Below are 72,089 nucleotides of genomic sequence, written 5' to 3' on the forward strand. Positions count from 1 at the left end.
CCACGGTCCCATCCGTGAACGTGGTCCTCAGCTCTATGTAGCCTTGTACCTTCATCTGGTCCCCTGGGAAGCCATACAAGCACCCCGGGTATGACCTCAGATGATCAAGGGACAGCTGCAGCTTGTTGAACGTCGGCCAGAACATCACGTCCGCCGAGCTTCCCTGGTCCACGAGGACCCTGTGTACCTTTCTCCCTGCCGTGACGAGGGAGATGACCATAGGATCGTTGTCGTGGGGCACAACGTCCCGGAGATCCGCCTTTGTAAAATAATGTCAGCATCGAGGGAATGATCTTCCACCAAGTCGACAGTCATCACCGACCGAGCGTACCTCTTCCTCTGAGAGGTTGTACATCCTCCTCCAGAGAAGCCCCCCGCGATCGTGTGCACCTCCCCGTGCACAGGTACCTCGTGCTGCGGATCTTCTGCTGGTGGCCCCGACGCCCGATCACCATGCGTCTCTCGCAAGTAATTGCTCAGAAAGCCACTTTTTACCAACTCCGCGAGTTGGTGTCCCAACGCCAAACAGGTGTGGAGTGAGTGGCCATAAGCCTGGTGAAACTCACACCACACGTTCTTCTTCCTTCCGAGCACCTTGTCAGTCTTCTCTGGCGCTCGCAACCTTGCCGCTATGGCTGGAATGGCGATCAGCTCCGCCAATTCCACCACAAAGTCAAACCTGGGGGGCGCGTTGCTCTCCCTCGCGCGCCCCTTGCCTTGGTCCTTCCTAGGCTCGTAAGGGCGATGCTTCCCCTGAGCCTTCTTTCCTTCTTTGGCCTCATGCACCCTCATCGGCTGCTGAGACCTGCTCGGTCCTCCACGCGACTTGGTCGGGGTTGCGCTTCCCCTCTTCTCAGAAACCTCTGTTTCTGCCACGATGTGCGCTACAGCACGACGCCTAATCTCTGCGAAGGTGCTGGGGTGATTTCTGATCAAAGATTCACTGAAAGGGCCCGGCAGAACCCCTTTCTTGAATGCATGCACCAGCATATCTTCATCTTTACTGGGCAGCCTCACTACCTGAGCTCCAAAGCGACTAAGGTAATCCCTAAGGGACTCACCTTGGTTTTGTTGCACGTCGAACAAATCATACGACACCACTGGGCGTGCCCTGTTCATGCCCTGTTCATGATATACTGCTCCATGAATAACTTGGAAAACTGTTGAAACGAAGTGATGTGGCCATCTGGTAGGCTCACGAACCACTCCAAAGCAATCCTGCTCAGGGTGCTCATGAATAGCTTGCAATACACTGCATCTGAGCCCCCAGAGAGCATCATCTGGGTGTGAAACGTTGTCAGATGCGTCTCTGGGTCCTCCACCCCTGTAAACGAGGCTTTCACCCCCACCAAGCCTGGTGGCACCACTGCACTCATAATCTCATATGAGAAAGGCATGGGGAAAGTCCTGGGGGGAGACGGTGGCGGCACCACCTTTCCTTCGCTGCGCGTTCCTTCTGCGCTTGCAGCGCCTTCGCAACTCTTCATTTACTCTGTCCAACTCCTCATTCCTGCCCTGTGATGCAGCCAAGTCCGCCTGCATCCTTTCTTGTTCCATTCTTGACGCTGCCACATCATCTTGTAGCACTCGCATCATTTCCAGGACCTGCACCATTGTCATGGCTCCTTCTTCAGCTGATGGCGCGGATGAAGTTTGCCTTGTCTTCCTCATTTTCTCAGTAAAGAATCTCAAGAACAAACGAAAACTGACAGCAAAGGGTGGATGGGATCACAAATTCACACAGGCCCCACGGTGGGCGCCTAATGATCTCGAAGGTGATTCGAACGTCGAAGGATTCGCCACGTCAAACTCTGTCTTCCACAAGAACGCTCCAAACACTCCACAAGAACTCCAAGCAAACCTGCGAAACACAACAAACGACGCCTCTAGCGGCCGATTGCACTCCGACGCTCAAGTCAGCCTTGCAAAACAACCAAAGAACTAAGAACTAAGAATCTCAGCGAGACTCGTGTGCACTCTGTGATTCTCTCTCTCTGTGTGTAAACTAGTAACTTGCAAGAATGAATCTTACCTTTCTCTGCATGAGCGCGGAATGCCTTTATTACTCTGTTGCGCTCCTAAGTTATTCGTGTATGAAGTAACTTAGCGCGTTTCTTTCACTAGGTGTCTCATGCAACCTCAGCGTGAATACCAAGTGTGGCTTGGCTAAGCGCACGCACTAGGCATCACCTACTGTGTGACCGATCACCTCTGCTTTGCACCATGCACGTCATGGGCTAGGAGAGCACCAATCACCGACTGGCTACTAGCTCTCTTAGACCACCCTCATGCACAACACTGCAAAGCACATAACTTCTCCTTTCTCTAATACTCTGCCACACAAGGCTCGTAACGCAGCGCTCTCGCTGGGAATCACCCCTCAGTCCCAGCTTAACTGCGCGTAACACGAAGACCCGATGACCATCGCTCACCCCAGACGACCGATCGGTTCATCATAGCGCCACGCCTTCTGCCTCATGGCGCTTATCTAGGCGCTGATCGCGCATCCTCTAGGGCCACCGACCACCCACTGATCACCGATCACCCCCTGGGTGACTTTCTCAAAGACACATCTGCTTCCGTGGCCCACATGTCCCACTAGGAACGGTCCACGTGGCTATCTGTTGCTGATGTCACCGACTACCGATGACCGACCGGATAAAAAAGAATCACAAAATTTACAAAAATAAAAGAAGTATTAAAAAAAGAACAAAATGATGATATGGATTACAAATTTCAAAATCATTTATTCAAAAGGGTTTGAGTGCATTCATTTGTATTTAACAACCCTTTTGCATGATTGTCATTTTCAACACCACCATAAACCTCTCTTAGCTAAATATAAGTGATATATAGTGAATTACTCCAAGCAAATTTATCCAACCATATATGGGTGTTTCTCGTTTCAACGGTTTTACCAAGAAGGTAAAACCCTATACAAAGGCTAACACTTATGTAAACACGTGAACTTTATGTTGTTCTTAGGCAGAGTGATGCATGAAGTGTGTGTAACGTGACCTCAATGGAGGAGGCCAAAGTACAATTATCTAATCTCAATGTTAATAGTTAATCAGAATAAGTGGTGACTTGTGTAGGAATAAGTGCATGACGTGTGTGTAAAGTGATCTCAGTGGAGACACCAAGGTCAAGTTGTTTAATCTCAACGTTAATGTAGTTAGTCACAATATGTGGTGACCTGTGTAGCAATAAGTGGTGACCTGCTACCATTTTTCTGCATAATAAGGTAATTTTTGGAAATTTTAAACTTTGTTTTGTTCTTGGGTGGGGCGGTTCATGAGGTGTGTGTAAAGTGACCTTAGTGGAGAACACCAAGGTCAAGTTCTGTAATCTCGATGTGAATGTAATTAATCAGTAAGTGGTGACTTGTATAGGAATAAGTGATGACTTGCTACCAAGTTTCTACACCCTGATCAAATTTTTGAAAATCTGAGCTTATTGTTGTTCTTGGGGGGGTGGTGCATGAAGTGTGGGTAAAGTTACCTCAGTGGAGGACACCAAGGTCAAGTTTTGTAATTTCAGTGTCAATGTAGTTAGTGATAGATACACTAAGTGATTACCTAGGTAGGAATAAATGGTAACCTGCTACCAAGTTTCTGCATAGTGAAGTAATTTTAGAAATTTTGAGTTTTATGTTGTGCTTGGGTGTGGTGGTGCATGAGATGTGTTTAAAGTGACCTCAGTAGAGGACACTGAGGAAAAGTTCTCTAATCTTAGTATAATGTAGTTACAAAGTAAGTGGTGACTTGTTAGGAATAAGTGGTGATCTGTTATCAACTTTCTGCACACTGAAAAAATTCCCAACATTTTTTAGCTTACTATTGTTGTTCGGTGGGGTGGTGCATGAGGTCTGTGTGAAGTGACCCTAGTGAAGGACACCATGGTGAATTTCTCTAATGTCATTGTATAATTATCACAATGAACAAGTCAAACCTGTAGTTGTGTACAATATTTATAATTTATGTTTTAGGTTAGACAATTTTATTAGTTAATGTTGGTATGTGTTAGCAATGTTACATTCTTCAAAATGTTTAAAGTAATCAATTTCATTTTTCATGTGATAAATAAATTTCGCACGTGATAAACAAACTCAATTCACCTTATTCATCATCCTTCGTAACTACTCTGCAAAATTACTAAGTTGAAAAGATATTATTATAATTATTATCAATATTATTAATCTTAACATTATTATTAATAATATTATCATCAAAATTAGTATTAGTGTATTAATATTAAAATTAAAATTAAATTAATATTAATAATAATATTAAAATTAAAATTAAATTAATATTAATAATAAAATTAAAATTAAAATTAAATTAATATTAATAATAATATTAAAATTAAAATTAAATTAATATTAATAATAATAATATTATTATTAACGTTATTATTATTATTATAATTACTATTATTATTACTATAATAATTTTAATAATAATAATCAATAATAATAATATTAATATTAATAACAAGAAACTAAAACAAAACACAAACTTAAAACAGAAGTTGCAGAAAAAGAAAAGCATAGAAGTTGCAGACAAAGAAAAGCATGTGATGTCTTAAAATATTAATATTTGTTGCCAGATCATCGGATCGGTTGTATACTGGCGTACATATTATATGGTTGTCTAAATATCGACACCCTTATCACAAATATCTTGTAGCTGTTGACAGAACCTATCAACACATGACGATTCTAGATTGTCGCTCAGTAAGAAATTCCTGAGTTTGGCATGATTTTCTCTTACTTCTCTGCAAACCACATTCCCATCATCCATAACAGTTTGCACAGCTTTGCATACACTTTCTTTTGTGAACAACCCATCTTCTTCACCTTTCTCCACTTGCACTCCAACCTTTAAGATCATACTCAACATCTTTGCATTCATGATATGATCACTACCAAGTCGTGGTAGCAGCACCAACCCACACTTGTTAACAAGCGCTTCTGTCATAGAAGCAGCTCCACAGTGTGTTATGAAGCACCCAACAGAAGGGTGTCCCAAAATCAATTGTTGCTGCACCCAACCTCCATATGCAATCCCTCTTCCTTTAACTCTTTCTTCAAACCCTTCTGGCAGAGCCTCTTCAATAGACTCAAATTCATCAGGGGGCTTAAGTGCTGCAAGAAATGGAAAACCTGTTAATTCAAGACCAAGCAACAACTCTTGAAGCTGATTTTGTGGTAACGGGTTTTCGCTTCCATAAGCACAGAAAATAACGGAACCCGGGTTGAATCCCCCAAGCCATGAAACCCATTTTTCCTCTAAAGTGGTGTTTGGTGGCTCAGGTAAAAGTGGCCCCGAAAGTAAAACAGGCTTCCCATACACAGTTTGAAGATACTCAGCATATGGCCCGTCAATTTCTCTGCAACCTTTGAATCCAATTACATCCGCGGAGCGGAAACCTTTGTATGCCCGATCGTACAGGAGAACACCACTTCCAAACTCCAATTTCCTTATTGCAACGAGGAACCGAAGTTCATGTAGCTGAAACTTGATGCATGAATCAGGGAACCCCAGAGGAGGTTCCATTAGATCAAGTTCAGTTAATTCTCTTCCTTGGCTTCGTCTTGGTTCTTCTACAAGGTATGCAGATGATAATGGGTGAAGCATGAGGTACATGACACTCTTGATGCCTAGGCTCCGAGACAAGTTGGGTAGCCAATGTTGGAAATCGAAGAAAACAATTTGCGGGTTGAGATCCCTGAGGAGAAGTTCAATGTCCTTCTGTGTGCGATCCATGGCGGTGGCCAGAAGTGGGAATAAAGAGAAGGGGATGTCTGAAGTGGTCTCAGCATGGTGAGGAAGGCCATGAACATGAGGAAGTTTGATGGGGATAAAGGTGATGAGATGAGGGTGGAGATTGAGGTGGTGTAGTTTGGTTTGTGTTCTTTGTGGGACTATAAAGGAGATTCTGTGGCCTCTCTCTGCTAATTTGTTGGAGAGGAGAAGATTAGGGGTGAGGTGTCCCATAGCAAGCCATGGAAAGATTGCTATGTGCAAAGGAGCAGCACTTGCAGCATCCATAGCTGTTGGAGTTATTTGCTGATCGCCTTTGAATGCATGGAGAAAGCTAGGCTATGTATAATCTATATCAAAAGATGCCTATTATAAGGTCACCAGCATTCTCAAAGTCATTATCGTACTTAGTTTCGTAGTGCCGTGTCTTCATGTGGAAAGAAACGAAGAAAAAAAAATCCTTTTACAAAAATGGAACAAATTTTAGAAGATTTTTATTAGATTTGTCAGACTTTTTAAAACCACCACTTGTCACGACTTATGTAATCTTAAAAAAAAAATCATTTAATAAAAATTAATTTTAAAAAGTATTAATTATTATTTTTATTAAATTAAATATTATTTTAAAAATTAAAATAAATTATTAGTATTTAAAATAATTTTTAAATTGATATCTAATTAAATATCAAGATTTTAATTATCAATTATTTTAGATATTAATTTTTTTTTATGTATAAAATGATATATAATTTAATATAAAATAATAACTAATAATTTTTTATTTTTAAATTTAGTTTTTATTTAATATGTTTTTTAATATATCTCATCAAAATTTAATGTGCACATATTAATAAGTAACTTTTAATATGTCATTATAATTGATTTGAAAGTTATATTATCCTTATTAGAAAATAAGTGACTCTTTGGAAAATCAGATGTATATGTGGAAGTTCACTGCACACCAAAATTCATTTTTTTTTATTCTTTTGACTTTTATGTACTAGTGAAAAAGAAAAAAAAAATTGAGAGAAATTATTTAATGGAAAAGTAACCTGTGGTAAAAAAAAATTATTTATAGTTCTTAATAATTTTCGTCATTATTATTGTATTGGTGAGACTGATCCAAGCACTTAAGTGTAGTAGTTCGGCTTAAGGTAGATAATGGGTCCTAGGGTTTGTCATGAGGTCGGTCCAGATGATCGACAATTCATATTAAGCAGATAATTAAAAACAAAATCATATGGTGAATAATTGAGGTAATTAAGCATATATATATATATATGTTTATATATATTAAATGTAAATAAAAATAGTTAGGAATAATGTTGCATTGTACCCGAAAAATAAAGGTACACACTAACGAAATATTCTTGTTGTTGAGATTCAATTCTTGTTGTTGAAATAATATTTTGTTTGGTGAAAATTGTTGAAGGAATGTCTATAAAAGGGGACTAAGCCCCTGAGTAAAGGTAAGTTTTTCCTGAGGACTATACATTAATACAAATTTTATAGTTTGAATGCTCTCACTGACTTGATCGTCGAAATGTGATCAGCAGGTGGAGCCCCCTTCATCACAAAGTGTCTTCATCTCGATTAAATACACCAAGCAAAGTCGCTTCAACCCAGAGCTCACTTCCAAATCCGATCGAGGTCAGCAGGCGAAAACAATGATTCATAATTAAAAAACCAGGCACATGGTTCATTGAACTTCTCTTTTCTTTAATTTTTTTAATAGAAAAAAAACTTCAAGAGAATAGTAGTAAGTTGATAACTTGCAAAACTTTAGTATTCAAATTTTATTAAATTATTTCTCCTATAGAACAAAGATGTTTGATAATTATATGTTTTGTATCTTTCTTGCTAGAGTGGATTCTTATTCATCCTAGTGACATATTTATTATTACAAGGAAATTACAACATTCACTAGTACAAAAAAGTTCTTTAACGACGGTTAAAAATATCATATAAAAACGGTTAAGGAACCATTTTTATATTGGGTGTCGTTATAAATAAGTTGTTTATAACGACGGTAGCTGGCGGGGTGGTTTTGTCGTGAGGTGCGGCGATGCTGTGGCTCTGTCAAAAAAGCAGCGGCGTTGTGGCTCTGTCGTGAGGTGCAGTGGTGTGGTGGATGAGTACTTTGCGATGGTGCGGTAGAGCTGTGGTGCAGCAGAGCAACGATGAAGAGAGGAAGAAGAAAGGAAAGGGTGAATGAAGGAGTGAAGATGACTGAAAGTGCGGAAGAATGAAGGAGTAAAGAAGATAGTGAAGGCGCAAACAACAAATTTAGGAAGAGAACGAGATAAGGTAAAATTTTGTTTTGATAATGATTTTTAATATAAAGAAGGTAATTAAATCCAAATTTAAAACTGAAACTATAAAGGGATATTGAAATTTTTCCGAATATAAATTCCTAAATTTTGTTATATAATAGTGAGTTGTGTCACAATTTGTTGATATAATCATTTAAATTTGTCTTTTATGAATGTACTATCATCGTACTTAGTGTTTTGTATGAACATATTCTGAAACATCTACAACATTATTAATTTATTAATTTTTTACTTTAATATTATTGTATATTATCATTGAAAAAGTAATTCATTTTTTTTTACTTTTGTATTATCATAAATATAGAGTCTACCAAGTTCTGTCATGGATGGTAAACAATGTAGTAGTGCATATGTCTCTAGACGTAAGCTTTGATCACATGTGTGAAGAAGTTGTAAAGGGAGGGATGAATATGTTTAAGGTGTGGTTTCTGGAAGATAATATGGTCCTTCTTGCGTCAAAGAGGGGTGAGCATATGGATTACCTGATTAAGCATAATAAAGAATGGTTTGAGAGTCTTCTTGAGAATATAGGTCCTTGGTCTGAAACCTTGGTAGTTGACCACAAAATTGCTTGGATCATATGCTATGGGATCCCATTTCCGTTATGAAATAAGGATTGTTTATCAAAAGTGGTGGGAGAGATGGGTTCATTGGTATCTATTGATGAAGCCACAAAGACATGGGAAATTTTGGAATATGCAAGTGTACAAGTGTGGATGCTCAAGCCACACAACGCAAGGGTATCAAAGAGTTTCAGAATTAATGGTATTGTTTACACATTTACATCAAATAAGAGACTCCAAGCAAGGAAGGAAACCCGTGTAAATGCACCTACAACTAGTATGCCTCTTCTGAAAGTGTCCAGTCAGAGGACTCATTCATAATGGAGACTAATATGTCTATGCAGAGTTATGAAGGAAAGGATAGGCAAGGGGAGAGGCATTGAATTAGCCGGAGAAGACTAATGGAGGAGGAGGGGATAGGGAAGCACAAAAGACAAGAGCAGAGTATAAAGAGGAAGAGTTAGAGCTTCTTTTTGGGATGCAGGCGGAAGGTAATCCTATAAGCACAAATGAGGCAATGTCCACAGGGAAGGCGTCTTATTTTGTGTCCCACGGAGTCAACACAGTCTGTCTACTTAACCTTGTACAAGTTGCAATGTTTAACCTAATTGAGGCAGTTGAGGCCTCTAGAGGCAATCATACAAGGACCAGTGTAAGTGAGGCCCAATCAAGATGGGTCGCAGGCCAATTGAGGGGGGTGGAAGTGGAAACGTGTTGGACAACCCAAATTGTGAAGGAGAGGGGGGTACAAAGGGCTGAAGGTGGGTGAGGTTGGAGAGTGGGAAAACTCAGTTTGGAAATGGCGACTTAGATGGAGGAGAACCATATTTGAGTGGGAATCATTCTATATCTTTGGACAAAGGGCTGAAGGTGGGAGAGTGGGAAAACTCAATTTGGAAATGACGGCTTAGATGGAGAAGAACCAGATTCCAGTGAGAATCCTTACAAGAAGAAGAAATGTTAAGGCTTATATATATCCACAGGTTTTCTGAACAGGGAGGCACTGGACCGTCAGTTGTGCGGAGGTGACATCACAGGAATTTTAATCTCCCTCCCGTTCCCAACCTCCCAAAGCACGTTATCCTCAAAATTTTCTTTCCACCCGTAAACCTCATCACCTCCTTCAAATCCCTCCACCCCAAGGAGTCTAACCTGTACCTCCTTTGATCCCTTAGATTTCTCCAACCTCCATACTTAGAATCCACCACCTCTTTTCACAGTCCCTTTGACCTCTCGTAGATGACATGTTTAAGTGGAAGGAACAGTAAAAAAAAATTGTTTAGTTTTGACCTTTATAAAGAAAATAAACTTCGTTGATGTAATTGACATATACCAATATAAATTAACTTTATAACTTATTTTTATGACAATTGAAATAAACTTGATTAATTAGATGTTTTTTATTGAATATATATTTAAATACGTATAAATATATTTTAAATTTGATAAAACTTAAACATAAATTAATTTTTCAGACATAATTTGATACATTTTTTTGTTGGTGGCTGCTTATTGAATAGTCTTATCTTATATCAATTACACTTATGTCTATATTGATGTATGGAAGGATTCTAATTATAAAATCAAATTGGAAGGATATAACTTTATCAAGAAACAATTATATATAATCTTTTAAGTATTTTTCTTTAATAAAATTTGACACATTCCTAATGTATTGGATATATATATATATATATATATATTAAAAATTATTTTATATTTATTTTGTACATTTCAATATTAACTTACCAATATTATTTAATAAAAATGAATTAATAATATTATTTTTCAACCACATAAATCAGATGGTGGTACTCATATTTCTGTTTATAAATTTAATCCCAATTGGAATATCTCTTGGTCTACACTCCTATCATACTTGTTTGCATTGTCTTTGGAGAATGTAAAAATATTTGTTAAGTAAGTAAACTTTTTTCACACTCTCATAGTCACTAATGATTGTGCATAAAAAAAATTAAATAATTTTATAATAGAGAGAGTAAATCTTCTTCTAATTTTATCTATGTGTTCTAATTTTAATTTCTAAAATATGATGCATCAATGTTTATTTGGAGAACTCATTTTTACTTTGTATCCATTGATAAGATTATCAATTTTTTTCTTAAGACAGAAAAGAAGTATATATATCTTTTTGACACAAAATTAGCATGTACTAATTTTCCGACACAAAATTAGCATGCACTCCACTTAGCACAATTCTTGTTTTTTCAAAGAATCAACTCATTTAAGTGGCTATTGAGAGAATAAAAAAGAAAATGAAAAAAAAAATAATAGGGTGAATAAGTATATGTTATGAAGGAATTTATTTTACTGTTTATAGATGCATATTTTTAAAGTAAACTGTGTGAGCTTGTTCAAACTAAGCTACTTTTTAGTTTCTTACGAGACTCCATCTCCAACTCCAAGTGTTAAACAGTTATTATAATTACTGTAATTGAATACTTAACTTGAGTTAATTCATTTTCAATCAGGTAAGATATTTTAAAAAAAATAAGGACTTCAATTATTAAATAAATTTAAACAGAGTGTGTAAATGATCTCACCTCAACTACATCATTTACAGGATAAATTTATCTTAAAACTTATTGAAATAAAAGTTTCTTATATAGATAAAAGTTTCATTTCACGTATACATTAGATCTAAAATTTTTATAATATTGAAATTATTTAATTTTCCATTCATATATAGAATTAAAATAATATAATTTTTAATTATATAACTAAAATATCTTATTACCTTTTGTTATTATTGTTATTTAAAATTTATATATTTAGTACAAATAAATAAATGTAATATATATGTCCTGGTTATATAAAATCTATATTGAAATATTCCTAGACTATTTAGAGCAATAGAACATTAGTTTTTTTTTTTTATCTGCTGAATAAATAAAATTAAAGGGGATAGATAGAATAAAGGAATAGCTCTAAAGAGAGAATTTAGGTCTAAACAGTGGTCTCTTACCATAAGACTCGAATCCAAATCTTTTCAATGACTAAGGAAGTTCTTTGATCATACTATCATTATCATTTTTATTATAGTTATTATTATTAAATATTAATATTGTTAATATTTTTAGTAATAGTAAGTATAATAAAAATCACAATAATACTAAAAAAATTTGTTTAGTGTGGTGATTAAATTTTATGTTATTACTCAAGGAACACAAACAATATTAATACTATTGCACAGTTATTCGAAGTCTCCCTAAACAAGATGTATTATTTTCTATGAGGTCATCATTGTAACCATTCCTCTGATAAACACTCTATCTAATATGCTATTAGCAGATCCACTCGTTTTATACCAAGTATATTTTCTTCAAAATGGTACCCCAAACCTTTAATCTCACCAAAGTTACTACCTCTCTGTTTTTCTCCTTTCCTCTCATTTCAAGATCTTACGACATTAAAATCACCAATTAAACAACATAAACCAACAGTTTATTTACTTTAATATTTTCTCCTATGACAAATATGAACCATTTACCAATTACAGAGTTATGGCATTGGAAAATATCTTTGTTTCATATTGTTAGAATATCCCACCCCATTTTCAGGTTCATTCTGGACCAACCTATGTTGTTATCCTAAAATTGAGTAACATTCAACATCACTAACCACGCAAATTGAGTTTAGGCGAAAAGATTTTCTTGAAAGAAAGGGTATTAGCTTTAGACCCTTTCTTAGTTTTTATATGGATTGGAACACTTTTAAAGTGTCTCCTCTTTATATTTATTGATTCTTTATTGATAAAAAAAAATTACTTAACTAAAAAATTTCTTGAATACATATTTCAGCTCCCTCCTTGATAATTAAACCCCTTAGATATCTAGATTTAATACTTTAATCTAGCCTTCTTCAATAATTTAATTTACATATTTCTAATTACGTTCTTTTATCGGTAAAGAATAAAAATATATAGTAATATTTCTAGTTACGTTAGTATTTAAATTACATTGTAATATTATAATCAGCAAATTACATTTTGTGTTGTGAATAAAAAAAATTCTATAAAAAAAAAGTATTGAATAGAGCTAAAGAATACAAAGCTGGAAAATATGGATACATGAGTTCCAACTTCTAAACCTCACAAGAGAAAGAATTGAGATGTTGTATAATATATTTTAATATCATTATACAGCCAGAGATTAGGATAGAAAGGTTTAGAATAAGGTAGATGTCAGTTTTGCTAAGATAGCTACAGTAAAAGCCCTGCAAAACAGACCCAACCTCTTTCTCCAACTGCACACAATATCTGATTTAATTTTGACCACAAGCACTGCATGTTCATATGTTTTGAAGCACTTACCAATTCTGCGGCATAGAAGATAAATCACAAAACCATAACATAGTCTAAGATGTAGCATATCAACAATATCCCAGAATTCACTTATTTTCTTTATCAACAATAAAAAAAATTAATGAAATATTTAAAAAATACTTTAATTCTTATACAAAAGCTAATAATTGTAACTCATGTACGAATTGAATCCTCTATATTTTTTTTTATCAGAAATCACTAAAAAAAATTGCTTATTAAGATGGGTCAAAAAGGGATACAAACTATAATAAATGGACGCAAAAATGTAGTATCATACATGCTTCCTCGTAAAATTATATTTTATATTGTTTATTTAAAGAAGCGTGAGCTTAGCCTACATATTGACCACATAATTTTTAAACAAGCATGGGCTTAGTCTACATGTTGTCTACACAAAATTATATTTTATATTATTTATTCAAAGAAGCGTGAGTTTAGTCAATGACCACACAATTTTTAAACAAGCGTGAGCTTAACCTTCATAATTTTATTACATATTTAAAAATTTAATTTATATATATATATATATATATATTATGTTTGCGTGGGCTTAAGCTACAAAATTTTAAATTTTTATTATTATTTATAGTTTCAGTTGTGACTGTTCGACCCACGTAATTTTTTTATTTATTTTTGTTTATGTCCATATAGTCCACGCTTAACCACACTTTATTTTATTTATTTTTAATAATGAAGACTTAGTAAATACTATTTAGTGTTCACAACATCATCTTCACCTTCTTTTGCAGCTAATTTAGCTTTTTGGTATAGTGAATACGAAAAAAAAAACACATATTCACAGAGTCCATATAACTAAGCCCAAAATAACATGTGTACAGTATAACCAGAATTCACAATGATATGTTACATATACTAAAGATAAAAAAGAGATAAAAAGAAAGTGGACTTTAGACTATGATTTTGTTTTATTAATAAAAGAATAAAGTTAATAAACTAGAGTATTAGAAATATATCAACTCTTAAAAAAAATACGGATAAATATACTCCTCTCGCCTCATTACTAAAACTGAAACCCAAAAAGCTGCATAAAAACTAACATTGAAAGCACCAACATAAGTGCAAAAACTTAGCAATCCTGAGGAGGAGAAAAAGGAAAACATTGCAGTAACGCCACCTTTGGAAAGGGTCTGCTGCACCCTTCTTTGATACCTCTAACAAAAAACTAGGTTGTTCCTCTTTCATCATAACATACACAGAATCCCTCAGCATCGCTGTTGTCATATGAATTCAAAAAGAAGAGTTCCAAATCCTCAATCTGAATTCTACCCAAAAAAAAATTATTGGTAAGTAATTAGATACTATTTAACAATAATAGAAAATAATTTATAAATTAATATTTTTTTAGTTTTTAAAATGATTTCGAAACTAAATTCTTTTAGTAACCAAATAAGCATTAACTACTTGACCAGACAAGTTATTTGATCAAATTATGATTTTTATTATATTTAATATTATTAATATAGTTTATATTATTATTATTAATATAATTATTGTACCGCCCTGATGGTCGGGTGTGATGACGTGGCATCCTGCTACAGTGTAGGCGTGTTGACAAGGCGCCAAGTTGGCAGAAGGGAAGGAAGTCGGGGGGCACGCGTAGTCGTCAGTTGTTAAGCTGGCGTGTTCCGACTTCCAGCTCACCAGAATGGGCGATCGCCAGGTTGAAGATGAAGTCGCCAGATGTAGACCCAGGCGACCAAGCAGTCGGAGATCGCCAGAACAAGCACATCGCCGAAGATGAAGGAGAAGCAGATTATGAAGGCGGCCGGCGAGACCACAGGGAAGGTGTATGAAGGCCCCTAACTCGCCAGTTCCAGTAGAGATCGCACTCCTAAGTTAGCTATGCACTGGGCAGTACCATGCATAAGTAACTTAGCCAAAATGAGAGCAGAAGCAGCGCCAAGTCAGGGAACCTCCAGATGATGGCACGTGTACAGTTGGATGCGAGCCACGTGTCCGAGTCTGTAACTGCCAGGAGAGAGAAAGCCACCAGGTATATAAGAGTTCTTAACAAACTTTCTGAGGTACGCACGTTCAGTTCATACACTTTACGCTTGCAAGTGATAGAGCTGATTGTGAGAGAGGATTTGCACGGTTCTAGTTCTCTTAGTTTTTGATGATACCGTCACTGACTTGAGCGTCGGAGTGCGATCGGCCGCAGCGGCGCCGTATCGTTTCTTTGCAGGTTCTTGAAGTAGATCCCGGAGAGGAACGAAGGTGAGGAGCGATGCGCACGTCGATCCTTTGACGAGGCATTCTCCAGCGTTCCGGTCAGCAGGCAGGATCATCAGGCGCCCACCGTGGGGTCGTGTAAAACTTGCTCCCATCCACAGCGCAAGTTTGGAGGTTTCGGAGGTTTTCTGCGTGGTTGTGTGCTGGTGCAACCGTCGTTCGCAGTTTCTTTGAGTTTCGTTCGGTGAATCTGCGTTTTGAACCGTTCGTTTGGCTTTTCGATCGGTGGAGTAGGGTTTTCTGCTGTTTACGCGTAATCTGTTCGGTGGAAGTTCGAGCTCTTTCGTTTGTTTGGTTGTTCGCGGGAAAACGGTGGTTTTTGGTGAGGTTGCGGTTTTCGTTGAAGGTTTGCGGTGTTCTTGAGTTCTTGCGCAGTTCTTGAGTTTTCTCCGATTGATCGCTGATTCGATCGTGGTTGAAGTGTTGTTTGCTGTATTCTTGTGGTTCGCTGAAGTTAATGAGAAAAATGAGAAGCAATCGTTCCAGTCCCGTGGCGCCTGTCGCTGCTGAAGGCGACGCCGCCATGACCATGGCGCAGATGGCAGAAATGATGCGTTCGTTGCAGGCAACTGTGGAAGCCTCGCGCGTAGAGCAGGCAAGGATACATGAGGACCTGGTCGCCTCTCGCGCCAGGAACGAGGAGCTCAGCAAGGTAACTGAGGAGCTGCGTCGAGCTCTCCAGGAGCAACAAGGACGTTCTTCTGCTGAAGAGGTGGCGCCGTCGACGCCACCTCGTGTTTTCCCAATGCCTTTTGTTCAGGCGATTACCGACACGCCTATTCCCACGAGCGTGGTTCCGGTTAAGGCTGTCTTTACCGGCGTGGAGGATCCAGAGGCTCATCTGACCACGTTCCACACGCAGATGATACTGTCGGGAGGGTCAGACGCCGTCTACTGCAAGATGTTCGTGAGTACGCTCCAGGGAACGGCGATGGAGTGGTTTGTGAGCCTGCCTAACGGCCACATAACCAATTTTCAACAGTTCTCGAAAATCTTTGTCGAGCAGTACATTGTGAATAAGGCACCGCCCAGGGTGTCCTATGATCTGTTTGATATAAGGCAGTACCATGGGGAGTCCCTCAGAGACTACCTCAATCGCTTCGGAGCGCAGATGGTCAGATCGCCGGCCAAGGATGAAGAAATGCTGGTCTATGCCTTCAAAAAAGGCGTGCAGCCAGGGCCGTTCTGCGAGGCCTTGATCAGGGCTCATCCAGCAACGTTTGCTGAAGTCAGGCGACTTGCGGTGGCCCACATCGCCGACGAGAGTGAAGTCGCCGAGAAGAGAGGCAGCGTGGCTCCCGCCAGGCCACGCGCCCAGACCAGGATCCAGCCGCAGAGGGTGCTGGAAACGGCGGCGGCAGCCAGAAAAGACCAAAGGACTCGCTATCCTTACGACAGGAGAAATAAGGGAAGAAGCCAAGCGCGCCAACAACCAGCGCGCCAACAACCAGCACGCCGGGAATACAATCGCCCGCCTAAGCACAAATTTGTCATGGGACTAACGGACCTGATCGCTATCCCCAACATATCTGCTAGGTTGAAAGCGCCTGAGAAGGTGGGCGACAAGGTGTTGGGGTCAAAGCCGGACGCCTGGTGCGAGTTCCACCAGTGTTTTGGCCACAACCTGGACTCGTGTTTGTCTTTAGGATACCAGCTCGACGATCTGGTTAAGAGCGGGTTCCTAAATGACTATCTGCTGGACAGGAGGACGGGGGGAGCGTCGAGTTCCCAGCCAGCAGGTGGAGAAGCCCAGCAACACGAGATGCCTATCCATGGGGAGATCCACACCATTGCAGGGGGTTTCTCAGGTGGTGGATGCACCGCATCGCAGAGGAAAAAGTATGCGCGATCGGTGATGGCAGTGGACATGTTTGAAGATCACTCGCCGGAAGTGGACATTACGTTCACAAAGCAGGATCTTCGGGACGTTGTGCCTCATGACAACGATCCCATAGTTATTTCGTTGGTTACGGCGGGAAGGAAGGTCCACAGAGTTCTGGTGGACCAAGGAAGCTCGGCAGACGTGATGTTCTGGCCGACTTTCACGCAGCTGGAATTGCCCCTTGACCAGCTAAGGCCCTATGGAGGGTGCTTATATGGGTTCGCTGGCGACCAGGTGGAGGTCAGGGGGTACATTGAGCTGAGAACCACGTTTACAGATGAGGCTGGGTCGAGGACGGAGAAAATCAAGTACCTCATCGTAAACGCCCCCTCAGCGTATAATATCCTGTTGGGAAGGCCCACTCTTAACAGGATAGGTGCCATTCCGTCGACTCGGCACATGAAGGTGAAGTTGCCGTCCATGGAAGGGGTGGTGATCACGATAAAGTCTGATCAGAAAGAAGCGAAAAGGTGCTATGAGAATAGCCTGAAAAACAAAAGATCAGTGAGTTATGTAACAACCACCCCGCCTCCCGGTGTGAAGCCCAGACCGCCGGTAACAGAGGAGGCCGCCGGAAGAGACGTGGAAATGGTGGATGCTGAGCTGGGGGAGAGGAATGCTGGCCTGGAGGAGGAAGAGGTGCGGAATCGCCCCGAGGAAGCAAGGGAACAGGGAATCGCCAGGGCGGTGATCGCCAGAGAATCCAGGCCCAAACCTGTCAAGCAGTGGCTCGACAAGGAGATCGGAGGGAAAATCTTCAAGCTGGGAAGATCTCTGGAGGTCGATCTCCAGGACCAGATCGCCAAGGTGATTGAGCGGCATCTGGACGCGTTTGCTTGGTCCGCTTTGGACATGCCCGGGATCGATCCCGACTTCTTGTGCCATCATCTGGCGATGGACAACATGGTGAGACCGGTGCGACAAAGGAGAAGAAAATTCAATGAGGAGAGGAGGCAGGCGATCAAGGACAAAACACAGAAACTCCTCGCTGCAGGCCACATCAGGGAAGTCCAGTACCTTGAATGGTTGGCAAATGTCGTACTGGTGAAGAAGAGTAACGGGAAATGGCGCATGTGCGTCGATTTCACCGATCTGAACAAAGCTTGCCCAAAGGATTCGTATCCTTTACCAAGCATTGATGCCCTGGTTGATAGTGCTGCAGGGTGCAAGCTGCTGAGTTTCCTGGATGCTTTCTCGGGCTATAATCAGATCAAGATGCATCCCATGGATGAAGAGAAAACAGCCTTCATGACGGAGAGGTCGTGCTACTGCTATAAGGTGATGCCGTTTGGGCTGAAGAACGCGGGGGCCACGTACCAGAGGTTGATGGATCGAGTACTTGCACTGATGCTGGGAAGGAACGTGCAAGCCTACGTCGATGACATGGTCGTGACCTCGCAGGAGAAGAGCAAGCACGTTGCGGACTTGGAAGAATTGTTCACGACGATCGCCAAGTTCAAGTTAAAGCTCAACCCGGAGAAATGCATTTTCGGCGTGGAGGCTGGAAAGTTTTTGGGTTTTCTCTTGACTGAAAGGGGAATAGAAGCTAATCCAGACAAGTGTGCCGCCATCTTGGCGATGAGAAGCCCGGCTACAGTGAAAGAAGTCCAGCAGCTAACAGGTCGGATGGCAGCCCTATCTCGCTTCGTGTCAGCTAGCGGAGAAAAGGGGCATCCCTATTTTCAATGTCTGCGGCGCAATAACAAGTTCGCTTGGACGAAAGAGTGTGAGGAAGCTTTCGTCAAGCTGAAGGAGTATCTGGCGAGCCCGCCGGTTCTGTGCAAACCGCTGGCGGGAATCCCTCTCAGGTTGTACTTCGCTGTGACTGAGAGGGCGGTGAGTGCGGTGCTCGCTCAGGATCAAGATCAGGCTCAGAAGCCTATTTATTTTGTGAGCAAGGTGTTGCAGGGCCCAGAAACGAGATATCAGGCCCTGGAGAAGGCTGCGCTGGCTGTGGTGTTTTCGGCAAGGAGGTTGCGCCACTACTTCCACAGTTTCACAATACTGGTGATGACTGACCTGCCCATCCAGAAGGTCTTGAAGAAACCTGACGTTGCGGGAAGAATGGTGAAGTGGGCAGTGGAGTTGTCAGAGTTTGACATTAAATACGAGCCCCGAGGCCCGATCAAGGGGCAAATCTTTGCAGATTTTGTGGTTGAGCTCTCATCGGAGGCGACGCGGGTTGAGGGAGACGATTTCCGTTGGGTGCTTTCGGTGGATGGATCGTCGAACCAGCAGGGCAGCGGTGCTGGAGTTATATTGGAAGGACCCAACGGCGTGCTGATCGAACAATCTTTGAGGTTTGCCTTTAAAGCCAGCAACAATCAAGCAGAGTATGAGGCGCTGATCGCCGGGATTCTGCTGGCCAAGGAGATGGGAGCTAGGGTGCTGATGGCTAAGAGTGACTCGCTGCTAGTCACAGGGCAAGTAACAGGCGAGTTCCAGGCTAAAGATCCACAAATGGCGGCTTACTTGGCGTATGTGTAGGAATTGAAGAGTTCCTTTGCCTCTTTTGAAGTAGTACATGTGCCCCGAGAGCAGAATGCCCGAGCTGACTTACTTGCTAAGCTCGCCAGCTCAGGCAAGGGGGGTAGGCAGAGGACGGTGATTCAAGAAACTCTGAAGACGCCAAGAGCATTTGTAGCAGATCACCTGGTCCTTCAGATAAGCAGGTCGACGGAGAGAGCAGCGAGAAGCCATAAGTCTTTGACGCAAGAAACTCTGAGATCGCCGAGAGTTAGAGCATGTCGAGGAGAGAAGGTGGACGTGATGCAGGTCTGCGCCACCCATGAGCCAGACACTTGGATAACGCAGTACAAGCGGTGCTTGGCAGATGGCATCCTCCCGCTGGATCCAACAGAAGCTAGGAAGGTAAAGAAAAATTCCAGCAAGTATACGTTGATTGATGGCGATCTGTACAGGTTTGGGTTCACTCACCCACTCCTGGAATGCATACACGGCGAGAAGTGCACGAGAATTATGGCAGAGCTCCACGAAGGTATATGTGGAAGCCACGTCGGGGGTCGAGCTCTGGCCGCGAGGACTCTCCGCGCAGGCTACTATTGGCCATCCATGAGAGAAGATTGCAAGAAGTATGCCCAGTGCTGCAAACAATGCCAGTAGCACGCCGATTGGCACAAGGCACCTCCCGAGGAGTTGAAGTCGATCTATAGCCCTTGGCCGTTTCATACTTGGGGAATCGACATCCTGGGACCTTTCCCGCTGGCGATCAGGCAGATGAAGTACTTGGTGGTAGCGATTGAGTATTTCACCAAGTGGATTGAAGCAGAACCAGTGGCCCAGATCACTGCACACAAGATCGAAGGTTTCGTATGGAAGAACATCGTGTGCCGGTTTGGAGTGCCTAAGCGCCTGGTATCAGATAATGGGACGCAGTTTGCAAGCCACCTGTTGAAGAAGCTTTGCGAAGGGGTGAGAATTCAACAAGTGTTTGCATCCGTCGAGCACCCTCAAACAAATGGCCAGGTGGAGTCAGCTAATCGGGTGTTGTTGAGAGGTTTGAAGAGAAGGCTTGAGAAAGCCAAGGGAAGTTGGGCTGAGGAGGTGCCCCGTATAGTCTGGGCGTACCACACCACCGAGCAGTCAGGAACCCATGAGACCCCGTTTAGCTTGGTCTATGGGTGTGATGCCATGATTCCAGTGGAGATCCAGGAGAGCTCGCCGAGATTCCAGAACTTCGTAGAGGAAGATTCGAACGAAGAGAGGAGGCTGAACCTGGATCTGCTGGATGAGGTCAGGGAAGAGGCGAGGTTGAAAGCTGAAGCTGTGAAGAGAAGGGTTGAACGAAGATACAACTCTAAGGTGATGCCAAGGCAGTTTAGAGAGGGCGATCTGGTGATGAGGAAGGCCCACCAGTACGAGATGGAGAATAAATTGTCACCCAAGTGGACTGGACCGTTCAGAATAACCGAGGCGCTTGGGAACGGGGCCTACCGCTTAGAGATGCTGGAAGGAGGGGCGATCCCTCGCACCTGGAACGCCACACACCTGAAGTTGTACTATAGTTAAGAGCTTTGTAAGTAAAGACAAACACAAATGTTATATTACAATGTCTCTGTTAAAACAGTTTCAAGGGGGCACTCTTTTTTCCCTAAGGAGGGTTTTTAATGAGGCCACCCAATAAAAGAAGAGTTTTCGAAGTATAAGGTGTTTTCAGATTGCATGTGTGCTATTTTCAAAAGTTTTGAAGAAAGACCTTGTCATTTGTACATGATTAAAGGCAAGAAAAGATATATCACGTGCTTTCTAAAGGGTTTTAAGTCCTCATCGTTTTTCGGCGATTAGAGGCACCAGCTAAGTTTTAAGTCCTCATCGTTTTTCGGCGATTGGAGGCACCAGTTAAGTTTTAAGTCCTCATCGTTTTTCGGCGATTGGAGGCACCAGTTAAGCTTTCAAAGTCCTCATCGTCTTTCGGCGATCGGAGGCACCAGATGAAAGACCTCAACGTTCTCGCGCGTCCTGAGGCAAGTAAAATACCTCCTCGCCGTCGAGCGAGTGCAGGCGAGAAAGAGAAAAAGTCCTCCGTGTTTCTGGGAGCGAGAAGATGTAACTCCTGGGGCAATGAAGAGGCAAGTTAAAGACCTCCTCGCCGCCGAGCGAGTGCAGGCGAGAGAAAGAAAAGGTCCTCAGTGCATCCAGGGGGGAGGAGATGTACACCCTGGGCAAGTTGAGGCACCAGATGAAGTCCTTATCGCCGTTGTGCGAGCTAAGGCCAGTTAAAGACCTCCTCGCCGCCGAGCGAGTGCAGGCGAGAGAAAGAAAAGGTCCTCAGTGCATCCAGGGGGGAGGAGATGTACACCCTGGGCAAGTTGAGGCACCAGGTAAAGTCCTTCTCGCCGTTGAGCGAGTTCAGGCGAGTTAAAAGACCTTCTCGCTTACGTGCGAGCATAGGCAAGATAAAATCCTTCTCGTCTCGAACGAGTTCAGGTATGGCGAAGAGGGTGGAAGAAGCTTGAAAGGTGGCTAAGGTAGGTTCGAAGAGAACGCCTAGTCAGCCGGTCTTTTGCTCTGAAGTTCAGGGGGGCAAAGGAAGATCCCAAAGGGCGCTTCTACCCCAGATAAAGAAACGATTGCCAAAGCATGAGGCTAGGGAAGGCTGATGTTACCAAGAGGTCTTGGCGATCGGGAAGAGTTTAAACGACGGCGAGAAGGTTGAAAGACTTGTTTGATAAAGCAGGTCGAGTGGGACGTTGTTTGAGCCAATGATTGAGTTACAGTTCGTTGCTTGAAGGGTATTCTTGCAATAAGGTTAGTTGCCTTAAGAGTACAAGTTGTTTAAAGTGATTTTTGCTTAAGTTTGAATTGGCTCGAGGCGGTTACGTCAAAAGTCGCGTTTGCAAAATCACTAAGTTAAATCCGACAAAGTTAAACATGCAAAGAAGGTAAAGCGCTTAAAGAAGTCAAGAGAGTGAATACCCAAGCTTTGTCATCGAGATAAGTATTTGATAAAAGCACACATACAAGAGTTTTTACAGAATAATACGAGGGAAATCATAAAGTAGCAGATGAGGTGGAGTTGATTAGTCTTCAGCAGGAACGACCTTTCCATCTACTACTTCGTTGTTCAACGACACCATGCTGAGGTCAAGATCGGGGAATAGGCATGCGAATTGTTCCCGAGCGGCTTCGAATCCAGCAGCCAGAATCTGAGCAGAGTTTAGCTTAAGTTCTTCAATTTGCCCTTGAAGTTCTTCAACCTGTTTCTTGAGCTCTTTGTTCTGCTGCTCCAGCTCTTCAACCTGTTTTCGGAGTTGTTCGTTGGTCTCTTGAGCATGGAGAAGGTCGTCAGTAACCTTCTTGGATTCCGTTTGAGCTTGGGCCAACTCAGCAGCCATCTTTCCTTTCTCCTTGTTTGCCTCGGCGAGATCAGCCATGGCATCGTCCCTCGCTTTTTCTACTTGCCCAAGTAGCTTCTCGCGGTCGATCGACCTCTGCTCCAGTTTTTGCACCTTGGCGGCGTCAGCTTGAATGTGAGCCTCCAGGTCGATCGCCTTGGTGCGAAGAGGCACGATTTTGCTTTCCAACTCGACCTTCTCTTGGGCAAGATCGTGAACTTTGCGGCGAAGGTCAGCAGCTTCCTTGCGCGCCAGCCTGAGCTCGGTATTCAGGGCATCCTCCACTCGGGAGTGATCAAGTTCTGCGAGCGTCAGGCTGAATGACATTTTCTCCACCTCGACCTTCATTGTGCTATTTTCAGTCTTGAGGTGGTAGAGATCGTCTTGAAGCCTCCTGGTGGAGCTCTCCACAGCCCTCGTTATGATCGATGGGATATCCTCTGCTATGGTTTTAAGTTTGGCAGTCAAAGGTTCCCACATCCTTGTGACTTCAAGGGAAAGGTTTGCTGCTTGGAGAGGCGCCAGGGGGGCTTGTTGAGGGTTCTCGCCGCCACCTTCCTTGGCAATATCTTCAGTGGTTGCTTCCTGGCGTGGCGACGCAATCGAGGATTCGGTAATCAGGATTGGAAAGGTATGAGCCACCTCATCCCCGATCGGAGCATTTTCTGCAGCTGAAGCGTTTGAAGGGGGGCCCCCTCCAGCTGACACGTATGGCGTAGAGGCGCTTGGGGGGTCCTCCAAGAAATTTGGCTCTTGGGCCTCAGCTGCAGGTGGCGCAGTGGCCAGTGGAACTGCTTGGACTGGTGATGAAGGAGCTTGTGGTGTTGGCGATGAGGGAGGAGGAGTAGGCGTTGATGGTGGTGTTGAGGTTGGAAGAGGGGGTGGGGCAGGTGGTGAAGATGGTGCCACCCTTTTCCTCTTAGTAACGAGGCCATCCTCGGTGACCTCGTCGTCCTCTTCTTCCTCCTCTTGGACGACTTGGGGGGCTTTCCTTCTGGGTCTCTTAAGGACCAGCTTTTTGCGTTGGGCGGGTTCCTTCGGTGGTGATCGCCCATGGACGATGGCGGCCTCCACCACTGAGTTTGGTACTGTTTGAGAACCGCTCGCCAACCCGTGGCTTCGGGCGAGTGTCTTCAATTCGGAGAGCATGTTCCCGGGCAACATGTCGTCTGCATGGAATGAAAATGCGCGAGTTAACTCGAGGGAAACGAATAAGTGCATAAGTGTAATAAAGCAGCAAAGCAGGTAGTATATGCAGGAAAGGTAAAATCAAAGTCTTGCGCATAACGCACAAGACGCCCAGAAACAGCTAAAACAGAAGCAATGTCAAGACAAGAGTGTAATGTCCTAACCTATTCGGATATCTAGCTGATCTTCGTAGAATTCAAAGCATATCAAGGTGGCAGTGAGGAATGATACATTGGCGTCCGCCACCTTCTTCCAGAAGAGACAAAGGTCTCTGTCCAAAGCTCCCATGCTATCAGGACTTCTGGGCCTCCTGAAGCAGCTCTTGGACTCCTTTTTCCCCTTGTCCACCCAGTACAAGGGGAAACCGTCAAGAAGAGAGGTGTCCTTGTCGTTTGCACGTACTTGGACAAATTTCCCCTTCCAGACTTTGTACGATTGCTGGAAGATGGTAAAGATGGATCTCCCAGCAATCGCATTAAAGCTGACCCACAGGCGGTCTCCTGGGTGCTTGGCTTCAAAAAGGAATAAAAACACGTCCACCGACGCGGGCAATCCCAGGTGGGCGCACGTGACTTGGAAGGCTCGAACAAACGCCCAGCTGTTGGGGTGAAGCTGGGCGGCAGCAATGTTGAGCTCAGTCAGAAGTTCCCTCTCGAATCGAGTGAAGGGGAACCTGAGCCTGACCTTCTTGAACAGGGTCGTGTAGACAAAGCAGAAGGGCCCGTCGGCGCTTACTTTGTCATCAGCACACACGGGCAGGTCGGCGGGGCAAGGCAGCACCATCATCTTTTCGTCGTGCTCCTTGTGAAACGATTGGTAGATCTCGTCTCCCTTAGTTAGCCGCAAGACTGCTCCCGCGGTGTTCACAGAGGACGTCTCTTTTAAGAGGGTTGGGGTGGCCCAAGGATATAATATGTTGAAGTCTGGCAGAGGGACGGGGGCTCCTCCAGCATTAGGTGGAGTCGCCTGGGCCAGAGCAGATTGGGAAGATGCAGGCCTCTCAGCCTGCGAAGAGGAAGCGCCACGAACTTGCGTTGAGTCGTGTGCTTGTGAAGGAAGGTTTCGTGCTGATGGAGGGGGGTTCGGGGTAATCTTGGTGCGAGTCATGATGGCAGCTGCAAAGGAAGAAGAAAGGAAAAGTAATCAGGGGGGTTACGAAGGCTGACTCGATCATAGAAGGAAGGTGAAAGACGAACGAATGTGAGTTCGTTGCGACGATCGACAAAGCCCTAAGTTACGCGGAAAGAGAAATGGAAAAACAACCCACAGCGTATGCACCAAGCAGTTACAGGATGATGCGAATCGGTAAAAATGCAAGGAAAACCAGCAGATGAAGGAAAGTAATTACCTTTCGATGATCAGGAAGTCGATGGAGGAAGATGGTGATCTGGAGCGTTGAAGAGCGTTGAGAGTTTTCGCAGAGGGAAGTTAGAGCGTTTGCAAGCAAGAAGAAAGTGATGGAACAGTGGAACGAAATGGGTTTAAGGGTTTTTCGAAATGGGTTTAGGAAGCGCAAACGGCAAATGAAGAGAGCCGTTGATGAAGCCACGTGTCGAGCGATGAGTGAGGGGTTTGGTGGAGCGTCAGAGCAGTAGAGGGTACAACCGCTTGGAATTCCGCGTCAAGGCCACGTGGATCGATGTTAACGAAGGCTCTTTCAGTCTTTTCACTAGACAAGTCTTCGCTTAAGACTGGGGGGCTTGTGTACCGCCCTGATGGTCGGGTGTGATGACGTGGCATCCTGCTACAGTGTAGGCGTGTTGACAAGGCGCCAAGTTGGCAGAAGGGAAGGAAGTCGGGGGGCACGCGTAGTCGTCAGTTGTTAAGCTGGCGTGTTCCGACTTCCAGCTCACCAGAATGGGCGATCGCCAGGTTGAAGATGAAGTCGCCAGATGTAGACCCAGGCGACCAAGCAGTCGGAGATCGCCAGAACAAGCACATCGCCGAAGATGAAGGAGAAGCAGATTATGAAGGCGGCCGGCGAGACCACAGGGAAGGTGTATGAAGGCCCCTAACTCGCCAGTTCCAGTAGAGATCGCACTCCTAAGTTAGCTATGCACTGGGCAGTACCATGCATAAGTAACTTAGCCAAAATGAGAGCAGAAGCAGCGCCAAGTCAGGGAACCTCCAGATGATGGCACGTGTACAGTTGGATGCGAGCCACGTGTCCGAGTCTGTAACTGCCAGGAGAGAGAAAGCCACCAGGTATATAAGAGTTCTTAACAAACTTTCTGAGGTACGCACGTTCAGTTCATACACTTTACGCTTGCAAGTGATAGAGCTGATTGTGAGAGAGGATTTGCACGGTTCTAGTTCTCTTAGTTTTTGGTGATACCGTCACTGACTTGAGCGTCGGAGTGCGATCGGCCGCAGCGGCGCCGTATCGTTTCTTTGCAGGTTCTTGAAGTAGATCCCGGAGAGGAACGAAGGTGAGGAGCGGTGCGCACGTCGATCCTTTGACGAGGCATTCTCCAGCGTTCCGGTCAGCAGGCAGGATCAATTATATTAATAATAATAATATAAATTATATTAATATTATTAATAATAATAAGTATAATAAAAATCATAATAATACAAAAAAATTTGTCTTATTAGTAGTTAAAGTTTCTTTGGTCACTGAAGGAACTTGGTTTTGAGTCCCATTCAATGTAAATTTTATTTTACTTTTCACTTCATGGTGTCAAAGTTACATACGGAATTCGTATGTAATATCTATTTTTCTTGTAGTGTTTTGCCAATAGTATAGAAATTGAAAAAAATTCCCCAATTGACTATTATTCATTTTATTTCCCAATATAGAATCGTGTACTGATCACATGTGTGAATTCGGTTTTGGGGGCTGAATTCTCACCTATTATTTTGTTTTCGGTATAAAAATCCTCTTAGAATTCAGATTGTAACCGTAAAAAAAAAAAGCGTTTTTTTCCCCACCCCACACAATCATTTTTCTTCTTTTTTTTTTCTTCCAAATCACTTTTTCTCTCTACTAACTTCTCTCCTCTCCCTTCTCTTTTAATTTCTCACTTCATACCTCATCTATTTTAGAATATGATCATACAACGCTCTAGCTGAGGAGTTAAGGAACATTTCTACCCGATCAGAATTTCAACCAGAGTAAGTTCATTTTTGCTCTAAAGATCCTTTCTTCTTTATTTTTCCTTAAAAATTAGTCATCAATCTTGGTGGAGTCAGTTGAGAAGTTTAATCCTCCCAACTTATTCTACTATATACTGAATTTTTGTTATGTTTGGATAATATTACAAAATAGAACAGAGATGAACAAAAGGGAACAGAGATGGACAAAAGAGTAAACTGAAGACAAAGGATATGAGAATGAATATGTCTTCTTTCTTTTTATTCAAATCAAAACAAATGGTTTGAATATATATAAGTAGTACACTCATTCTAGGGTTTAACTAAACAAGGAAATAATCAAGAATTAAATACTAGAATCATAACACACAAAGATAAAATAAAGGTTATTCCCCTCTATAAATAGAGAAATAACTGATAATTAGAAAAGACACCCAATTATTTCTTCTATAAAGAGAAGCAACTGATAATTAGAAAAGACACCCAATTATTCTTCTCTATAAAGAAAAACAACTGATAATTAGAAAAGACTGACTCCTAATTAATATTAGGATCCTTCTGTAACTCTGGTATCCGTATCCTTTAATACCCCGCCACAAGCTAGAGAGCAAATATTGATGAGACCCAGTGATGGAAGAGGCCCAAGCACAAGCCCACATGCAAGCCCACCAAAGGGTAGAATTGGGCCAACCCTAGAGTTATGGCCAAGAGGATCCAATAAGACGTTCTTTTACATGTTCAAATGCCATAAACTCTAGTGTAGAGTAGACTTTAATTTCTTGTCAAAATTAGCATAGGAACTTTATTTGTAATTTTTCTTAGAATTAATTTTGGCACCTAAAACACCAACCTAGGTAAACTTAGAGTTTCTAAAAAAACCTCTAAATTTACCAAGGCCGATCTAGAAAGCCCATGGAGGGGGTGAGCATACAAACTAGACACACCCCTCCCCATGTGCTCATTTAGGCTCCACTTTTGGGAGGGAATTCATTTGAATTTCCCTCCACTTTCTTTTGAATTTCCAGCCCTATAAACACTATAAATTGAGGTGCTTGACTCTCATTTTGTAAGATTAAATTGAGTATTGTTATGCTGCCAAACTTGAGTCATACTTTACTCCCTTGCCTAGAATTTAGGTCTTAATCTTCAATCCTTTCACCTTCCAAAGGGGCTGGCTGAACCTCCCTAAATTCCTACTGTTCATGCACCTCCAAGGCAGCCACACCTCCTAGGAGGGCTTTGTTCCTTCAACAAACCACAAAGCTTCCGCAAACCACCCAAAATTCACAAAAGAGAAGAGCTCAATGCCATCACCCAGCTTGGAACAAATATTATTAAAAGATTGAGGACTTAAAGCTTTGGTATAAATATCAGCCAGTTGCTCTGTGGTGGAAATGGGAAGCAAATGGATGAGACCCTTCTTTAATTTTTCCCTGACCACGTGACAATCTATTTCTATATGTTTTGTACGTTCGTGAAATACTGTATTTGCTGCAATGTATCTTGCTGAGTCATTGTCATAGTATAAAAGAGATGGTTGCTCAAAATGAACTTTGAAATCTTGAAGAAGATAAGTTAGCCATTGAATTTCACATGTAACAGTGGCCATTGCCCTGTATTCAGCTTCATAAGAACTCTTTGATATTGTTCCTTGCTTCTTTGATTTCCAAGATATGAGAGAATTCCCAAGATGCACACTAAAACCAGTCACTGATTGTCTTGAATCACTGCAGGTGCCCCAATCACTATCACAGAAGGCTTTGAGATGAACATAAGTAGTGGAAGAGAAAAATAGACCAAGACTTGGAGCCCCTTTGATATATCTAAGAATTCTAATCGCTGCATTATAGTGAACAATTGTAGGCTTAGCAAGAAACTGAGAAAGTTGTTGAACAGAAAATGTTATGTCAGGTCGGGTATTAGTGAGATACATAAGCCTTCCAATCAATCTTCTGTAGGCTTGAATATCTGTGAAAGGAATACTTCCAGTAGAAGAGAATTTCTCATGATTATCAATAGGAGTGGGTGCAGGTTTGCAGGCTAAAAGACCTGCATCGGTTAATAATTCCAATGCATATTTCCTTTGATTTACCATTATTCCTGTCTTACTTCTTACTACTTCTAGACCAAGAAAGTATCTTAAATTCCCAAGATCTTTAATCTTGAATGTCTGATTCAAGGCTTGTTTGATTCGAACAATCTCTTCTTTATCATTTCCTGCCAATACTATATCATCCACATATACCAATAATGCTGTAAAAGATCCTTCAGAAGAATTAATGAACAAGGAATGATCATTCATAGATTGAGTATATCCAATAGAATGCAAAAATGATGACAGTTTGACAAACCATTCTCTGTTGGCTTGTTTAAGGCCATATAAAGCCTTTTATAGTTTACAAACTTTTCCTGGTGGAATAGAAGTCAATCCAGGAGGAACAACCATGTATACATCTTCTTTCAAATCTCCATGTAAAAAGGCATTGTTTATGTCTAATTGTTTCAATTCCCAATTATAAATAGAAGCTAAAGAAAGAAGCAACCTTATGGTGGTCATCTTTGCTACTGGAGAGAAAGTATTGAGGTAGTCAATGCCTTCTGTTTGTGTATATCCCTTTGCCACTAACCTTGCTTTATACCTTTCAATTGTTCCATCAGCCTTATATTTTATTTTGAATACCCATTTGCAACCTATGGCAGCTTTGTTCTGAGGCAGAAGAGCAGTCTCCCAAGTTTGATTTGACTCTAAAGCAAATATCTCACATTGTATAGCTTTTCTCCAACAGTCATGTTTCACAGCTTCAGAATAAGTGTTTGGCTGAACACGTGAAGAAAGATACATAACAAAAGTTTTGTAAGAAGGTGATAAATTGTTATAAGACAAAACAGAATTCAAAGGATATTTAACGCTTGAAGATGTACTGGAAACATTAAGATTACAATGATAATCCTTTAAATACTCAGGTGATTTTTTTATTCTTGTGCTCATTCGGACAAATGGATCTGATTCAAAACTTTGTTCTATATCATGATTTTCATTGAGGTTTTGGTCTATATGGGAACAATCTTCTTCTGAAACCTCAATTTGTGACTCACAATTATTATCACTGCTATTTTGAACATTATCACAAGGTGTATTATCACAAGGTGCAAGAATGGCTTCTGATGGCTGACTTAAGACAAATTGATCTTCAGCAAACAAAATTTGATCATTAACGTCGGGACTGTTAGTTTCATTGCTAGTATCTTGAACCCTTTGGTATGGAAAAACATGTTCATAAAAGATAACATCCCTAGACAAAAAATTTCTCTTGATTGAATATTCAACAAAATATATCCTTTTGTCCCCCGTTGAAAACCAATAAAAACACCTTTTGATGCTCTTTGATCAAATTTTCTTCTATTTGTTGACAAGGTGCTAGCATAACATAAATAACCAAACACCTTTAATCCATTAAAATTTGCATCAGTTTTGAAAAGCATTTCATGAGGAGAAGAATAGTTTAAAACAGGTGTGGGAAGCATGTTTATAATATGCGCAGCATGTATCACAGAATATGACCAATAAATTTTGGGTAAATGAGATTGTATCATAAGAGCTCTTGCTACATCTAATAAATGACCATGTTTCCTTTCAACTATACTATTTTGTTGTGGAGTATTGATACATGATGTTTGATGTATTATTCCTTTACTGACAAAAAAATTAGTCATGAAAAATTCAGTTCCATTATCACTTATTATTTTTATTGTTGTCTCAAACTGTGTTTGAACAAAAATAACAAAATTTTCCAAAACCTTAACAACATCAGATTTTTGTTTCAAAAGAAAAATCCATGTGTACCTCGAATAGTCATCAACTATGGTTAAGAAATATTTATGACCATGAATTGATGGTATTGAGTATGGTCCCCAAACATCTACTTGAATCAAATCAAAACATTTTTTTGATTTAGATGTACTAATAGGAAAAGAAAGTCTTTTTTCCTTTGCAAAATGACAAACATCACAAACAAAAGATTTGTTATATTTAACAAAAGGAAATTTATTCTTGATAACATAAATACATTTATTTGAAATATGACCTAATCGAAAATGCCAAAGGGTTTCTAGATCACTAGCACTGACATTAACAGTATTGATGGTATGTGTACATTCAAGGGGTTTAATTTGAAATTTCTGGTAAGATGGGATCCTGAGTATATAAAGTCTATCTTGCGTCTTAGCGATTCCAATCATTTTCATAGTTATTTTGTCCTGAATGTGACAACCATTAGAGTCAAAGGTAAGAACACAAGATAGTTTATCAATCAATTTTGCTACGGAAAGAAGATTAAAATTGAAGCAAGGAATGTACAAAACATTATCTATGACATGATTTTGATTGAGAAAAACACTTCCAGAATAATTGGCAATGACTTGATTTCCATTTGGTAATTTGACATAAATAGGATCAATTTGATGATATAAAGTAAAATAAGTTAAGGATGAACAAATATGATCAGTAGCACCACTATCAATAATCCAAGAACTAAAAGAAGAAATAAAAGTATTACCTGTTTGATTGGAGGGATTGGAGGGAATAATAGAGACTTGATTAGAAGCATTGCCATTGAATTTGGTTTGTTGTAAAAGAGCTAACAATGTTTGATACTGCTCAGGAGTAAAACCAATATGTTGAGACTCCACTTCTGACTTTGAACCTTCACGATTCTGCTCATTATTATTGAAATTTGTATTCTGAAAAACTGCATTAGTATGACTCTGATCATGATTTTGATTTTTGAACTTGAAATGAGGTGGAAAGCCATGCTTTTTATAGCATGTATCAATGGTATGTCCTGTCCTTCCACAATGACTACAAATTTTGGAAGTATATCCTCTTCCATTGCTTCCTCTTCCGTATCCAGCACCTTTGCCATAGGTTGTAGCATTGTTTTTATAACCTCCTTTGCTAGTAGCAATCATTGCCTTGGATTGATCACCAAATATTTGCCTTTCTTGTTGTGTAACAAGAGAGCAAACTTTATTCAAGGATGGCAAAGGGTCCATCAATAGAATTTGAGTTCTCACAGTCGAATAATTATCATTTAGCCCCCTTAGAAATTTGATAATCTGGTCTTGTGTTTTATATTTAGAAACATTCACAAGAGTATTGCATTTAGAGGCACATGAAGAAGCGGATAGCGGGCGAAAAAGATCAAGTTCATCCCAAAGAATTTTTAACTGAGTGAAATAGTTTGTAACAGTCAACTCACCTTGTTTAAAAGAAGAAATCATCTCCTGGATATCAGAAATACAAATCATGTCTCCTTGTGAGAACCTTTCCTTTAAATCATTCCATATGTCAAAGGCATTGTCCATACAGATGATGCTCTACGCGATGGATTGAGAAACAGCCTTGAGAATCCACGAAACAACCAACATATTGGCTCTCTGCCATGTTGGAAACAATGATTTGGTACGATTGGGAGCTTTTATAGTTTCATCAATGAAACCTATTTTGTTATTTGAAATTAGGCTTATTTGAAACGAACGAGACCAATGATGATAATTTGGTCCCTCAAGAATAATAGGGACAATAAGAAAGGAAGGATTATCTGATGAACTAACATGGTAAGGTGAACTAAGATCTTGTGAGGGATCATCAACTTCACCCATGAATAAATGTAACAAGTACAGCTCTGATGATCAGAGCTCTGATACCATATTACAAAATAGAACATAAATGAACAAAAGGGAACAAAGATGAACAAAAGAGTAAACTGAAGACAAATGATATGAGAATGAATATCTCTTCTTTCTTTTTATTCAAATCAAAACAAATGGTATGAATATATACAAGTAGTACACTCATTCTAGGGTTTAACTAAACAAGGAAATAATCAATAATTAAATACTAGAATCATAACACACAAAGATAAAATAAAGGTTATTCCCCTCTATAAAGAGAAATAACTGATAATTAGAAAAGACACCCAATTATTCTCTTCTATAAAGAGAAGCAACTGATAATTAGAAAAGACACCTAATTATTCTTCTCTATAAAGAGAAACAACTGATAATTAGAAAAGACTCCTAATTAATATTAGGATCCTTCTGTAACTCTGGTATCCATATCCTTTAATAGATAACTTGGATTATGCCTGTAAATCTTGAAGCTTATCCAAACTGTGGGGAATAAAATTCTAGAAGTTGCTTGGAAAGAAAGAAATTGAGGCAAGGGAAGCTAAATTTAATTTTTAATAGCACCCTAGGATAGAAGATCTGAATACGGAGGGGACGTGATCCCAATATTCAATTTCTCTTGCAGGGATGTTGTGTGTTTATATATTGTGTTGTTTGTTTATATATTATTTAAACTAGTAAAAATATTATATTTTGATGGTTTAGTATTTAAGTGTTGTTTTTTCTGTTAAATAAGATTTTGAATATTGTGGATTGCGTTTTGAATGATATTGTATGAAATTGATGTCATACATTTGGGATAATGTATGAGTTGTTATTTGATGGTACATTAAGTATGAAAAGCCTATGTTTAACGGAGATCCTCTAGCTTCACTGATGATCTAAGTCATGTAGACTAAGATATCAGGTGGTGAGAAGCCGAGAGGGAGCTCATACACACCGGGTCCCACTGTAGACACTCGGTATTGGATGTTTGAAATGAAATCCAATGATTGTGATTGAAAATAGATCCATGTGTGGTCTATATGAATGATAAATTGATATTGAAATTTTATATGACAACATTTAAAGAAATATTTATAAGTGATTTGTTTAATTGATTCTTTTTCCAAAAATTAGAGATAAGATATGAAATTTCTTTTCATTAGCTTACGCTTGCTTTTCTTGTTGTGTTTGAACTGTGATGATTGTACTACGTACATGAGCAGATGACCATACAGGTGTTGGAGGTTCTGGAGGACATTAGGATGTTCTTTTGAATTGTATATTGTAAATATTTGTGTTTCCATAAGTCCTAATCATGTATTAGGAATGTTTTGAAAAATCCCAAATTTGTATAGAAACTGATACAATTTTTATTGTAATAGTTATATGTAATTTATGGAGTGTTACACTGATCAAATTTTGAGTCCAGTTTTGAATTTTTATATTTTACTTTTAATTTTTCCTATTTTAAAATTAATAAATTACATTACCTGTAATTTTATTTAACATTTCAACCTACATTTTTTAAAATCATATCAAAAAATTTAAGTTACCAATAAAAAAAAACATCCACAAAAATTTAACATTTCCTTCTATATTTTTAAAAGTTTAATCAAATTATATTCAACCTTACATAATTTAATAATTTTTCCTTTCATAAATTATTTAAAATAAATTCTCTCTGTTTTTAATTAAATTTTTCATAACATCTTTCTTACCTATTTTAAAACGTTTAAGACGTCAAAATTCTGAAAAATATTTTTAATTAAAATATTCAAAACATTTTTTATTTGAACACTGCAATAACAGATTAATGGTTGAGGATTGTGTAGCTGAATCTGAACGTATATGGGATGCGGGTAAACATCTAGGGGTGAGGTGTTCCGGGGAGGAGGTGAATATCGTTGTTGAATTGAAAAGTATGGAGGAAAGGGATAAGGAAATAAAGAAGAATGCCGAGGTGGGTACTAGTCATGTTGAGTTATGATCATCTTAATCTTAATATCAGAGGCTTGGGAGGGGGTACGAAAGCTAATTACTTGAAACATTGTATCGCCAAGGAGGGGGTGGAATTTGTATGTCTGCAGGAGACAAAAACTGTATCTTTCTTTGATAATCGCTGTTTCTCTCTTTGGGGGGACAGTAATATAGGTTGGGTGCATTATGAAGGTGAAAATGGTGCAGAGAGCATCTTATCAATGTGGCATAAAGATAAATTATGTTATCATTCGCATGTTGTCGGGATAGGTTTCATTGCAGTAGTAGGCCAGCACATTAATTCTAATTGTTTGTGTCTCGTGGTAAATATCTATGTAGCTTGTAACCTCAGTGCAAAAATTTCTCTATGGGATGCTATAACATCACTGAAGAGGAGTTATCAGAACATGGCTGGATGTTTTTGTGGAGGCTTTAATGCTGTAAGAAGGGAGGATGAAAGGAAAGGAATCAGAATTGGGTCAAGCCAAAGGAAGGAAATAAGAGGCTTCAATAGTTTTATTGATGAAAACAGTATGGTGGACATCCCAACTGTGGGCAAAAAATATACATGGTTCAAACCAAATGGAACCGCTAAAAGTAGGTTGGATAGAGTCCTAGTTTCTGAAGAATGGATCCAGACCTGGCCATTCTACAAGCAATATGTGCAACAAAGAATTGTGTCCGATCACTGCGCTATTGTGGCAAAGTCTTGGGACAAAGATTGGGGCCCAAAACCTTTCCGCTCCATAGACGCTTGGTTCATGGAGCCTGGGTTCAAGACGTTTGTGAAAGAGAAATGGGGGTCGTATAATGGACAGGGAAACAACATATCTAGTCTTAAGGAGAAACTAAAATATTTGAAGGCAGACCTCAAAGTTTGGAACAAGAATGTGTTTGGATGCTTGCAGACAAATCAAAACCAAATCTTGAAGGATATTGAGATCCTTGACGCTAGGGACGATAATGATGTCTTAGAGGAGAGCGATAGAATAAGAAGAATGGAATTACTCAGCCAACTGAGCATGATTGATAATAAACTGGACTCTCTCGCAAGGCAAAAGGCAAGAACAAACTGGCACAAGTTTGGGGACATGAATTTCAAATTTTATCATACGGCCATCAGGTGGAGAAGACTTAAAAATGAAGTCAAGGGTGTGCAGGTCGGGGGGCAATGGTGTGAGGAACCGGAAGTAGTTCGTAGGGAAGCTAAGGCTTTGTTTGAAAAGAGGTTCACGGCTACACAAGACTTCGGAGTAAACTTGGGCTCTGTGGAGTTCAAATCCCTCCCTCAGGAAATCAGCCTGAGAATGGTCTCGAGTTTTACAGAGGAAGAAGTGAAAGAAGCTGTGTGGCAGTGTGAAGGATCAAAGAGTCCAGGGCCGGATGGTTTCAACTTTACGTTCATCAGGAATTGCTGGGATATCCTCAAATCTGATGTTATGGAAGCTGTAAACTTGTTCCAAGATACTAGGGTTATACCAAAAGGTTGTAATGCTTCCTTCATTGCTTTGGTACCTAAAGTGTGTGACCCCCTGTCTCTGGATCAATTCAGGCCTATATCCCTTGTAGGTATGTTCTTTAAGATCGTGACTAAGGTTTTAGCTGGTCGTATGAAGGATGTTCTTCATTTGATTATCGACGAAAACCAATATGCTTTCTTGAGGAATAGAGGCTTGTTAGACAACGTGCTAGTGGCCAATGAGGTGGTGGAGGAGGTTAGGAGGAATAGAAGGAGTGCTCTTTGCTTCAAGGTGGACTACGAGAAAGCTTACGATTCGGTAAGGTGGGACTTCTTATTTGATATGTTGCAGAGGCTAGGCTTTCATAGTAAATGGGTAAGGTGTGTTAGAGGATGCCTAGAATCGTCTTCCATTTCAGTGCTCGTTAATGGAAGCCCTACAGAGGAATTTAAACCATCAAGAGGATTAAGGCAGGGTGATCCTATGGCGCCTTTTCTGTTTCTTGTGGTTGCTGAAGGTTTAGCTGGTTTAGTGAGACAAGCATCTAAGCAAAACATGCTAACAGGTGTGAAGGTGGGGATGAGGGAAATAGAATGCAGCATGCTTCAATTTGCAGATGACACTCTCTTCCTGTGTGAGGATTCTTTCCTTAATGTTTTCACTATAAAGACGATTCTCAGATGCTTCGAACTAGTTTCTGGTTTGAAAATCAACTTCTACAAATCCAAATTCGCTGGGATAAATGTGGACAGGTTTACCTTGGAGACCTACGCCAAGACTCTTAATTGCAACACAATGCGGATACCTTTCAAGTACTTGGGGTTAGAAGTAGGAGGTAATCCAAGGAAGGTACAATTCTGGGAATCGGTTGTCAACAAAGTCAGTGCTAGACTTAGTACTTGGAAAGGGAGGTGTCTATCCATGGCAGGTAGAATATGCCTAATAAAATCAGTCTTCACCTTTATCCCTCTTTTCTACCTGTCCTTCTTTAAAGCCTCGGTCACGATTTGTGAGAGAATCAGAAATATTCAGAGAAGTTTTTTATGGGCGTGGGGTAGAGATAATAAATCTATACCGTGGGTAAGTTGGGGGAACATTTGTAAACCCCCTGAAGAAGGTGGTCTTGGTATCAAGGATGTCAGGAAGTTTAACTTTGCCTTAATGGCGAAATGGAAATGGAGGTTGATGAGTGACGAGAAAGGGAAATGGAAAGATATTCTGGAGTCCAAATACTCAACGATATCTAGTTATAACAATGCACGGCCTTGCTACCACTCTTGGTGGTGGAGAGATTTAGAAAAAATATGTAGGGAGGGTAATGGGGAAGGTTCGTTCCAACAAGCTATTACATGGAATGTTAAATCTTGGGACTTAGTGCGCTTTTGGGAGGATCCATGGGTTAATAACAAAAGTCTCAAGGAGTTATACCCTAGGTTGTTCTCTATCTCTCTTAATCAAGGGATGAAGGTGGGTGAGACTGGTTATTGGGACAGTTTTGGGTGGCGATGGAACTTAAACTGGAGAAGGGAGAGATTCCATTGGGAATCCATTCTGGAGGATGAGTTATTAGAAGTTTTACATAGGGTTGTTATGCATAAGGAGGCTAAGGACTTTATCTCTTGGAATGGGGATCCCAAAGGTTTTTTCTCGGTAAGATCAGCATATGATCTTTTAGCTAACCAAGGAATCGGACCAGTTATGATGTTTTTAGGCTGTTATGGAAGACCAAAGCTTTCCCAAAAGCTTTAGTAACAGCCTGGAGAATCCTCTTGGACAGAATCCCAACTCGCCAGAATCTTGTGGTACGAGGGATTATGGTGAACTCTCCTTTGTGTGTTTTATGTAATCAGTCAGTAGAAACTACTCAGCATCTGTTCTTGGATTGTATCTTTGCTTACCGTGTTTGGATGCTCTGCTATACATGGATAGGTGTTATGGGTGCACACAACAGGGACTTATGCAACCATTTTCTGAATTTTCATCTGTTTAATTTGAACGAGAAGTAGAACCAGGTCTGGAAGGGAGTGTGGGTGGCCAATCTTCGATGTATATGGGAGCATAGGAACAATGTGATCTTCAAACAAGGGGTCCCTGACCATGAGGAAACCTTTCAAACAGCTCAACTTATGTCTTGGCTTTGGTTGAAACATAGGGAAGGGTCTTTTTCATATGCCTTTTCTGATTGGCTTTTAAATCCCATACAATGCATGCTGGGTGTACGCTGATTATTTATGGCAGAAAAGGCGGTTGTTGAAGGTTTGTTCAAGCCAAAACTAAATGAAGCAGGGTATCCAAGTGGGTTTGCGATAGGGAGAAACCACAATTGAAGGGGAGTTCGCTGGTCATGTTGGGTGTTATTTGTGGGCCTCTCGATGCTGTGTGCAAGCTGTTTGTACAGCTCTTCATGAGAATCGGTTCTGTTTTTGAGGGGCCAATCTCTTTCTGCTTTGCTGGACAAATGGTCCCTGTTTCATGCTTGCTATTATGAATCCAAGCTGAGTAGAAACTGTTACAACTTGGGGATGAAAGATGATCGCCGGTCGCCGAAATTATGCAAAAGTCAACATGATCGCTGGTCGGTGAAAACGGCGATCTCAATGTGTGCGTAGTCGGTGGTCGCCGAAGGTATCCAAAGGTCAACATGATCGCCGGTTGATGAAGCGGCGTTCTCCATGTCAACATGATCGTCGATCGATGAAGCGGCATTCTCCATATGTGTGGAGTTAGACAAGGTCAACTTGATCGCCGGTCGATGAAACGGCGATCTCCATGCATGCGTAGTCGGCGGTCGTCGAAGTTATGCAAAGGTCAACATGATCGTCGGTCGATGAAACGACGATTTCCATGTGTGTGTAGTCGGTGGTCGTCGAAGTTGGTCAACATGATCGCCGGTTGATGAAGCGGCGTTGTCACCATGATCGCCGATCGATGAAGCGGCGTTCTCCATATATGTGTAGTCGGTGGTCGCCGAAGTTATGTAAAGATCAACATGATCGCCGGTCGATGAAACGGCGATCTCCAGGTGAGCGTAGTCGGTGGTCGTCAAAGTTGGATGAAATAGGAAGTCCACTTCCAGTCACTGTATATGGGTTGGGATACCCCTGAAGTATCCCTTTAATTTTATTTATTCATTGCTGATAAAAAAAAAATGTACAATATTTTTTAATTGTTTCACTTAAAAAAAAAGAATTCCCTTTCAAAATTCATCTACCATGAAATTTATCATGGCTGAAAATTTAGATAATTATTTTTTATTAGCAAAGAATAAAATAAAATAAATTATAATTACTTACTGTACTATACTTAGACTCAACTCCACTCCAACACCGAGAACAATATTAAAAAGGTTCCTCCAAAATTCAAAACTGCACCTAGAAATTGACAATCAAATTCGAGAAGGATTTTCGTGTTGGAATTCGATTTTCTGATAACCAAATTCTCGATCTTTGAACAGTAAACAATTTTATATTGAGAAATAAAAGGAATACTGGTCCAGTTATTTCCGTATTATTATGAAGGAAAGTTAAATATTTTTCGTTTCTTTTATAATTTTATTCTCAAAAGACACTTTAGAAAATTAAAAATAATTTAAATTATCATTCTAACCAAAGAGTATGATAATATCAAGCATAAGAAAAGAATAAGTAACAACTTCATTCATATATTGTGGACTTCTAAATAATTTTGTTAATGAATTCAACACTATAAAGAAATATCTAGGTGTAACCTTTCTTCTGTGTTTATTACACACGATAAAGCACCATCTCTTCAATTTTTACTTAAATTTTAATGCAGATAATACATTATCTGAAATATATAATTAATAAAGAAATTAAGATGGAAGCATTAATGTAGCATTGAGATGGTGAAGTAGGTTATGTAATTATTCTTCTATTATACACTTAACTTAACATATACTTATACTTCTAACAAACATCACATACACTATAATACACAATACAATATCTCCCTATATTTATATATTCATTATTAAACACTTATAAATATTAATAATTGTTTTTAAGTTGTTCTGACCGGCTCGACGTCGGTCGGAGTAAGGATGAGCTCTCTTCGGATGAGGTGCTTGGTGAATGACCTCTAGGCTTCAGCAAACCGATCTCTTAGGGATGAGGAGGGCTCCACCTGCAATTACACTCCGACGCTCAAGTCAGTGAGAGCACTAAATATAAGGTATATGATAAAATATGTTGCAAAGATGCAAGTTGAGATACTCCCTGTAGGTGGTCGTCTATTTATAAGCGTCTACGAGCTTGGATTTCAGACCTGGGTTTTTCCAGGAATTAATGTGTCGTTTCTCAGTATCTCTCTATAAAATATGGATATAAAGCATGTAAATCAGAATAGTTAATCAGCATAATTAGGGATACCGAGGATAACATTCATTACGTTATCGGGGATATGAGCATTTACATTTATTACGCTATCGGGAATATGTGTGTGCAGGAAAAACGTTATACTTTCCTTTAGTGGAATTCGTTCCTTGCTGTCCTGTCGCGCGATACCGAGCCAAAGCCAAAACAGGTCGTGTTTTTGGGCTTGTTCATTCGGTTTGTGGCCTATGCCAAGTTCTCACATCATCATTTCCCCTACATGGGTCCTTAGTGAGCTCGGCCAAATACCTACCCGATTCGGGACAGGACACAACCCCTTAGCCTTGGGCCGAGCCTACGAGGCGCAAAGGCTAAAGCGTTATTGGGTTATCCGAGCGAACTATCATTATGGATAGGTCGACAAACTTCCTAGCTATGTGAAGGACAGTGGTTCGTCCACATTTCACTTCGTGTGGGTCTGTGAGAAAATCGGCAAGCTTCTTGGCTCACCATGAGTGTGAGTATGTGGAGAGGTCAACAAACTACCTGGCTCACCATGAGTGTATGTGGAGAGGTTGGCAAAATTCCTGGCTTACCATTGGTGTGAGTACGTGGAGAGGTCGGCAAACTACCTGGCTCACCATGAGTGTGAGTATGTGGAGAGGTCGACAAACTACCTGGCTCACCATGAGTGCGAGTATGTGGAGAGGTCGGCAAACTACCTGGCTCACCATGAGTGTGTGTGGAGAAGTCGGCAAAATTTGTGGCTTACCATTGGTGTGATTACGTGGAGAGGTCGGCAAAGTTCCTGGCTTACCATTGGATTCTCAGCCAAGGAAAAGGCCAATCTTCAAAGGTGAGAGATGGTTGCTAGCGTTTGATAGTCGGTCACCGAGCTAACTTTGAGAGCGGGAAAACCTGTTTTTTAAAGTACAACTCATGCGGGCCCGCCGCTCAAGGTTGTCACTTCGGAGAGACGTGCGACAGGGGCTCATTAAATGCCTGGACACGTGTCGCACGCCCATAGGCCGACGACCTAGCTTCCCTTGGGACGTTTTTCATTAACCCCAAGGGCTTTATTCTTCTATTTTTGCCCATTCATCTCCTTTCTCTCTGCCCTAAATGTTTCATCTTGATCCTTTGGCTTCCCTTCGGTCTCACTCTTAGGTAAGCTCTAAACCCTTCTCCCTTTGGTTGGTGTTCTCCTTTTGCATAGTGCTTGTTTAGGCCTAAGAGGGTTTTTGGGCCTCCTTAGGTTTGCTCTGCCCGGTTTCCTTCTCCTTTTGCGCTTTGGTAGCCCAACCCCTTGTTTTCCATATATGAGTTACGTTGCTCTGTTTCCCTGGGCGAAAAGGGACCTTCTGAGGGAGGTTTCTTCGTATACCACTCCTTCTACACTTGAGGTCCTGCGGGAGTCGTTCTTTTTGAGCAAGACCGATGAGAGCTTGATAAATGCATGCGTTTATGGTGAAGGTGAACCAGTTTGTAATGACGAATCCGGCGACCCCCATGGCCCATTTTGCTTCATCTACGACACTTGTTTTATTAAGCTAGGAGTGCGTCTTCCTTTCGATTTGTTTGAGAAGGAGTTTCTGACCGAGCTGAACATTGCGCCTGCCCAACTGCACCCGAAAAAGCTGGGTTTTTTTTGCACAGATTCCGCATTTTGCTTAATTCTCTCGGCCTGTTGCCGACCTTAAACATTTTTTTTTTCGAACTAAAAATCTCCTCGAAGCAGTTGTGGGTTTCATTGAGTGGTGTCGGTGGGAGGGGATTACTAACCTTTTTTCAGTCTTCTTACAAGAACTTTAAGGGTCGTTTTATCAAGATTCGACCATCAGTAGTATGCCCGACACTGCTGGAGGGCTATCCACTATATTGGGTCCCAAAGCCGAAATCTCACCACGCTCTCCATATGGACGACCTGAACCCTTACGAACAGAGTGTCTGCGAATTCCTTGATAACCTGGGTGTCATTTTTGAAACCCCAAAAATTCTGACACGCGAGTACCGGGCTTCTGATCTTAAGAAATATATTGGTATAGTTTTTGGCCCTGGTCTCGTCTCCTTTGGTGCGGGCTTCTTTTATTGTTTGTGTGGACTTCTTGTATCTTGACTATATTCCAAAATTTCTCTGACGTAGTTTTGTTGTATTCTTTCCTCTTTTTTTTTTTTTTTTTTTTTTGTGTGCAGAAAAACAGATGGTCTCTTCTCTTTCCAAAATCAAGCTCGCCCGCCGATTGAAAGGGATCAAAGCTCCCCAACCTTCACTCGTTGCCGACGATGGTGGGTCGAGCCCCTTTGTTGTTGACTCGAAGGATGTAGAGCGTACTACCTCTGGATGTTAATATGAAAAGGAGGAGAGCTGAAAGGTCGGTTCGATTGGCCCATTCTTGCTCAGATGACCGTGCTCCAGACGTTGAGCCCATCATGGTGGATAACTGGGTGCCCGGGTCAGGATCTGGAACCAAAGAAAGCTTCTAGGATACCTCTTTCGATTTCTTGGGGCACAACAAGCTGAATAACTAGTTGGAGTCGGATGTTTCCCGTTTCCAAGGTATGAGGGCCGATGCTCTTGGTGGTTAAGTGGAGTGTTTGCTTAGTCGTGCGAACATGCTAGTTAGCATGGGCAATGTCAAGACCCAGAGGAATCTGGAGCAGATCAATGAGCTTACGCATCGTGTGGAAGAGCTTCAAAAAGAGATTACTCGTCTCCAAGCCGCGGTAATTGAGGTGGATCGGCTTCGCACGGCGGAAGGCCAATGGACCCAGGAGAAGGCTGACTTGTTCCTCCAGATTCATCGTTTGGAGAAGGAAGTGACAGCTCGGGAGGAGGAAATACACGAGTTGAAAGGGAAGATCGCTCGTCGGGAGTCTGAGTGGGCGACCAGCTCCGAGGCCATGAAAAATGACATAGCCAATTCGTACGTTGTTGGCTTCGAAGCAGCCATGGAGCAGGCATGCATTACTCATCCTGGCGTGGATTTTTTTGAGGTCAACCCTTGCTATGCGGTGGTTGACGGCAAAGTTGAGAAGGACATCTGAGTTCGTAACATTCTGTTTTGATGTACTTAAGGCTTCTTTATTTTCTTGACTTTGCTGTGCTTGTGTGTTTGACAAAGCTCTTTATGATAACTTGTTTTATCTTGCCTCAAGAACTATCTCGTAACTTGAACTCAAATGAACCCGCATTCGGGTATATCGAATACTGACTGTTCGCGTCTTGCGCTGATTGCAAGTGTAACCAAAACCCCATTTTTATGTAAATAATTGAAATTGAACTGCTTCGGTTCGTTTTCAAAAGGAATAATTTATCAAGAATTCAAGGTCCAAACCCTTGAGATCGGTCAAGTCGGTCCAATGCCTGACAGACCCTTGTAGGTCGGTCAAGTTGGCCCAATGCCTGGTAGACCCTTGTAGGTCGGCCGCGTTGGCCCAATCAATTCCTGGCAGTATCCCAACTCATTGAGAATTCAGGGTCCAAACTCTCAAGGTCGGCCAAATCGGCCCAATGCTTGGTAGACCCTTGTAGGTCGGCTACATCGGCCCAATCAATTCCTGGCAGTGTCACAACTTATTTAAGAATTCAGGGTCTAAACCCTTGAGGCTGGCGCTCGTTATATGCGCTACCATATTAAGATTATGGAATTTGATTATGACTAAACTGCTCGGGTTCGTTATGTACGCTACCAGATTAAAACTCTGGAATTTGATTACGAACGAACTGCTCGGGTTCGTTATGTACGCTACCAGATTAAGACTCTGGAATTTGATTACGACCAAACTGCTCGGGTTTGTTATGTATGCTACCAGATTAAGACTCTGGAATTTGATTTCGACCGAACTGCTCGAGTTCGTTATGTATGCTACCAGATTAAAACTCTGGAATTTGATTACGACCGAACTGCTCGGGTTCGTCAAGAATTACAAGCAACAAGGTATTCAAAACTAGCAGCTTTATTATTTCAAGATGACCTCGTTAAAAACCCTTAGAGAAAAATTTCAAAAAACTCAAGGGAAAAGAGTGTCATACTGCTATTGCAGGGAAGTTCCGACCAATGAAATTTAAACAAACTAACTGAAATAAAATTTCAAAACTCGAGGCATTCCAAGTGCGTGGGATGACTCCTCCGTCTAAGGTCTCCAGCCGATAAGCTCCATTCCCACGACCTCACGTATCCTGTATGGCCCTGACCACTTCGGCGATAGCTTGTTCTCCATTTGGTAGGGCTGGGACCTTCGGAGCACTAAGTCTGAAACCTTGAACTGTCTGGGAAATAGCTTTGTTTTGTGTTGCCTTTCGACCCTTCTTTTGAGAGCTTCTGAGTGTATCCGGGCATCCTCGCGGAGCTCGTCGATGGTGTCCAGATTAGCCCGGCGTCCCTCGTCTGAGCCTTTTTCGGTGTGGCCTCGGACTCGTTAGGAAAACTCTTGAATCTCAATAGGAATCATGGCGTTTGTCCCGTATACTAAGCTAAAAGGAGTCTCCTAGGTTGTAGACTATGGGTCATATGGTACGACCATAAGATTCTAGGGATTTCGTTGAGCCAATCGCCTTTTGTTTTTTCTAACCTCCTTCTCAGCCCCCTTAACAAGATCCCGTTCGCCGCTTTCGCCTGTCCGTTGGTCTGTGGATGTTCGACTGAGGAAAACACCTTCCGAATTCTGAGTTGTTCACAGATCTCTCCTACCTGACGGCTGGCGAATTGTGTCCCGTTATCCGATATGAGTTGCTTCGGCACCCCGAAACGACATACTATATTTCTCCGTAGGAAACTTCGTACCTTCTGTGTCGTTATTACCACCACAGGTTCTGCATGTATCCATTTCTTAAAATACTCAATGGCTACGATTAAGTACTTAAGTTGGCGTGCCGCATGAGGGAAAGGTCCCAGGATGTCTATACCCCATGTGTGAAATGGCCATGGGCGAGATATCGAGTGTAGCTCTTCTGCAGGGAGATGGTGCCAATCTGCATGCTTCCGACATTGTTCGCATTTTTCGCATACAAGTGACAATCGACCTACATGGTTGGCCAATAGTAGCCTGCTCGGATAGCTTTGAGCGAGAGGGCTCTCCCGTTGATATGACTTTCGCATGAGCCTTCGTGTAATTCAGATAAAATCCGAGCAGACTGCTCTTCATCTACACAAGTTAGAAGTGGGTGAGTATACCCACTTCTAAAGAGGTGACCGTCAAGCAAGGTGTAGCGCTTTGCATTCCTCCTTATCATCTTTGCGCATTCCGGTTCGGTTGGTAAGATACCGTCGGATAGATATAGTGCATATGGAGTCATCCATGTCTCCTTCGTCCCTGTTTCGATCGCGTTAACACATTCTTCCTGCGCATCACCCATTGTTACCCTCGGCGCTCTCATGGTCTCTTGTATGACTGTTCGGTGGGTTCCTCCCTTTCCAGACGTCGCCAATTTTGACAATAGATCGGCCCTGGAATTTTGTTCTCGTGGCACATGTGTGAGCTCAAAAGAAGTGAAGTTGTCCGCCAGAGTTTTGACGTAGTTTAGATATAAAGCAAGGTGAGGGTCTTTTGCCTGGAAATTTCACGTTATCTGTCCGACAATGAGCTGTGAATCGCTTTTTGCTAACAGGCGTCAGACCCCCATCTCCTGCGCAAGCAATATTCCGGCGATCAGGACTTCATACTCCGCCTGGTTGTTGCTTGTTTTGAAAGAGAAACGGAGTGCCTGTTCTAGCAAAACCCCTTGCGGTCCTTCTAAAATGATACCGGCACCGCTGCCCTTTAGCTACTGGAAAATATTTTTTTTATGCAAACTGTGCTTGATGTTAACTGATTTAACTGGAATGATATAGAGCGAACTGGATTATGAAATTTAAACCACAGAAACTTCAAGATGTTAACTCAATAATGGCACTGGAATCACTTAAAAACAGTAAACCAATTAATTGAGATAAATTTTTCAAAATCGCTGCCAGATTACCGTATTCTTTTCGGCAGAATTGTACACTTTTTTTATTTTATTTATCATTTTTTGTGTACTTTGAATTTTTGAGTAATTCTTTTTTCTACTCTTTTCTAACACTTTGAATATCACAAATCCAGAATTTCATAATTTTCCAGTGAGTAAATCAATTGCAATAAGGAAAAACAGTAAGCACGTTTTCAGAAACAGAGGAATCCTAATAGGAATGAAAAACAGAATTATGAACTAGCAAAGACATAATGGAAAATGATGTATAGGAACTTGTATAGGTCTAGAATACAAGTATGAACTCAATTCTAAAACAGAAAATGCACAAAGGATCAATATCAAATTCAGAAAATTATATGACACTAAAGCAAGAAACAATAAAATCAACAAAAGTACTACTAGAAGTGATGACAATTATGGAAAAACAAGACTAAGACAAAACTTGTATGGATTCAAAAAGGAAAATACTCAAACATATGATAGGCAATATAAAGAAAACAGCAAGCAAAACTCAAATAAGCCTAAAAACAGAAAAGTAAATTGCAAGAAAAATTAAAGAGCTCTTGAAATTAAAGTGCAACACAACTCAAAATTTAAACAAGAACACACCTAAACTCTTGATACCACATGATGTGATTCCAATAGCAAAGAAGAGAATGATTCTTGACATTCTTAGGAATCAGCTTAAGTTGGACAATAGTTAGGCACTTTTTCTTAGAATTGGATCAATGTTTTAAGTCAAGAACTCACCAAAACTAGCACCAAATCCAAACTCATATGGAAGTTCCTCATACTGTCAAATTGAACCAACAAAAAGAGGTAAAAATCAAAAACACCAAATAGAATTGAATAAGAACAACAATGAACCGAAAAAAATGAATTAAAAGGCAAGAAAACTGAATAAGAGTGCTGGAATTATAAAAGTACCGAACCAAAACATAGAAAAGAAGAACAGCTGCTGGAAAAACCGAAAGGCCGAACCAAAAAAACTCAAGAACACAAACTCAAATCATGAACAACAAAAGAGAAGAAAGGAAGGAGAGGAGAAAGCTCATGAAGATGGATGTATGGTTGGATGATCACGCCACTAGAAGGATGGATGCTCCTAGATGAGTGTGCAAGCCGCCACTTGAGGAAACCATGGATCCATCAAAATAAGACTAGAGAAGAAGGCTCAAAAGCTCTCCAATGCTCTCTCAAAATTTGAGTATAGTTTCTCTAATTAAAATTCAATTCTGAAATGTACAAGGGCAGCACCTATATTTATAGCCTAAGGGTGCTGAAGAACAAAGCTAAGAGAATTCAACATTCCCTCCTAAAGCTATTAGAACCGGTGCCTAAACCAAGCATGAGGAAGGTGTGACCTCTTCCTTCACTTTGGCACCTCCTTTTCTACTCCTACACCTATCTACTAACACACACCCCCTCCTAAAGCTCCTAACTAAAGACTAAAAGATGCTATAACAATAGAGGTTTCTAATGTTTCCCTCTAAGAACCTTCAACCAAAGAAATTACAAAAAGAGAAAATAATTGTCCCCTAGCTCCTAAAGCTTTGAACATGCTTCTTGTAAGCCTTTGAGGTGGGCTTTGAACTCCATGGGCGTCCTCTATTTGTGCCTCTACCTCTTCTTGATCTTGTTGATTGGCCTCCATGTCCACTTGAGCTTGATCTCCATCAGGGATGGTAGTTTCATCTTCAAATGGTGAGATGAGACGACCACTCGTAGTTGGTTTAAAAAGACGGCCGTCGTAACAACAAATCATATGAGGATGGGGTATTCACTACAATATATCTAATGTCGACCGTATTGGCTTCTTCTCCATCTGTGAAGGTCGTCCGGAGGTTCACGTACCCTCAGACTTCCACCTGTCCCCCGTTGAATACGATGAGGGTTCCTTCGAAGGGTTGGAGCTGGTCTCAGGGAATCCATAATCCTTCAAAAGTATTCCAAAACATGACGTCAACTGAGCTTCCCTGATCTACAAGCACTCTGTGCACATTCCGCCCCATGGTTACAACAGTGATTACCACTAGGTCATTTTGATGGGGCCACACATCTTTGTGATCTGCGGCGGAAAAACACAGGGTAGGGGTGATGGATGACTTCAAGTCCATCGTTTCCAGCACCAAGCTCACCTTGGAGTAACGCTTCCAACTTGCCGACATTGATCCTCCTCCTGAGAACCCTCCAACGATTGTGTTGAAGTCTCCCAAGACGGGAGTCACATGGTTATCTTATGCCTCGGTCTTACAGACGATCTCGTTGCCAGCTTTAGGCTGCAAAAATTTTTGGAAGTGTCCCTTCTCCGCCATACTTGTTAACTGGTGTTGCAGCGCTTGACATCTGTCCGTATCGTTACCGCGTGCTTGATGGAAAGCGCACCATGCAGATTTTCGAGGGCCTAACACATGGTCGGTTTTTCTTGGGAATTCTAGCATGGCAGATACTTCTCGGTCCTCTAACAAACGAGCCAGGGACACGGTCAAAGGTAGGGAGGGTTTTGGTGGTGGCAGCGGTAATCGCGCAGACCTTTCACGAACGCGTCTACCACCATCTCGTCCCTAGGGTTCTGGACGCACACGGATATTTCGCAAAAATGATTCAGGAACTCTTTCAACGGCTCGCCCTCCTTCTGTGTTATGTCAAAAAGGTCGGCTATCCTCGGTGGTCTGACAATGTTGGCCGCAAACTGTTCCTCAAATAGTTGGGAAAATTCCTGAAATGAACTTATTGCTCAGTCTAATATCCCGCTAAACCATCTTAACGCTATTCCAGTAAAAGTTGCTTGCAACAACTTGCACCGGACCGTGTCCGAGCCCCTGGAAATCAACATCTGGGCCTGAAAAACCTTGAGATGGGTCTCTGGATCCTCGACCCCTGAGAAGGGGGGAATTTTCGGCATTACAATGTGTTGTGGGATGGGCTCGTCCATGATCGTCTAGCTGAACGGCCGGGGGTCGGCCCTTCTCCTTTTGTCGACAGAAATGTCAGGCACCTGCCTCGGCTGCTCTTGGCGCATCCTTCTCAAATCTTCATTTCCTTTTTGTAACTCCTCATTCCTTCTGAGGTTTTCTTCCACCAATCGCCTTGAGGCCTCGGCATAATCTCTCAGCCTCTGTTGTTCCTCCAGGGATTCGTCCCTTAGCCTTTGCTGCTCAGCCAGGGATTCCTCCCTCAGCCTTTGCTGCTCGGCCAAGGATTCGTCCCTCAGCCTTTGCTGCTCGACCAAGGATTCGTCCCTCAACCTTTGCTGCTCGGCCAAGGATTTTGTACAGAAGCGTTCATGCTCGTGCTGGAACTCCTGAGCTCGTCGTTTGGATTCCTCAATTTCGTGTTGCAGGACCTGCATGGCCTCTACCACTTGCTGTAGAGTCATTTCTTCTCCGTCCTCCGACACTAATGTTTGTCTGGTCCTCATGATGTAGGTGTTGGTTCTCCTATATAGTAACAACTGGGTTGTGGGTACAATTTTTAACAGGCCCCACGGTGGGCGCCAAAATGTTCTTTCTGACCGGCTCGACATCGGTCGGAGTAAGGATGAACTCTCTTTGGATTCCCTTCTGTTGTTCGGTCGCCTAACGGATGAGGTGCTTGGTGAATGGCCTCTAGGCTTTAGCAAACCGATCTCCTAGGGATGAGGAGGGCTCCACCTGCGATTACACTCCGACGCTCAAGTCAGTGAGAGCACTAAATATAAGGTATATGATAAAATATGTTGAAAAGATGCAAGTTGAGATACTCCCTGTAGGTGGTCGTCTATTTATAAGCGTCTACGGGCTTGGATTTCAGACTTGGGTCTTTCCAGGCATTAATGTGTCGTTTCTCAGTAACTCTCTATAAAATATAGATATAAAGCATGTAAATCAGAATAGTTAATGAGCATAATCAGGGATACCGAGGATAACATTCATTACATTATCGGGGATATGAGCATTTACATTTATTACGCTATCGAGAATATGTGTGTGCAGGAAAAACGTTATACTTTCCTTTAGTAGAATTTGTCCTGTCGCGCGATACCGGGCTAAGGCCAAAACAGGTCGTGTTTCTGGGCCTGTTCATTCGGTTTGTGGCCTATGCCAAGTTCTCACGTCGTCAGTTTCCCCAGATGGCCCTTAGTGAGCTCGGCCACATACCGACCAGGACATAAGTATATTTATGTTTCTCAAAATTGAAAACAGAATTCTTCGTACCTAAATTATTCAACAAAATTTTTCAAATTGCTCTTCAAGTGCATGAAACAATAATATAACCTTTTAATTCCAACTATTATAAGTAAGTTCGTCAATACAAAGTAAGTTCACTCATTTGCGTATAAGTTAATTTAAAATTTAAGTCAAAATTAACTTGATTTTGATTTTTCTCGAAATCCTCCCTCCTCATTTTTTTTAGCAGTACCACCCTTTAATGAACCAAAATTAAACCGTAAATGCTATACGTACCTTAAATACAAAATTCATTAAATTAATCATAAATTAAATTTAATTATCTCTTTTAATTTAATTCGCACAATTATTCAGTTATATAAAGCACTCTTAGAGTAAAATTATTCAGCTACATGGAATGTAATATAACTTTGATTAAATTTTTTTATTAGAGTAAAAATTATAACAAAGTCTCAAAATAATGTAGGAAATAACAAAAATTAAATAAGATTTCTTAATAACTAAAATGACCTTTAGTTTCACAGCTCAGCTCGTCAGAATTACATTCGATTTATCTCTGTTCTGCCAGCCATTAAGGTGTCTTCTTCGATATATACTCACCAAGAAATAATTAAATTAAATTTTTAAGAAAATATTTGTGAAGAAAAGTAAAATCTATATTTTATACTAAATATAACTTTACAGAGAAAAACAGCTCATCATAATGATAATATTTTGCTTGAAAATAATAACTTTTTGTTATGATAGCATTTTTTTGTCTTAAAATTAATTTTCAAATCTTTTGCATAAGATCAAGAAGTTATAGCAAGTAAACGTTAATTCATATATTGCATTGTTTTTCTGTACAAAAAGTGATTATTTAGTGTAAAATATAGATTTTACGAATAACCTAAGATAATCTGGCAAACACTAAAAATTACTACTTTTATTGGAAAGCATTTTTTTTACAATTTTAATCTAATTATTTTCTTGATAAGTCCAAAAATGAAGAAAAGAAGAACTTTAATGTTGTGGCCTCCACCACAGTTATAAAACCAATGAAATTCTGAACTGCTAAAGTAACAGGGTGCAGTAACCAGCAGTTGCTACTGTTTTGCAGAATAGCTTGCGTTTGTAACCTAATTCAGCATCTAATGCATTGACGTTAACTTCATCTCAGTAAAGTTATTGAATTCATTGGATCAATGGTACACATTTCAATGTTTTCTTATAAGAAATTATGATGAATTTTCATGCACAGTTGAATAACAATCAAATTTGACATTTATGCTCAAAACCTAAGAAGTTGCAAGACATGGTCGTAAATTTGAATCTAACCATGCATGTTTGTAATGTTGTACCAATCAAACTCACAAATTATTTATTTTCATCTGCATCAAACATAAGTATCAGACACAGTAATTATCGAAATTATGATTTTTAAGAAAGTTTATCTTTTCTTTTTCCACCGCACATTACTTTTCTCTGTCCAATAATTTGCAATCTTTATTTATTATCAATATTAATAATTTAATTAGCAATAATCAATAAACCTCTGTCATATCAAATTTCAATGTTATTATTGTTAGAATATGACCTTAAATGAGAGAGGATGAATTGTTTAAGAGGGGTTTCTGAAATTTTTTTGAGGTTTAACAAAATTCTTAGTATGAATCCAGAACAAGAATGAAGTTAGCCAAGAATATAAGCAATTAAATAGCAAAGTAACAGAAAAACAATCGGTTGTTTCTTCGAAAGAATCGGTTGTTTCTTCGAAATAATCGGTTGTTTATACGAGTAAAGCTTAAAACAAAATTAAATGAGTTCAGAGTAAGAGAGAGATACACCAACAATTTATATTGGTTCACTCTTAAGCCAAAAGCTACATCCAGTCCCCAAAAAACCGCTGGGTAATCCACTAAGCAATCAAACCAGATTACAACACACAAACCACCAAAGTAGTGACCTTGAATCCTTCAAGAAACACACTCCCTTTGACAAAACACACCAAGAGTATTGATCTTGACCACCTCAAGAACACACAACAGTCCTTGGCAACACAACACCAGAAATACAGTTGGTTTAGAAGGGATTACACTTGTTCACAGTACAAACTGAAATCAATACAATTGCAATCCTATTCCACTCTCTTTGAAAACCCAAAGCTTGATGTGAATGTTCAAATCTTAGAATCAACTTTGCCGCAACTGAAAAACTCAAATCTGTTTCTCTTGCTTGTTTGAAAACATAAACAAACCATTTATATTTTCCAAAGATTGGTCAAAGCAATTAATGAAGGCGCGTATTCAGTTGAAAAACATTTAAAGCACATTCAACAACCAAAACTGAATTCTGTTAGGATTTTCAAAGAAAGAATCGGTTGAAACCACGAAACAACTAATTGTTTCGCTTGACAGTTTAGTTAACCAAACTAAAACAATTTTCAACCTTTTCAAAACTCCTAAGAGTAAAACAACCGGTTGATTCGATAAAACAACAGGTTGTTTTTCACTTAGTTGGGAAAACACTTGATTTCAAAAAGGTTTTAAATCACATTAGTTTTAGATTCAATAAAGGAGTGGATTCACATTCTATTCTACCCAGATCCCTTCCAGAAACAAAAGCAACACCAACCTTTCATCAAACACTTGGATTTAGATTCTTCAAAGCACTTAATCACTCTTGATCAACAATCTCCCCCTATTTGATGAAGAAAAATCCATGGCTGCTTGTGTTGATCTTGATTGAATTTGAAACTGCACCTGCAAAACAAAAACTATGCAATCCAGAGCATCTCTCATAGCAGGTTATGATCATACACCAACTAGTTTTCTGCATAATCACAAAAGCATAAAAACCAGCCAAAACAAACAATATATCAGACAAACAACCGATTTTTTTCACGATTCAATCGAGTGTTTTTATCAGCAAAAGCAAAGTCAACTTGAAAACATAAATTAAAGAGTTATAACAGTTTGTAGAGCAACACAGAAACCTATTCTCCCCCTATTTGTCTTCACAAATAAACTTTATGCATATAAAACAATTTAAAAGAGATTTTGAGAGTCAAGAATGCCTAACTCAAAAAACCTATCTTTTGGCAAAGATTTTGTAAATATATCAGCAAGTTGTAGTTTTGTTTCAATGAACTTCATCTCACAATCTCCATTGTTCACATGATCTCTTATGAAGTGATGACGAATCTCAATGTGCTTTGTTCTTGAGTGCTGAATCTGATTTTTGGTGAGATTTATAGCACTTGTGTGGTCACAAAGTAAAGGAACCTTGTTGATCTTCAATCCAAAATCTGCAAGTTGCTGTTTAAGCTAAAGAATTTGTGCACAACAGCTCCTAGCAACAATGTATTCAGCTTCTGCAGTAGAAAAAGCTACATAAGCTTGTTTCTTACTATGCCAAGAAATGAGACTTGATCCAAGAAGATGACAAGTGCCACTTGTGCTTTTTCGAATCAGCTTACACCCTACAAAATGAGAATATGAATATCCAATTAAATGTATAGGAGAGTAAGAAGGATATTGTTTCTGCCGGTTAACTCGCTTCGCCGGTTGACTCTAACGATAGTCTTGGCCCTTCTATCTTCGCTTGAGAATCGTACTTCCTTGATCAAGAAATCTCCCACCTGCAAAGACAAAGGGGCGCCTTGACGGTCATTTGCACTCTGACGCTCAAGTCAGTATAAGGGCAAATAAACACCAAGTGTATAAAGTAGTTTCAGTCTTAGAAACTCCGTACCTAGGGTTCTTGGCACCCTTTATATAGGTTGAAACTAGGGTTTACCTTTATGCTGTTACCCTTGTCTAGGGTTCCTTGGGAAATGTCCTTGCGCCGCTATTTACATAATCTTAGCGTATCTGGCACATAAAACTTCCCTTAACTGGAGTGCAACGAATAACAGAGTGGCCGCCTGGGTACCAACTTGTGCACCTAATCTCTGGCGCCATCTATTTCTACGGGTGCCCTTAGTATTCACGTGCCATGCATGCAACTTACCCTGGAAACCCTAACCCTAATGGGCCTTAGTGCCTCCCAGGATTATTCACTCGTGTCCTACCTGTATCCGCCATACACACCACATGCATGGGTCTTTCGTGACTTAGGCTTCCCATATATCTAATGTCTTAACTGTTAACTTAGTATAAATCTATGGTCCACCTTACGTGGCCCTTTACATCGCTACCGCAGGCCGTCGATCTTCAACATCGGAATCTATGGTAGCGATGTCCAAAGACTGACCAACCCCCTGATAAGTGTGTCTGGGGCCCACCTTACATGTCCCCTTTCCATTACGAGGCATTGATGTGCGATGTCTGAGGTCAGTCACTGGGGACAATTACCGAGGACTAGTCGGTACACAAGCCCCCTAATCTCGAGTTGTAACTTGTTTCAGCGAAGAGACTAAGTGATCACGCTGGGTGACCTACGTGGCACTGGGTAAAGAGTCGTGAACAGTACACCGAAGTGACGTCTCACCAACTTTTTAAACCAGCGTACACGTGGCAAGATCAACGGTTGGGACTTGTTGGCGCTTGAACTTCTTTGTGCACTGTTTCCTTATTTAATATGATCCATCAAGAACCTTCTCCAGTTCCTCCTTCAAACTCTAACTCAGTCTCGTCTCCATCCCCTGTTCCACCTACAATACCAACCCCTCCTCCTTTCGCCTCCGTCTATAAGTCCCTATACCACAGGGAACCTGCTGATGGAGATCAAGCTCAAGTGGACATGGAGGCCAATCATCAAGAGCAAGAAGAGGTTGAGGCTCAAATGGAGGACGCTCATGGAGTTCAAAGCCCACCTCAAAGGCTTACAAGAAGCATGTTCAAAGCTTTAGGAGCTAATGGACGTTTGTTTTCTCTTTTTATAATTTCTTTGTTTGAAGGTGCTTAGAGGAAAACATAAGAAACCTCTTTTGTCAAAGCATCTTTAGGTCTTTAGTTTAGGAGTCTTAGGGGGGGTGCGTTTAGTAGAGAGGTGTAGAGGTAATAGGGAGGTGCCAAAGTGAGAGAGGAAGTCACACCTTCCTCATGCTTGGCGCCACTTTCATGTATTTGGGGGGAATTTTGAATTTAATTAGCTTTGCATTTCAGCACCTCTAGGCTATAAATTAAGGTGCTGCCCTTGTATTTTTCAGATTTGAATTTTGAATTAGAGAAACTCTACTCAATTTAAGAGAGAATTGGAGAGCTTTGTGCCTTCTTCACTTATTCTTATCTTGAGAGTTCTTTGGTTACCTCAAGTGGCGGCTTTGCACACTCATCTTGGAGTCTCCATCCTCTAAGTGGCGTGATCATCCAACCATTCCTCCATCTTCATGAGCTTTCTCTTCTCCTTCCTTCCTTCTCTTTTTATGTTCATGTCTTAGCTTGCTTCCTTTGCTTTTTCAGTTCGGTTTTTTAGCTTCTATTGCTATATGCTTCGGTCTTTTACTTTCTGCCGATTCATCTTTGATTCTTCTTCTTTTCTAAGCCTAATTGTTCGGTGCAATTCTATTCTTATGCATTTTGTTCGGTGCTTTTGTCTTTTCAATCAATTTGTTCGGTTCAATTTGACAATACATGGAACTTCCATATGAGTTTGGGTTTTGGTACTAGTCTTGGTGAGTTCTTGATCATAGAACCTTGATCCAATTCTATCATAAAGTGCCTATCTCATATCCAACTCAAGATGATTCCTAAGAATGTCAAGAATCATTCATATTGTGCTATTGGAATCATATCATGTGGTATCTAGAGTTTAGGTGTGTTCTTGTTTAATTTTGAGTTGTGTTGCACTTTTAATTCAAGAGCTCTATAATTCTTGTTGTTTACATTTCTGTTTTTAGGCTTATTTTCAGTTTTCTTGTTGTTTTCTTAATTGTGCCTATCATATGTTTGAGTATTTTCCTTTTTGAATCCATACAAGTTTTGTCCTAGTCATGTTTTTCCATAATTGTCATCACTTCTTGTAGTACTTTTATGGAATTTTTTGTTTCTTGCTTTGGTGTCATACAATTTTCTGAGTTTAATATTTGATCCTTTGTGCATTTTCTGTTTTAGATTGAGTTCATACTTGTATTTTAGTATACATCATTTTCCATTATGTCTTTGCTAGTTCTTAATTCTGTTTTTCATTCCTGTTAGGATTTCTCTGTTTTCTGAAAATATGCTTACTGTTTTTCCTTATTGCAATTTATTTACTCACTGGAAAATTCTGAAATTATGGATTTGTGTTCTTCAAAGTTTTAGAAAAGAGTGGAAAAAATAATTACTCAAAAATTAAAAGTACACAAAAAATGATAAATAAAATACAAAAAGTGTACAATTCTGCTGAAAAAAATACGGTAATCTGACAGCGATTTTGAAAAATTTATCTCAATTAATTGGCTTACTTTTTTTGCGTGATTCCAGTGCCATTTTTGAGCTAAGATCTTGAAGTTTCTGTGGTTAAAATTTCATAATCCAGTTCGCTTTATTTCGTTCCAGTTAAATCAGTGAACATCAAGCACAGTTTGCATAAAAATATTTCCCAGTTGCTCTGTTTTTGTTTTCTTCATCTACTCTAGTGCTTTTCTTTAAGTATTCTTTTGTGTGCCTACTTTTTCATTGAGTTCCTTATTTTCTTGCTTGTCTTTTATTCATTACTCTTTGAGTTTTTCATACATCTAGTATTCCTTTTGTTATAGCCTTTTTTTGCTTATACCTTTTCTTGTTTGTCTTTTCATTGGTTTTGTTGTGATTGGCTTTGAGATTGGTGTGCCTTGCTTTGACATCTTTCATTTGAGGATTCCTAAGGCCTCAAGATCAGCTTGGTGCAGGGATATTATTTCTTTGAGAGTGATTTTCAGGCCAGTTTCACTTCGGCAATTTGGTTGCCAAATACATTTTTGCTAACTTTGTTTCTTAACTTGTTTGCTGTTTTTTGTGTTTGCTGTTTTCATTTGCAAATGGCTGGCTATTCAAGTGGTGAATCTTACAAGCAACACTCTCCTTCCAAAGCTTCAGTCCTTGGTGAATTGCATGAAGCTCAACGCACCATTCGGTGTTTGGAAGAAAAATTGCAAAAGATAGAGGTGCAACAAGCTAGGCCATCTCACTCTATCAATGGTGGGCATCATTCACATAGACCTTCTTCAAGAGGTTCTTCAAATGACTTTGGCCGTGAGGAGGACCATAGGAGAAGGCAAACTCCACCTCAATTCCATGGACATAGACATCACAATCAAGGGGAGAGACATCACCGTGGAATTGGACACTACCAAGATGCAAAGGCTAAGCTAGCTTCGGTCAAGCTTCCTTGTTTTAATGGCTCTAGTGATCCTAATTTGTATTTAGATTGGGAGGCTAAGTGTGAAAAAATATTTGAGATCCATGAGATCCAAGATGAGCACAAGCTTAAGCTAGCCACCTTAGACTTTAGTGATTATGCCATGAAATGGTGGCATGGTATTGTAAAGGACATTATCTATCACAAGGGTCCTCCCGTGGACTCTTGGAACTCTTTAAAGGATCAAATGCGCGCTAGGTTTGTGCCCCCACATTTTAGGAAAGACCTCATGTTGAGACTCCAACGGTTTCAACAAGGCACGCTAAATGTGGATGAATATTACAAAGAGTAAGAAACGCTTTTGCTTAAAGTTGAATTAGAAGAAAGTGAGGAAGCTATGATTGCTAGGTTTGTGAGTGGTCTAAGGAAGGATATTCAAGATGTTGTTGAGTTACAAGAGTATTCATCATTGGGTTCTTTAGTTCATCTTGCAATGAAGGTGGAAGCCCAACTTGCTAAGAAAAATTCTTTCAAAATTTTTCCCAATGATGGTTACTACACCAATTCTTGGAGGAATAAAAAGTCTTTTTCAAAATTTCCTTCTAAAGATTCTTCTTTCAAACCCAAGGAACCTAAGCCATCTACTTCTAGGCCTAAATCCCCAATTAAATCGTCTAGAAAGAAATGCTTTAAGTGTATGGGTTATGATCACATTGCGGCTAATTGTCCTTCTAAAAGGAATATGTTTGTGCATAATGGCATTGTTATGAGTGAGCATGATACGGATTCACCTAGGCATTCTTCACCTTCTAGGGCGTCTAGTGAGAATGAGAGTGAGAGTCCACTTGAAGGAGATTTGTTAGTTGTGAGAAGACTTCTTGGACAAGTTTCACAACCTTTTGATGAAAGTCAAAGGGAAAATATTTTCCATACAAGATGTCTTATTCAAAACAACATTTGTTCTTTGATAGTGGATGGGGGTAGTTGTGCTAATGTGGCTAGTACAAGAGTAGTAGATAAACTTGGATTGCCTACTATCTCTCATACAAAGCCCTACAAATTGCAATGGCTTAGTGAAGTAGGAAAAATTGTTGTGAATAAACAAGTCCTCATCCATTTCTCTATTGAAAAATACAAAGATGAGGTATTATGTGATGTTGTGCCCATGGAAGCTACACATGTTCTTTTGGGAAGGCCTTGGCAATTTGATAGAAAAGTTTTTCATGATGGCTTTTCCAACAAACTTTCTTTTGATTTCCATGGTCACAAGGTTATTTTAAAATCTCTCTCTCCTAGAGAAGTCCATGAGGACCAAATCATCATGAAAAAAAAGAGGGAGAGTGAAAAAGATAAAAAAGATAAGAGTTCTAAGCCTACACTTCTTGTGTCTAGGCATGAGCTTCAAAGGGAAATAGTGGCTCACCATCCTCTTTTCTTAGCCATCCCTAGAACTCTTAAGTTAGAACCATTTGTTGATAGTCCTCATTGTTTGGAAAATTTGGTAGAAGAGTTTCAAGATGTGTTTCAAGATCCTCCAAAAGGACTTCCACCTTTGAGAGGGACTGAGCACCAAATTGATTTGATACCGGGCTCTTCCTTACCAAATCGTCCAACCTATAGGACCAATCCAAGTGAAACCAAGGAAATTCGCCAACAAGTTGAGGCTTTGATTGAGAAAAGGTGGGTTCAAGATAGCATGAGTCCTTGTGCTATGCCTATCATCTTAGTGCCTAAAAAAGATGGCACATGGCGAATGTGTTCGGATTGTAGGGCCATCAATAACATTACAATTAAGTATAGGCATCCTATACCTAGGCTTGATGATTTGTTGGATGAATTGCATGGTTCAAAAATCTTTTCAAAGATTGATCTTAAAAGCGGCTACAATCAAATTCGTATCAAACCGGGTGATGAATGGAAGACGGCTTTTAAGACCAACTTTGGTTTGTATGAGTGGTTAGTTATGCCCTTTGGTTTAACTAATGCACCAAGTACCTTCATGCGCCTCATGCATCATGTTCTTAGACCTTTCATTGGTAAGTTTGTTGTTGTTTACTTTGATGATATTCTCATTTATAGCTTATCTTTAAATGATCATAGAATGCATGTTAGGCAAGTTTTAGAAACCCTTAGGAAGGAACATTTGTATGCTAACCTTGCTAAATGTATGTTTGCTCTTGATCATATAGAATTCCTAGGGTTTGTTGTGAGTAGCAAAGGGGTCCATGTGGACAAAACAAAGGTGATGGCCATTCAAAATTGGCCTACACCGAAAAATTTGAATGAAGTCCGAAGTTTCCATGGACTTGCTTCTTTCTATAGAAGATTTGTACCAAACTTTGGTACCATTGCTGCACCTCTCAATGATATAGTGAAAAAGGATGTGGTTTTTCAATGGGGAGAAACACAACAAAAAGCTTTTAAGACTTTAAAAGAAAAATTGACTAATGCTCCCATCTTAGCCCTTCCTAATTTCACTAAAATATTTGAGATTAAGTGTGATGCTTCAAGTATAGGCATTGGGGCTGTCCTCCTTCAAGAGGGCCATCCCATAGCTTATTTTAGTGAGAAGTTGAAGGGAAGTCATCTCAATTATTCCACTTATGATAAAGAATTATATGCACTTGTTAGGGCTTTGTTTACTTGGCAACACTATCTTTCGGAGCCCGAAGGCCCCTTCTATTTTATCTATTCCACAGTCTTTCGGAGACTTGGTCTTCGATTACCCTTCACCCCCTTCGAGTGAGCACTCCTAACCGAGGTAAACGTCTCCCCCGCCCAACTGCACCCCAACAACTGGGTGTTTGTGAGGGCCTTTCTAATTCTCTGCCACTGCCTTGGCCGTACGCCATCGGTGGATGTATTTCTCTTTTTCTTTGAAGCGAAGAGCCCAAGCAAGAAGCTGTGGGTCAACTTCAATAGCGTCGTTGGGAGGGTGCTGCTAACGCTCTTCCAGCAATCGTACAAGGGGTTTAAGAAGCACTTCTTCAATGTGCGATGCAATCGGAGGGACCCTGCTCTTTTAGATGGGTTTCCCTTCTACTGAGCGGAGAAGCCGAACCTCCAGAAACCCAGGTGCCTTGAGGACCTTCCCCCCTAGGAGCGGGAAGTATGTGACCTCCTGTCTAGCCTCCATACCCCACTTAGCACGTTGGAGTTGCTCAAACTTGAGTTCAACCCCAAGGCCCTTAGGAGTTACATCGGTACCCTTTCTCATTCCTGTCTTATCTTTTCCTGCACCCTTACTTGCTTTATTATTGTTACCTACGTTCCCTGACTTATTCGTCGTCTTTGTGCAGATATAGGCTTCAACAAGGATAAAAAGAAGAAACTGGCCGAGCTGCTTGCCAAACGTAGGGCGACCGCTGCTGGTGTGAGCACTTCAATGCCAATAACTCCTCCAACCTCTGCCACTTCTGCCCCCAACACCACTGAGCCAGCCCTTGTCGATAGGCAGAAAGGGGTGGTGGCAGTGGTTGTTGATTCCGAGGATGAGGATACCTGTACAAGCCTTGTCTTCAAGAGGCCAAGGGTGGGCGAAGCCGCGACGCCCTCCCATTCTGTATCTGGCGAGCTCACTTCGGTCTTCAGGGATAACCCCCCAAGTGCTTCCTCCCCACACGATCTTATTGTACATGAAGGTGAGGGGGAGACCACCCCTGAAGACTGATCAATGCCCCCCGCTCCCGAGCTCCCTGTGCTTCTTCAACAAGCCCTCAAGCGCTTTCAAGACAAGGAAATGTTGGAGAGCTTGAGTGGTAACCTCCTCCAAGACCGCGTGGCCTACGACCTTGGAGACTTCCTTGTCGCATCCAGCCTTGCGCTAAGTAAGGCTCAAGAAGCAGAAGAACTAAAGGCTAGGATGGCGAAACTGGAGGAGGAGCTGGCCCTCAAGACCAAGGTCTTCTCCAACCGCGAGACCGCCATGTACCAGGAATTGGCAAGCCTTTGCCAATCCGAGAAGGACGTCAAGAAGCTTCTTTTTGACAAGAGCCACGAGGCCGTTCAACTGTAAATGAAGATCTTGCCCCTTTACAACAAGGTGATAGACCTGGAGGAGAAGGTCGAGGGGATGCAGGCCAAAATGGCCAAATTGGAGGAGAGGGCCACCTAGCGCGAGGTCCAGCTGGGGCAGGTGGAGGGGAAACTTCCTGAGAAAATCGAGCTCTTCAAGAAGACGAAGGAGGAGCTCAACAATGATGTTGTCGATGCTTACAGTGAGGGGTTCCAAGATGCCATAGCTCAGTTTTCCTGTGTGCATCCTGAGGTGGATCTTTCCCATTTCAGTGAGGCCAAATGCGTTGTTGATGGGCAACTCGTGCTGAGAGAGTAACCGCCCTGTAATTCTGTCTTCTTGAAGAAAAATTTGCCCCTTGCATATGTATATATATCTTTATAAGCATTTACCTTTCCTTTTACTATTTGTCTTAGTTGCTTTGGTTTACCTTTATGTACCTTTACTTGCATTGACTTCAACTAACAGTGCCTTCGACATAGGTTTACCTTTTAGGTAGCACGCTTTTAACCTCATAAACTCCTCCTGCTGTTTTTGATCTTCTTCTTGCGAAGTAAGGCTACCTGTTGATCTCATCCCTACCCCCTCAGATCGACAGGAATGTCTTGCTGGTAACATTGGAAAATCACACCACTCTCGTCCTTGGCTTACAAACAAGGGAGAAATGTATCCTCCCTATCTTGGCTCTGCACACGAAGGTAGGGGTGAACTTAACCGGTGAGCCATGTTGTTCAACCCTGGAGTTACTACACAAGAGGGAGGCTCCCTAAGGATCCATACTGCCCCCATCTTGGTGTTTCTAACTCGGGCGAACGAGTCTTACCAACCTTATCCTTGCCATAGAAAGTCAAGGGACAAGTCTGAATAACCGACCGCGACCCTGCTATAAAAAGTCAAGGGACAGGCCTTCAACGTTTGAACCATACTGTTCTCAGCCTTGGTAAACTTGCGCAAGAGGGAGGTTCACCAAGGAACCATACTATTCCCGACCTTGGCGCATTACTTCAAGGGAGAGGTTTATTAACTGACGAACCGTACTATTCTTCACCTTGGTGAACTTACACAAGAGGGGCTTATTGGGGAACCAAACTACCTCCGCTCTTGGTGTATCACTTCCAGGGAGAGGTTCATTATTTGTACTACACACACATCTCTTAACTGAATAACTAAAATTTTATTTGGGTGACCTCGTTCAAAAACCCTTATGAGGGAAAAGTGTGTCCCCTAAAAATGTGTACAATGCAAAACATCTTTAACTAAAATAAAACTTAAGATTGGTCGCGTTTCAAGTACGAGGGATCGCGCCACCCTCTAATGTTTCGAGCCTGTATGCTCCATTCCCAAGGGCCTCTATCACTCTGAAAGGACCAATCCACGTGGGGGATAACTTGTTCTCTAGCTGGTACGGGTAGACCTTTCGCATCACCAGGTCCGCGACCTGGAACTGTCGAGGTTTCAGCTTGGAGCTGTATTTGTACTCCACCCTCCTTTTCAAGGCTTCAGCCTTAATCCTTGCTTCCTCCCTTGCTTCATCCAGTAGGTCCAAATTCACCTTTCTCTCTTCATTGGACTCCTCGATCACGATGTTCTGGAAACACGGCGAGTTCTCCTGGATTTCTACCAGAATCATTGCGTCCGACTCGTACACCAAGCTAAAGGGTGTTTCCCTGGTCGTGGACTGGGGAGTAGTGTGGTAGGACCACACAATTCTAGGAACTTCTTCCGCGCAGGCTCCCTTGGCTTTGTCTAGCCTTCTCTTCAAACCTCTGAGCAGAACTGGGTTGAAAGACTCGATCTTCCCGTTTGTTTGGGGGTGTTCAACTGATGTGAACACTTGTTTCACTCCCAACTTTGTACATAACTTGCCCAATTGTTGGCTTGCAAACTGGGTACCATTATCAGACACCAATCTCTTCGGGATTCCAAAGCGGCATACTATATTTTTCCACACAAAGTGTTGGACCTTGTGGGCTGTGATCTACGCCACTGGCTTAGCCTCGATCCACTTTGTGAAATACTCTATGGCAACCACGAGGTACTTCATCTGCCATACTGCCAAAGGGAAAGGCCCAAGAATGGCAATCCCCCAAGTATGAAATGGCCATGGGTTGTAGATCAACCTCAACTCCTCTGGAGGCGCCTTGTCCTAGTTAGCATGTTGTTGGCACTGTTTGCACCGCTGGGCATACCTCGTGCAATCTTCCCTCATGGTTGGCCAGTAATACCCTGCACGAATGGCCTTTGACGAGAGGGATTGGTCGCTGATGTGGCTACCACATATCCCCTCATGCAGTTCTGTCATAATTCGCGTGCATTGCTCACCACTTACACACACCAGGATAGGATGGGTGAACCCATGCCTGAATAACTTCCCATCGATCAAGGTGTACTTGTTCGAATTTTTCTTAATTTTTCTGGCTTCTGTGGGTTCTAATGGGAGTACTTCATCAGCCAAGTAGTGTTGGCAGGGTGTCATCCAAGTTTCTCCTGTTTCGACTTGGTAAACATGCAATGACATCTCCCCAACAACCGAGTACACGCTTACTCTAGGCGTTTTTACCATTTCCTGTGTTAATGACCGATGACTCCTCCTCATGCCTTCCAATGTGCTGATCTGGTGGACTTCTGCCATGTTGTCCGCGGTAGTTCGAGGTGTCTTCAAGGTCTCCCGAATCACTGTCCTCTGCCTGCCCCCCTTGCTTGAACTAGCGAGCTTTGCAAGAAAGTCTGCTCAGGCATTTTGCTCTTTGGGAACACGAATTAACTCGAACACCTCAAACGTCTACTTCAGAACCTGGACATACTCTAGCTAGGCGGCCATCTGAGGATCTTTATCTCGGTAATCCCCCGTGACTTGACCTGTGACTAACAAAGAGTCACTCTTTGCCAGCAAACCTTTCGCTCCCATCTCCTTGGCCAGCAGCATTCCAGCGATGAGGGCCTCATACTCTGTTTGGTTGTTACTGGCCTTGAAAGCGAACCGTAGGGCCTGCTCAATCAACAACTCATCTGGTCCTTCCAAGATGAAACCAACCCCACTACCTTGTTGGTTTGAGGAACCATCTACGGAGAGCACCCATCTGAAACTCTGGACGTAGTGGCGAAGTCTTCGCGCTGACAACACTACTGCCAGAGTTGCTTTCTCTAGGGCCTGGTATCTCACCTCTCGCCCTTCCAACACCTTGTTGACGAAGTAGATCGGTTTCTGCACTTGGTCTTGTTCTTGCAGCAGAACCGAACTAATTGCCTTCTCTGTAACTTAGGCGAGGGGGAGTACCTAGCTCTGGCTTGCACAATAGTAATGGACTAGCCAGGTACTCCTTCAGCTTTACAAACGCCTCTTTGCACTCCCGGGTCCATACGAACCTATTGTTTCTCTTTAGGCACTGGAAATAAGGATGCCCCTTGTCTCCTCCTACTGATACGAATCTGGACAGAGTAGCCATGCTCCCTGTCAACTGCTGCACTTCCTTCACTGAGATTGGGCTTCTCATGGCTATTATTGCAGGGTTCGCTTCTATCCCATGTTCAGTGAGTAGGAACCCCAAGAACTTTCCTGCCTCGACCTCGAACACACACTTCTATGGGTTCAGTTTCAGCCTATACTTCGCTATCGTGGTGAACAGCTCTTCCAGGTCTGCCACGTGCTGCTCCTTCTGCTGGGAGGTGACCACCATGTCATCTACATATGCTTGGACAATCTGTCCTAACATGGGCACTAATACTCTGTCCATCAACCTCTGGTAGGTGGCACCTTGTTGAGGTTTGTGAAGTCAACACACATCCTCCACTTCCTGCTCGCCTTTTTCACTAACACCACATTGGCCAGCCATTCGGGGTACTGAATCTCCCTAATGTGGCCATCCTTCATCAGTTTCCCCGTCTCTTCGCGCACGACCTGATGCCTCTCCTCGTTAAACTTTCGTCTTCTCTGACGAACAGGTCGGACCTGGGGATCCATGGTGAGACGATGACACAGGAAGTCAGGGTCTATGCCAGGCATGCCAGAGGCAGACCACACGAAAGCGTGAAGGTGTCGTGCTATGACCTCAGAAATCTGATCCTGCGACTCTTGGCTTAAAGACTTGCTAAGCTTGAACATCTTCCCCCCGATCTCTCTCTCCAGTACGTCTCGGCGGGCTCAGGTCGTCTCTCCCAGGCGATCTCTGCACGAGTGACCCCTTCTTCCCTTGGAGGTTCGGTAGTAGCAGCGAACACCCCTCTCTTCATCTTAAGGCTATTTTCGTAACACTTCTTAGCCTCTTTCTGGTCAGACTTGATGGTGATCACCGTACCCTCAAGGGAAGGCAACTTCATCTTCATATGCCTTGTGGAGGCAATCGCTCCAATCCTGTTCAAAGCATGTCTACCTAACAATATATTGTAGGTTGATGGAGCGTTAACAATAAGATACCTGATGTTGGCAGTGCGTGAAGTTGTGCCATCCGTAAAGGTCGTTCTCAGCTCTATATGCCCACGCACCTCCACCTGGTCTCCAGCGAAGCCATACAAACATCCAATATATGGCCTCAACTGGTCTGGAGACAACTGCAGCTTGTTGAAGGTCGACTAGAACATCACTTCGGCCGAACTTCCTTGGTCTATGAGGACGCAATGCACCCTTCTCCCTACTGTGACTAGTGAAATCACTACCGGGTCATTGTCATAGGGTATGACATCTTGGCGGTCGGCCTTGGTGAAGACGAGGTCGACATCGGGGGTTTGATCTACCTCCTGTACCTCTATTGCCATCACCTCTCATGCGTACTTCTTTCGCTGGGAGGCGGTGCACCCTCCTCCTGAAAATCCTTCAGAGATCGTGTTGATCTCCCCGTGAATGGGCACCTCGTGTCCCTAATCTGCCCCTGTGGTTATCAACGCTTGATCATTCTGCTGCTCTTGAAGATAATCCTTTAAGAAACCGCTCTTCACTAGCTCTTCTAGTTGGTGTGCCAGGGCCAAGCAATTGCGTATGTAATCACTATGTTTGGGATAGTGATTAGCTCCTTAAGCTCCACTCAAAAATTATGCTTTGGGGGCGGATCCCTCTGTGTGCGTGTTCCCGCTTGGAACTGTTTGTAGGGTTTTCCCACTCCCTTCTTCTCTGTGGTCGCCTCATGCACCCTCATGGGCTGAGGTCGTCTTGCTGCTCGAGATCGGATAGGACCGACAAGACCACGTTTCTCCGTTACTCGATTATCTGCAGCGATGTGCACCAACGCCCGATGTCTGATCTCGTCTTCGGGTAGAACCTCAGCAATGATTCACTGAAAGGTCCTGGCAACATTCCCTTGACAAAGGCATGTACTGTCATGGCCTCATCCGTGGGTTTCAACCTTCCCACCTGGACCCCAAACCTGTTCAAATAGTCTTTCATGGACTCCCTCCAGTATTGTTTAATGTCGAAGACATCATAAGAAAACCGGGTGGGGGCCTTGTTAACAAGGTATTGTTCCCTGAACAACATCGCAAACTGGTTGAAGGTGTTGATGTGTCCGTCGGGAAGACTAACGAACTACTCCAACGCCGCGCCTGTTAACGTGGGATCCTCCTGTAAACATCATCTGAGTATGGAACGCCGTGAGGTTGGCCTTTGGGTCCTCCACACCTGTGAAGGAGACCTTCGGGCCCAGAGACATGGTTGGTAACGCTGTGTCTATGATCACTTGTGAGAACGACATGGGACGTGCCCTGAGTGGTACAGGTGGGGCACGTTCATCCACCGCGCGCTCCCCTACTTGTTGCAAATCTCTGCGCAATTCCTCATTGGCCCTGCGCACGCGTGATGCGACAATTTCAACCCTAGATGTTGCCACCTCTGCTTGGAGAGCATGCATAGTCTCCAATATTTGTTGCGTAGTAACGTTGTCCCCTCTAGGGGTCACAACACCTGTGGCTACAACTGATCCTTGCCTTGTACTCCTCATATCGTTGGTAAAACTCTCAACAAGATTGTGAGTGGGACCTTGCTTTAACGGGCCCCACGATGGGCGCCAAATGTTCCTGCCGGTTGACTCGCTTCGCCAGTTGACTCTAACGATAGTCTTGGCCCTTCTATCTCCACCTGAGAATCATACTTCCTTGATCAAGAAATCTCCCACCTGCAAAGACAAAGCAGCGACTTGACGACCGTTTGCACTCCGACGCTCAAGTCAGTATAAGGGCAAAAAACACCAAGTGTATAGAGTAGTTTTAGTCTTAGAAATTTCGTACCTTGCTAAGGTTCTTGGCACCCTTTATATAGGTTGAAACTAGGGTTTCCCTTTGTGTTGTTACCCTTGTCTAGGGTTCCTTGGGAAACGTCCTTGCGCCCCTATTTACATAATCTTAGCGTATCTGGCACATAGAACTTCCGTTAACTGGAGTGCAATGAATAACAAAGTGGCCGCCTGGGTACCAACTTGTGCACCTAATCTCTGGTGCCATCTATTTATGCAGGTGCCCTAAGTATTCACGTGCCATGCATGTAGCTTACCCTGGAAACCCTAACCCTAATGGGCCTTAACGTCTCCTAGGATTATTCACTCGTGTCGCTCCTGTATGCACCATACACACCACATGCATGAATCCTTCGTGACTTAGGCTACCGCAGGCCGTCGATGTCCGATCTCTTCCTCTTTTGGCGAGGTCTGATGTCGATCTTCAACATCGGGGTCTACGGTAACGATGTCCAAAGACTGACCAACCCCCTAATAAGTGTGTCTGGGGCCCACCTTACGTGGCCCCCTTCCATTACCAGGCACCGATGTGCGATGTCCGAGGTTAGTCATTGTGGACGATGACCGAGGAATGGTCGGGACAGATACCATAGACCAACATTGGTTGTTCCTTTGAGATATTTGAGAATCCTCTTTGCAGCCTTGAGGTGAGATTCCTTTGGATTTGCTTGATACCTTGCACAAAGACATACGACAAACATGATATCCGGTCTACTTGTTGTGAGATAAAGTAAAGAACCAATTAAACCTCTATATTTTGTTTGATCTACCCCTTTTCCAGCAGCATCTGCATCCATATAACAGCTTGAAGGCATAGATGTGCTAGCTTCTTTGCAACTCTCCATCTTAAATTTCTTAAGGATTTCTTTGCAATACTTTGATTGGCATAGGAAAATTCCATCCTTTGATTACTTAACCTGCAACCCAAGAAAGAATGAAAGCTCTCCCATCATGGACTTTTCAAATTCACTTTGCATGGCAACAACAAACTCCTCACATAAACTATCTTTGGTAGCACAAAAAATGATGTCATCAACATAGATTTGGACCAAAATAATTTCAGAATTTGCTCTTTTGATGAAAAGAGTCTTGTCAATCATCCCTCTTTCATAGCCATGAGATAAAAGGAAGTTACTAAGCCTCTCATACCACTCCCTTGGAGCTTGCTTAAGCCCATACTGTTGAACAAGATGCTTTGATGTCTCCAAATCCAAGAGGAAAGCTTGAAGACCTTGTTGTTGGGTGGGTGTGTGTTGTCTAGTTGTTTGAAACTTGTTAATTCACTCCTTAAGTTGATCCAAGTTCATTTGAATCTTTAACCTTTTGAAAAGATGTGTTTTCTAAAACAGGTTGTTTTACCTTAGCTGTTTTTGAAAAACTTGGTTGACTTTGCTATCAAACCAAAACAATCGATTGTTTCGACAAAACAACTGATTGTTTTCCTGCAAACCTTAACAGAATTCTGTTAAGCGGTTTTAATATGTTTTAAATGATCCTAACTAACTTGGCTCCTTTATTAAATGCTTGTGACCACTTGGTGGGTCTATATAAAGTTGGTTTTACGCTCCTAATCTTGAAGTAACAAAAAGACTTTATCAAAACAGTTTTTCCAAGATTTGAAAGAGCTTTGGATCATTCTTAAGTGTGTGGAATAGGATTGGGTTGTAATTCTGATCTTTAAGCTTTGTAATACCCAGGTGTATTCTATTCCCTTCTTCCTTGATTACTGTATTTCTGTATTTGTGTTGCCAAGGAGTGTTGTGTGTTCTTGAGGGGTTCAAGATCAACACTCTTCGTGTGGTTTGCCAAAGGTAGTGTGTTTCTTGAGGGGTTCAAGGTCACTACTTTGGTGTGTGGTGTTTGTAATCTGGTTTTGATTGCATAGTGGAATACCCAGTGGTTTCTGGGGACTGGATGTAGCTCCTGGTGTAAGAGTGAACCACTATAAATTGCTTGTGTGCTTATCTCTTTCCCTTATTTCACATATATCTGTTTTAAGCTGTTTTTATTAACTGCTGATAAAAACAACCGATTGTTTCGACAAAACAACCGATTGTTTTTATGATATCATCTTAAAACAGTTTTGGGTATTTGTTTCCTTGATTCTTTTCTCCGTAATTCAACATTGATTTTCATTATACTTTCAAAGTTTACGAAAATCCCTCTTAAACAATTCACCCCCCTTCTCGTTTAAGGCCATATATTCTAACACATGCAATGCCCTTTTCAACTTAAAAACATGATTGGGATGTTGATGATCCTCAAAGCCCGGTGGTTGATCAACATACACTTCTTCATTGATAAATCCATTGAGAAAAGCACTCTTCATGTCCATTTAAAAGAGTTTGAATCCACTCATACAAGCAAAAGCTAGCAGTAGCCTTACAACTTCTAATCTTGCAACAGGAGCAAAGGTTTCACCATAGTCAATTCCTTCTTCTTGATTGTAACCTTTGGCAACTAGCCTTGCCTTGTTTCTAGTAATCACACCAACCTCATCTAGCTTGTTTCTGAAGACCCATTTAGATCCAATGATGTTCATCTCATCTGTCTTGGGGATAAGAAACCGCACATCATTCATAGCAAACTGATTCAACTCTTCATGCATTGCATCCACCCATTTTTCATCTTTAAGAGCTTCTTCAATTGATTTTGGTTCAACTTGAGAGACAAAAGCAGTATGCCTGCAAAAGTTTGAGATAGAACTATGTTTAGAAACACACTCTTTTATCTGCCCAATAATGTTCTCCACTGACAGATCTCTTGGAATTCTCCATTCTTTAGGAAACTCATTCTACTGCAGAATTTCAACCGGTTGTTTCCATGGACCAATCAATTATTTTTCTGGATAGCAATCCAGTTTCTGCATAATGATGTTCTATTCATCCTCTTCAGTGCTGATTTTTGAGGGTTTTAAGACTTTGTGATCAACCTCATTAAATACCACATGAACAAATTCTTCTACAATCATGAGCCTCTTGTTGTAGACTCTATAAGCATGACTATTTGAGGAATATCCAATGAAAATGCCATTGTCCGCTTTTTCATCAAACTTTCCCAGATTTTCTTTCCCATTATTAAGAACAAAACAGCTGTATCCAAACACTCTTAGGTGACTAATGTTTGGCTTCCTTCCATTGAGGAGTTCACAGGTTGTTTTTCTGGACAACAATCCAGTTTCTGCATAATGATGTTCTGTTCATCCTCTTCAGTGCTGATTTTTGAGGGTTTTAAGACTTTGTGATCAACTTCATCAAATACCACATGAACAGATTCTTCTACAATCATGAGCCTCTTGTTGTAGACTCTATAAGCATGACTATTTGAGGAATATCCAATGAAAATTCCATTGTCCGCTTTTTTATCAAACTTTCCCAGATTTTCTTTCCCATTATTAAGAACAAAACAGCTGTATCCAAACACTCTTAGGTGACTAATGTTTGGCTTCCTTCTATTGAGGAGTTCATAAGGTGTTTTCCTCAAAATTGGCCTTATTAACACTCTATTCATCACATAGCAAGAGGTGCTAACAACATCAACCCAAAAATACTTGGGTAGGGAGGATTCACTTAGCATGGTTCTTGCTAACTCCTTAAGAGATTTATTCTTTCTCTCCACTACACCATTCTGTTGAAGAGTTCTTGGTGCAAAAAAATTGTGCAAGATCCTTGTCTTCTCACATAATTTTCTGAATTTCTCATTTTGAAATTCCCCTCCATGATCACTTCTTGTTGAGTCAATACTGTTGTTCCTTGTGTTTTGTAAACCTCTACCAAG

The 72,089-nt window shown here is 41.4% G+C and overlaps 1 protein-coding gene and 1 long non-coding RNA gene across 3 annotated transcripts; one reads left to right on the forward strand and one right to left on the reverse strand.

Moving 5' to 3' along the window:
* Positions 1 to 4,555: 4,555 nt before the first annotated feature.
* LOC137828465 (cyanidin 3-O-galactoside 2''-O-xylosyltransferase FGGT1) lies at positions 4,556 to 6,162 on the reverse strand. The gene has a single exon (XM_068635060.1). It carries the CDS (start codon positions 6,051 to 6,053, stop codon positions 4,653 to 4,655), a length of 1,401 nt encoding a protein of 466 aa, XP_068491161.1. The 5' UTR covers positions 6,054 to 6,162; the 3' UTR covers positions 4,556 to 4,652.
* A 35,648-nt stretch (positions 6,163 to 41,810) lies between these two features.
* On the forward strand, positions 41,811 to 43,873 carry LOC137831140 (uncharacterized). Of its 2 annotated transcripts, XR_011084353.2 has the most exons (3): positions 41,811 to 41,885; positions 41,974 to 42,757; positions 42,912 to 43,873. It is a non-coding gene; the product is annotated as an uncharacterized LOC137831140 (long non-coding RNA). The 2 variants fall into 2 exon arrangements; XR_016517121.1 differs by lacking the exon at positions 41,974 to 42,757 and having other exon boundaries at positions 41,812 to 41,885.
* Positions 43,874 to 72,089: the final 28,216 nt, after the last annotated feature.

Source organism: Phaseolus vulgaris, chromosome 11 (genome assembly GCF_051622355.1).
Source record: "Phaseolus vulgaris cultivar YP4 chromosome 11, ASM5162235v1, whole genome shotgun sequence".
Classification (NCBI taxonomy): Eukaryota; Viridiplantae; Streptophyta; class Magnoliopsida; order Fabales; family Fabaceae; genus Phaseolus; species Phaseolus vulgaris.

Excerpts from the sequence above, each read along its gene's own strand:
- LOC137828465 (XM_068635060.1), bottom strand. The coding sequence starts at position 6,053 with ATGGATGCTGCAAGTGCTGCTCCTTTGCACATAGCAATCTTTCCATGG.